Raw genomic sequence first — 69,420 nt, 5'->3', positions numbered from 1 at the left:
GCCGAGTGAGGATGTCACATGGCATTTTGCCAGAAGGGAGGGGTTGAGAGGTGACGCCAGCGAGCCATTGAGATGATGATGGTTATGTTAAGCTGTGTATTCAATTGTATATTAGAGGGCTGGGGATGTGGCTCAAGCGGTAGCGCTCTTACCTTGCATGCGTGCGGCCCGGGTTCGATCCCCAGCACCACATACAAACAAAGATGTTGTGTCTGCCAAAAAAACTAAAAAAATAAATATTAAAATTCTCTCTCTCTCTCTTTCTCTCTCTCTCCTCACTCTCTCTTTAAAAAAAAAAAAAAAATTGTATATTAGACCTTTACTGCTCTTGCAGCCTCGGGCACCGCTACTTTGGAGTTCGAGTTCTGGCAGGCCAGAGAGTATGCGCACAGAGCCCGGTGGAAGGGGAGAGAGTTCCCAGGGAGTGTGTGTGCAGTGCTGGTGGAGTTCGGCAATAAAGAGTTTCTGTTTTGAACCTACAAGTGCTTCGTGGCAGCTCAGTTATTTGTGCCCAGCCAGACTGCGGCAGCAGCTCATGCAAGAATAGAAGTTGGCGCTCATGCAAGAATAGAAGTTGGCTTTAGACAGGCAGGTGGCGAGGGCACGTTCAGTAGCCCAAGGATGGGGGTCTAGAGTGAAGGAACTAATAACTAAGGACTGAGGATTTGACCTTGGCACAGCTTCCAGCTCTTCCCTGGGAAGAGCCAGCCCCCTTTTGAGTTCCTGTCTGGAAAAACTCAAGGTTGTCAAAAGAATTGAAGGCTTGTCCTAACCAGAACCTAAAAGAGGCCCTGACTTCCTTCAGAACTTGTGTGAGTGGGCTTCCAGTTGAGAATCTGAACTTTGTCCCTCTGAGATGCTATCTCCTACAGGACCTGAAGGCCATTCCTTTGAAGTGTGTAATCCCAGTAGCTCAGAGCCTAAGGCAGGAGGAATGCGGGTTCAAAGCCAGCCTCAGCAACTCAGCAAGGCCCTGAGCAACTCAGGGAGACCCTGTCTCTAAATGAAATACAAAAAAAAAAAGGTCTGGGGGTGGGGTGTGGCTCAGTGGTTAAGCATCCCTGTGTTCATTTCTTCGTACCAAAAGAAAAAAAGTGAATTTAGGATCCAGAAAAACAAAATAAAAAAGTATGATTTTTGTAAGGGTAAAAGAAATTGAAGTTAAAAAGTGAAGGACCAGGTATTGTTAAATTCCTCTGCTACACCCTGAGGCAGTTAAGACAACGCCCTACTAGGCTATTTTGCTGATTCATAGCCTAGAGCATACAGGGCCCGAACCAATCAGTTTGAATGCTACCCCGCTTAGGAATAACCAATCACCCCTGCCCAATCTGTTCCCGCCAATGAATGTACTAATCAGGTCTCAGAGTTGTTGTTCAATTTTCCCACGACCCGTGATGATTTGTTCTGATGTATGCAAAGGCCCCCGCCCTCCCCAAAAAGTGTACTTAAGCTCTGCTTAACTTCTGCTTGGGGCTCTGGGCTGCTCTATCTTCCTGAGTGAGCCTGGAGCCTCAGCATGCTGAATCAATAAAACCCCTTCTGCCAATTGCATGGAGCCGGTCTCTTGTGGTCTCTCCCTCCTACGCTTTGCCGGACCCTTACATTTTCTTGATGTGAAGTTCAATAATGAGTAGGAATAAATATTGCCTTCCCCCCTGTCCATGAGGGATTAATTTACCCATTGAAAAACCAGCCTCTACCTCACAGCAAAGCCTGTCCAAGGAAGGGATGTGACCCTCATCCTTGGAAAGACCCAGAGAGCACTCCTAGGCACATACCCACCCTGCTGAGTTGTTTATCTACAAATAACAGGAGAGATCTGCTGCGCCAGGTGTCCCTGACTCAGGCTAGGTGGGGATCCATAGCAGCCCCCTAGCAGCCACCTATCAGCATGAGACAGGGAAATACCTGGGATGACAGATGACCCTCCCAGTAGTTTATGGTGGTTGATAACATATTGGGAAACCATGTAGTTCAGCAGTACACCCCTCTTGGCTCAAACCAATCAGTTCAAATGAATACCCCTCTCGTAGAACCAATCACCCCTACCCAACTTGTTCCTGCCAGTGAATGTGCTAATCATGTTTTAGAGTTGTTATTTGATTTTCCCAAGGTGTGTGATGATTTGCTAAGAGATGCTATGATGTATATGGGGGTCCCTGCCTTCCCCAAAGAGTGTATAAAACTGCTCAAACCCTGGGCTTGGGGCCTCTCAGCGTCACCAGTTGCTGTTTGTGTGCGGAGGACTGAGCTAGCTCGCAATAAACACCTCTTTGCTGTTTACATCAATCTTGGTCTCTGGTGGTCTTTTGGGGGTCCCGAATTCGAGAATAACACTATGACCCCATGCAGACACCAAAGTCTAGTCCTTTATATAAAATGGTGTCTTATTTGCACCTGACCTCCTCGCATCCTCCAGTATATTTTAAGTCATCTCTAGGTTACTTATAACACACAACACGATGTAAACACTATGTAAATTGTTGTTACACTGTATGGTTTAGGGAATAATGACAAGAAAAAAAAATTAGTACATGTTCAATGTAGATGCAATTTTATTTTTCAAATATTTTCAATCCACAATTGGTTGAATCTGCACATGGGGGACCTATGGAAGAGGAGGGCCAGCTGTATATAACTGTAAAAATCAGAGCAGAGGCCCCCTCCAAAGGGGATTGACTGGCAAGTGGCATGAAAGTTCTGGTTTGTTTTAAAATAATCCTAATCTTGTTTGGTTTTACTGCTGTATGTATTCGTTAAGTCTCATCAAACTGTTCACTTATGATCTGTGTATTTTCTGCATGTAAGTGACACTTCAGCAATAGTTGTAAAAGAAGCAGTGAATCCCCGAGTTCGATGCCGCAGTCTCTGGCTGAGCACAAACCACACAGCTTGTAGATTCAAACAGCAATTCTTTATTCCCGAACTCACACAGGCCGTCTACAAACACGTTCTGGGGGAATCCACGTTCTCTGCCCAAATCCACTCTCTGCCCAAATCCACTCCACATGGGCTTCTGTCTCCCAAAATATACTGTCTGACCCTAAGAACTCAAGAGGAACTCAGCAGCAGGATAAGCCCTATTCTAAAGGGGGAACACCCTAAACACGGATCCTCCCTGGTCCTTGAGCAAGGTCACCTTACATGCAATGTCCTGCAAAATGTCCTATTTCCATGAGTCCTTCCACTAAAGAAACATGGGGGTACGCTGGCAAGGAAATTGTCATACCTACTTGGCTGATGGCTCCCAGCAGTTCTAGATGTGCAGCTAGCGGGATTGCCAGCTCCTTTCTTTAGAATCAACCCTGGAGAAACTGCAGTTACCAGAGGGAAACAGGTTCCTGCACCAACAGGAGAGGCACAGTTCTTTTCCTGTGTTGTATGTTTTATTTATCTTTTGTCCTTTAAAACTGTGTCCAACTATGACAGTCCCCCCTCCCCACAACTCATGCAACATTAATGTGCTTTGTTTTCTCATCATTTCCAAAGTAAGTTTTATTTCTAGGCTTGTCTTTTTAAACATAATTTCTACCTTGTTGGCATGTTTAGGCTTCTCTTTGGCTTTATGCTCACTGACGGTTATGAGGTTCACAGAAGAGTAAAGAACTTTGTGTATGTGCAATGTGCACAGGTCACAATGACCGTGCACTGGAGCTAATGCCATCTGTTGGTGGAGGGAGGGGTTGACATTCTTTTTTACTGAAGTTTTTTTAAAATTTTTAATTTTGTATATCTAGTAGATTTTGAAATGAAAGGGGAAAAGCTTCTTTATACGTAAGATTCTTGTGTTTAAATATAATTCATTATATGTAGAACATAGAGATCTACTTTGTTCTTTTTCTATCATTGTAATATTCCATATTCTGAGTACAGTATAATTAGTCAACCATTCCCTAATTGACAGTTACTTTAGTTGATACCAGATTTAATTTTTCTTTCTTTTTCTTTTTGCTACACATTTCACAAATTACATACCTTTTTGTGTGCTGGGGATTGAACCAGAGTCTTGCCTGTGCTAGGCTAGCTTGCTGTACCACGGAGCCACACCCCCCAGCCCTGGAATGCTTTTTAGATCTGTTGAATCGCCTGTGAATTTTGCATCAAGGTTTCAGGAGTGAGTCCATCCGTGGAAGAAATCTGAGAAATGGTCTCTGTCTGCAGCCTGGGCAACTGTCCATTTTCATATAATCGCCAACCTGTTTTGGTTGCCTCAGTGAGACAACTCAGTGAGACGGGTCTCAGGTTTGCTGAGGCTAGCTTTGAATTCATGATCCTCCTGCCTCAGCCTCCCAAGCTGCTGGGAGTACAGCCTTACCAATGGCAGCTTCAAGATTTTGTGACCTAGGCCTATTTCTGTGGTTAAGTTCAAGCCGGGGAGCTTGCCTGGCCAGCCAGCTGTTTGAAAATGTCTTAAGGTTAATGTGCTGACTTTTGTCATCATCTTGGTTAGGCAGTTTCAGATATTTGCATTTTGTTGCAGAGATGGAAACATAGTTTTTGAAATGCTTGCCTAAATACTGAGGGTGCAGCCAAGTTTCCACACTCCCATTTATGATTCTAAAGATTGGTAACCAAATGATCATTGGATAAGCTTTTTATCAAAACTATTTTGTTCCCTTCTTAAAAATATATATATATTTAGGTGACTGCTCTCTGGATCAGGTCTGTTTTACTTGTGCGCAGGAGGGCGGAGGGCATCACTGTCCTTCAGAAAGAGCTCAAATGGGCATGAAACCAACAGGACCAACTTTTTGGTACTTTAAGGTTTTGTTTTCTTTTTTTTTCTTCTTGGTGTCCATTGATTACTTGTGATTAAAAAAAAAAAAAGAAAGGTGGGGGAGTCTCAAGGCTGTGAAGCTCAGCATTACAAACTTTAAAGAATTTACAGTGGCTTGAATTTTGTTCATAAACGGTTCTGATGTGCTTGTCTTGATATACGAGATGCGCACCTCTGGTAAAGTTTGAGCAGTCAGCACATCCTTGTGGAGGGTTAGATTCTTAGGAAGCTTCTAAGGGAGGGTGGGGGCTTCCTCCCCGCCTCCTGTCCTCCTTCCCGCTACTGGAGGGCAGCATACATATTTACAAGTTCATAACCAGAACTAATCCTCCTCCTTCTCCTCCTCCTCCTTTATTTTGGTGCTGGGGCTTGAACCCAGGGTCTCACCGTTTGCTAAACTACCACTGAGCTCGACCCCGTCCACATGTACCTGTCCTGAATGTCTGATGGATTTTCACAGGTACACATCCAAGTGCCCATCACCAAAAAACGAGAACGTTTTCAGCAAGCTGGAAAGCTTGCTTGTGCCCTTCCCATTGCCCGGCTGGAGGGATCGACAGTTCTGATTTCTGTGATCGTCAGTTTTGAGTGTTTTTGACCATTCATTGTGTGCTTTTGTGTGCGGCTCCTTTTGATTGACAGTCTGTGTTTCTGAAAATCATTGGTATTGTTGGCTGTTCAAGTACCAGTGTGCTGCTGTGGCACCACGGTTTATTTATCCCTCTTCCCGCTGATGAATTGGAGTTGGCTTCGGTCTTTGTTATTACAACGATCATAAAGCTACCAGGAGCATTTTTGAACATTTTTACAGTGCAGTCATTTCTCTTGGGTATATTCTTAGGACTGGCACTGGTGAGTGAGAAGGTAGGTATATATTTAGCTTTAGGAAAATCTGCTAAACAAATTCCCAAAAAGGTTGTACAATTAGATTCCTTCCAGCGAGATCCGAGTGTTCCAGTTGCTCCAGCTCCTGGGAACGCTTATCACTTTTGATCTTTTTAATGTAACCCTTCTAATAGCTGTATTTCCTTGTGGTTTTAGTTTGTATTTTTCAAGGTTATTTGATGTTATGGATCAGTCTACCCCAGCTTTTACTTTTTGTTGGAAATGCTTTTTTTTTTTTGAATATGTCTAAGTTTAAAAATAGTTTGCTGAGGGCTGGGGTTGTGGCTCAGTGGTAGAGTGCTCACCTAGTGTGGGGGTGGGGGTTGGGGGGGAGGCACTGGGTTCAATACTGAATAGCACATTAAAATAAATAAATAAAAGTAAAGGCATTGTGTCCACCTACAACTAAAAAAAAAATAAAAAAAAAATGTTTGCTGAGATGACTGGAAAGCTTTTACCAGTTTGCTTTTTTTTTCCTCTGGTACTGGGGATTGAATTTAGGGGCACTCAATCACTGGGCCACATCCCCAGCCATATTTTGTATTTTATTTACAGACAGGATCTCACTGAGTTGCTTTGAGCAACTCCCCCACCCTTTTATTTTTTTGTTTTGAGACAGGGCCTTGAACTCTTAATTCCCGTCTCAGAAGTTGCTCAGCCTCATATTTGCTGAGTCTGGTTTTGAATTTATGATCCTCCTGCTTCAGCCTCCCAAGCTGCTGGGAGTACAGGCATGCTACTCCCCCCTCCCTCAACCCCGCCCAGCTATCAGTTTGCTTTAATCCAGCCTTGATATGGATACTGTCACACCTTAAGAACGTCTAGTTATGCTGGGTGTGGTGGTACACAACTCAGGAGGCTGAGGCAGGAGGATCACAAGTTTGAGGCCTACCTCAGCAGTTTAGCAAGGCCCTAAGCAATTTATGGAGAATTTTTCTCAAAATACCACCCTCCCCGCACATCAGGTTCAATTGCCAGTACCAAAAAAAGGTCTGGATTTTTTTTTTTTTTTTTTTTTTTTTGTGTGTGTGTATGTTTATACCTGGTAGGTCTTTGTATCAGAGAAGATTTTTCTAGAATGTTCTTAGCATGGGGAGTCATGCCAGGTGATTGCATTTGTGACTGATTCTTCAGATTAGATATATTTTCAGTTTTAGGAAAGAACTTTGTAAGCCCAGATTCCAGAGCCTGTTTACATAGAGTTGAGAAGGGGAATGTGATAGGTTTGAACAGCCTGTCTCTTAGATATAAACCTGGGCAAGCGAAGCCGGAAGGAAACCGTTTTACCAACCCCTGACAGTTACGGCAGCGGCAGTGCAGTTAGTACTTGCCTTGAGGGCCTCTTGGATAGGGTCATTCATTGTTGGATCAGCGGTAAATCTCATCATTCTAAAAAGTCGAGTTCAAGAGCTGGAATGTAGAAGAGTATTTTGCAAAAAGTATGTTTTTGTTGGCATCTCCCCAGTTTGATCAAACTGCATTAAATTCATTTTTCCTTTTTTCATCACTTGCTTATTTCCTATGCAGGTGGGTGGCTGAATCCTGCCAGCTGGGATCTGGGAGGGTACCCTGACTTGGCTGTTTAAATGTTTAAAATTTATTTATTTATTTTGGTACTGGGAATTGAATTCAGGGGCACTTTGCCACTGAGCCACATCCCCCGCCCTTTTTATTTTTTTTGTTTTGAGACAGGGTCTGGCCAGCTGAGGTTGGCCTTGAACTCATGATCTCATGATCCCCCTGTCTCAGATTCCCAAGTCTCTGAGACTGACTTTCTTTCTCTCTCTCTCTCTCTCTCTCTCCCTCTCTTTTTCTTTCTATGAAAAATCGCTGTCACTGATGCTGGAATAGGTTAGGTATAAGAACCCTTAAATCTGGCCCCAGGGTACCATTGCTATGCACACCAAATGGGGGTGATTGTCCCTCCGGCAGGACACATCAACAGGACACATCAACGTGGGCAGCAAACCTAGGTGGGGAGGAATGAAGGAACAAGAGATGACAGCAAGACAGGAGTTTTGATCAAGCTGCAAATTTTTATTGTTCACACAGGGGTATTTATATGCTGGGGATGGGGAAGCTCTCTAATCAGCAATTGCTGGATGTGGGTGGTAAAACTGCCAGCTGCAAGATGTCTGATGATCCTGATAACCGCAGGAAGTTCCAGGGAGATAGGTAGCTGCAGGATGTCTCCCAGGGGGCTTCAGGCTATTCTTTGAAGGAGAATTTCCTTCTAGCCCCTGACATTTCCCCCTTTCTTATATAAAATATTTGACCACACCTTGTTTTTAGGGGGTGATAGAGGCTCTGTTCCTCTAGGAGGCCTTAGACTATCTCCTGATCTGAGTGAGCTTCTTCACTAGGAAATTTTGTGGTGGCCTTGGCATGTTTTTGGAGGAGACGGCTTTGAGGGGGGGAGCATGCCAACCGCCATCACCAGAGCATGTCACTCAGAGGTCTTGGGTTTTGGGATCCGTGGATCCATCCTCCTGCAGTCCTTCCTGCACCCTCCGTTATTATGGCCTAAGGTCTTCACTCCATGGGTGCGTCCTACCCCAAGCGGAGGGGCCCATGGAGGAGCGATAACTTAACCCTTATGGCAAGGGCAGAAGATGGTTGGTCAGAGCTGTTACTTATACTTTTATATAAGAAAGAGAGATCTGTGGGGATGTAAACTTAAGAAATAAGCCTGAGAGAAGGGTGGAACATCCTTTTAAATGTTGGCAGCATGGTCTTCCATCTCCAGACGATGATAGTGGACCTGTATGGGCTTAGAGGCCAAAATATTAATCTGTTCTTTAATAAATTGTACCAGCCTGTTTATAATGCAGGGTCCTATGGACACCATTAAAAGTAAACCCAACAAAGGGCCTAATAGGGGAAGAAGGTAGGGTAGAAATCCATTAAGCCCAGTCCAGAGGGGATTTTCAAATAGTTCCCTTCGTCTCTTTTCTAAATCTTCTTGAAGCTGCTTAATTTTAGTCCGTACTATGCCTGATTTATTGGCATAAAAGCAGCATCTTTCCCCTAGGGCCAAGCAAATACCTCCCTGGTTAGCTGTCAGCAAATCTAAGTCTCGTCTGTTTTGAAGGACCACTTCTGCCAGGGAGTCTATTTGGTCCTGTAAGTCTTTAATGGTTCCTGATAGAGTTTGTACATCATCTATAAGTTGTTGAGTTAGGCGATGGTAAGAGTGTATAGCCGTGCCTAAGCCAGCTGTACCTGTGCTCACAGCAGCTGTTATTCCAAGGCTGGCAAGGAGTGGTAAGGCCTGTATTGCCCGCCTGTGTCTTTTGACTAAGGTGTCTAGGCTAGGAATGGGTAGAGGTTCGTCTCCTGGGATAATAGTTATATCAGGGAGTAATAAGGCAAGAACACAGCCACCAGTCTAATTCGCTGGAAGCCTGGGGAAGGCCGAGTTTCCTCCACACATAAAAACTGTGCCATTGGGGGGACAAAGAGATGGGGTGGGTGAGGAATAATTTTGTACTGTTGAGCAATTTCCAAAGGAAGTAACTCCAACATCAATATCCTAGGTATTATTCTGCATCGCGCCTAAAAGACATGATGTATAAGTGCCTATAGGCTGTACTTTAAAAGGAAATCCGGGTTGGCATGTATCATCATTGTCCATGATAGAATTAATAGGAACTGCCATAGGCATGATCGCCCCTGTTGTCATGCAGAGCCAGCAATCACCAGCAAGGGTGGGGTTGGAATTATTAAGCAAGGAGAAGGTAGTTTCCAAAATATCTAATGTATTGGTATCTAAATCTGGTAGCTGGGATTTAGGCAGCATTAAGGGATGATATGTGAGCTCAGGGATTTGGGGTTTCAAAAGTTTGATTATCTGAAGATGCTTGATAGCATCAGCGGGTCCTCCACCATCAGAGACCCCTGTAGGGGCCTTAATGGGCCAGCAGGAGGGTTTACCAACAGGGCCTTGGCACCCAGCTGACTGTAACTTGGTGTATATGCCTTCTCCTCCCCCGTCAAAGAGAACAGGGGTATAATGAATAGTGGTCCCCACTACTGCATGAGTTTTAGTTAGGGTGGCTTCGAAAAATTGTTCTCCCTGCTTGTTAAGACAAATTGAGGCTGACTCATAACAAGAGACATGCATCACCTGGGTATGCGTACAAGTTGCAGAACAATTTTGGAGAGCTTTACTTGTACTGGGGGGAATAATCTTTGGCTTGTTAACACATACCCATTCAGGCTGATGAACTCCTCCGAGTTTATGGTCAACCTCGGCACGGAGGTAAGCCACCTTAGTCACGCAGTCAGCAGTCTGGGTCCAACTAGTGGGAGCCTGAGTCCAAGATCCTCCCTGGCATTCGCTGGGGCGGGGGCGGGGGGGTGCGAAAAGGTACTCCCTGATGTTGGAAGGTGGAGGGCCAAGGCCTCCGTGTACAAACCTGTTCAGCAGAAGTGCCTTAAGCAGGATCCTCACACTAATTGTTGGTTGCATCTGAAAAAGAGGAAAATTTGTCCTCAGGGGGAGGGCCTCCGTCCCTGGGTTGAGGTAAGTCATTAACCTGTTTAACCAGGCGTTCTGATAACCATCTTGGGGCTGCTTGCTCTTGGTCCAAAACACAAGCTGAGCCTCGTCCCCAGATAAGGACAGGAAGGCATTTGCCACCTGTCCATGGACCCCCTGAAGGAGGGCCAGTTTATTTTAAACACTGTGTTAGGAAATCCCAGGGTGCCTGGCTCTGGGTGTGGCCTGGCTGGAGGCTGCTGAGGGGCATGGACTCACCAGGGTGCAGGAGAGCACCCTAGAGCTGTTGGGTGCTCCCAGGGAGATTGGTCTTTCCCTCTTGTATATCATGGAGAGACAGAGCCCCTTTAAAATTAAAAGAAGCTTCCTGATAGCTGCTTTTCTGCATCCAGAGTTTCTTCATGCTGCGAAGGAAAAACCACCAACTGGCCGGGTGGGCACCCAGGAAGCAGAACATGAGATGTTTCCCAGCTGGCTCAGCCTGGCTACATCTATTAATGTCTGTTTCCTGGCTTTGTTTCTACAAATTGTAACTGCTTCCAGAGGACAGGTGGAGAAACAGCCTCGCTGCATCCAAACTGCATTAAATCCATTTTTCCTTTTTACGTCACTTGCTTATTTCCTATGCAGGTGGGTGGCGGCCAGCTGGGATCTGGGAGGGTTCCCGGGCTTGGCTGCCCGAGATGATTGTTGGTGGAAATGGAGGGGGCTCAGAATCCTTCAGGATTCCTGCAAAACCCACTATCCCTACACTCACAGCTTCGCCACAGTTACTGAATTGAGACCATTAGACCAACCCCATTGTGTCGACATCTCCGGTGACTTCAGTGACCTCCAGGGGCAGGTTCCACGTGCCCCAGCCTGCAGTTCTGAATACCTCTCTGGAGAGTGAGCCAGCCTCAGGTGCCCACCGTTCACTGCCTGTCCCTCTGTCAGAATAGAGCATGGCCAGGGCAGGGATTTGACTCTGGTGCCCTCTGTCTTCCTTCTCTCCTTTATTTTTCAGTTTATGACAAACTGTGTATAATTGTTGAATGAACTGGACTGATTGCAAAATAGGCAAAGCTCAATCAAGGTAAAACGGACGACCTCTTGCTCCCGTTGAGCCGAGAGGGGTGTGATGGAGGGTGTGTAAGTTTCCAGACAGCTGCGTGGACAACTTTCTCAGCTCCTTTTAAGTTGCAGCTCAGAAGCACCTCAGTGTGGCCCACCTCCCTATTCAAAACTGGAACACACTGTCGCACTCTTGACCATCTGTACCTTGCTCAAAGGTTTCCCTGTAGCCCATCCCATCTTCCAGCATAATCTATTTTTGTGCCAGTTACACATTATGGTCTTTAAGCTCCAACACACCCAGCAGTACTGTTCTTTGCTGGGGCTGAGACTCTGAAAACCATATTTCTTCGTCGCCAGCTGGTTCCCTGTTCCACTCTGCTGGTGGGCGACATCGAAGAGAAGCTGTGAGGATGCAGGCGAGTGTGAGTCAGCATCAGAACCAATAGAAGATGTGTATGTTTCCAGGGAGAGGTCGATTTTAAGGAATTGACTCTTGGCATTATGGGGGCAGGGAAGTCCACAGTCTGCAGGACAGTGTGACAGGCTGAAGACCCAGGGAAGAGTCGATGTTGCAGCTCCTGTCCCAGGTCCCTATGGGGGCAGAATTCCCTCTTCCTTCAGGGAGATCTTTTTCTCTAAAGACCTTCAACTGATTGGACAAGGCCCACCCATGTTATGCAGTGTAATCTGCTTTACTCTGAATCTACTGATTCAAATGTTGATCTCATCTAAAACACAACCTTCCCAGGGACAGGAGACTGGTGTTTGACCGTGTTCCTGAGTACCATGGCCTAGCCAAGCGTGCACATATAGTTATTTATAGCGAAGAGCGGGAAGGGACTTGCTGCTTCCCATTTGCTTCCTGCTCCCACAGGCACAACCACAGCCACGCAGCCAACAGCCACGGCTCCTGGCCCAGGAGTGGCAGTTCCTTCCTGGAATAGCAGCTGATCCTCTCTGCAGTTAACCTTAGAGAGGCAGCTTCGGGGCTTCCCCCAGAGACACAGCACCAATGAGCAGGGGCTCCTCTTTAGACCCTTCTCTCCAATCCACCTGCGCGGAGCTTCTAAGGTCTAACATCCCAACCTTCCCTGTGTGTCCTGGCCCTAGTGGGGGTGGCTGCTTCCTGCAGTTGCTCCATGTGACACTGTTAGCATTCTCTTCTTTACATTTCCCTCCACCCCACCCCTCCTCCTCCTCCTTTCTGTTTTGCAGTGCTGGGTATTGAACCCAGGGCCTTGTGTATGGTAGGTGAGTGAGTGTTCCAACCCAGGGCCATGTCCCGGGCCCTGGCAATCTGCTCTCACCCTTTCGGTTCCCGTAGGAACAACCTCCTACCTCGTTAACCATTATTTATATTCAACTCTCTGTTACAGTTCTAGTGTGATCTCCAGCTCCTGATACAATTCTCTGTGTTGTTTGTTATCTGTGCTCACTTCATCCCGCATCCCATAACACCAGCTCCATAACAGCAGGGGTTTGTCTGTTTAGATCACTGATCTATTTCAAGCCCTTAATCTCTGTGCCTGACACCTTGTGAGTGTTCAAAAAATACTCATGGGATGAGTGAATGGTTAGAGAGCTGAATGTGTAAAGGTGAAATTTTTAAGCTGATTCTAAGCCCAGAGCCTGAGTAAAAGTGTAAAAGATCAGACATTGTGAAGTTTCTAAACTGCAAGGCTTGGGTTGTAAAGTAAGAGACCATTGTTATGTTTATTATTGTTAAATTCCTCAGCTACCCCGGAGCCTTTGATCTCTGTAGCGGTTAGGACAATACCGGAGCTGCCCCAGGAAACATTCTCACTGACTCCTCTGGTGGTCTGATAACTTGGGACTTTGAGTAGCCCGGCACTAGGCACCATGGGCCCAGAACCAGTCAGTTTAAATGTTCACCCCACTTAAAAGTAACCAATCACCCCCGTCCAATCTGTTCCCGCCAGTGAATGTGCTAATCTTGATTTAGAGTTGTTGTTCAATTTTCCCGCGGTTCCTGATGATTTGTTCTGATGTATGCAAAGCCCCCGCCCTCTCCAAAAGGTGTACTTAAGCTCAGCTTAACCTCTGCTCTGGGCCCTGGGCTGCTCTTCCTCTTTGTGGGAGCGGGCCTGGGGACTCAGCGCGCTGATCCAATAAACTCCTCTTGCATATTGCATAAAGTTAGTCTCTTGGTGGTCTCTTCCTCCAACGCTTCGCCGGACCCTTACAAATGGATGGTTGTTGGTTTAAGATTTCATTTGGATTATTTATTTGAGTTTTCTATTTAGTGTTAATTAGTTCTGAGCCAAGATTAATTGTAAAGTGAGATTTAAGGTAAATGAGTATTTTTTTTTTCTTTTTAAGATATGGGCAGGACCCAGACTTGGTGAACTTAAGGTCCATCTTGTGAACTTTCGGGGAGCTCTGTAAAGTGGGAGGCAGAAGAGCAGGATAAGGCCATGAATAATAGTCACTCCTTCATATGTGTGGGTTTTACATGTGGATTCAACCAACCATGGACTGAAAACATTGAAAAAAATTGTGTAAACTTTGTTTTTTCCTTGTCAGTAACCCTAAACAATATTATTTACATAACACAGTATATTGGGTACTGAAAGTAATCTAGAGGTGATTTAAAACATTCGGGTGGATATGTGTGGGTTATACAGGTTGAATCATATTGATGCTTAAGAAGCTGAGGATTCGGAGCATTTTGGCTTAGGGATGCTCAACCAATAAATGCTATGCAAATATTCCAAAATCTAAAAAACTCTGAAATCTGAAACTTCCAGTTCCAAGCAAGTACTACACCTTTTATGTAAGACACTTGAGTGTCTGTGGATTTGAATATTTGAGGGGGGTCCTGGAACCAATCCACCAAGGATACTGAGGGACGGTCGCCTGTACTCTGGTCAGAGGGGTAGTCCAGGCAATCAAGCATTTCCCAGTGTGACTCTGGAATGAACTCTGTTTTTGCCAATCAATAGCCTCATACCCCACCTCCTTTTTTTTTTTTTTCTTATAGTACTGGGAATTGAACCCAGAGACATTTTATCACTAAGCTACATCCTTCCTTGATCCCCCAAATTTTAATTTTTTAAAAATAAAAAACTATGGGTCTGGGGTTGTGGCTCAGTGGTAGAGCCCTTGCCTAGCATGTGTGAGGCACTGGGTTTGATCCCCAACACCACATAAAAAAACAAAACAAAATAAAGGTATTGTGTCCATCTACAACTAAAAACCAAACAAAACAAAAACTATGATCAGATTAAATAAGTTCTTTCATGATAGTCTGCTATTTTTTTTTTAATTATGGAAGAATGTTGACGTTTATCAATTGTATTTTCTGCATCTGTTCAGATGATCATATGATCTTCTCCCCCAAACCTGCTGCTTTGAGGGGCCTGGCATGGAGTGGGTGCCCAGAGAAATGAATTTTGAATGTGGGAATGAAATAATGGATAAATAAATTAAGTGACTTCCTCTTGGTCGTGTACCAAGTAAGCAGTGTGACCTAGGAGTCCTGACTTTTAATCCTCACATACTCCCACCATGGTTTGCCGAGGTCCTGCCCTAACGGGGTCCAGGGAGTCCTGAAGGATGAGTGGCGTCCGCGAAAAGATGACACAGGAGTTCCATTGGTGCCATCTCCAGAGAGACAGCTCTAATGCAGCTTTCTCTGGGTCATCTTTTATTGCAATTTTTCTCATCATTATAGATTCAGAATACATCATTGATTATACAATTTCAAAACTTTGCCAAGACATAACGTTTCCTTAACCATAATTAGGGGTATAGAAAAATGTAACATCAATTTACATTTTTCCAGGATGTGACCTTTAGCTATCAATTGTTAATAAAATGCGTCACTAATTTACATTTTTTCAGATTTTCCCAAGATGTACTATTTTCCCCAAGATATGCTATTTTCTTATTAACTAATGCCAAACTATGTAACCAGACTCTAAGTCTCCTAACCTATTATTAACCTTTAAGTTTTAAAGTACACCTGCACTTTTATTTCTAGTCTAAAATTCCCACCTAAAAATGTCCCCTTAAATCTTATACTTAAAATATCCTAAAGTTTATAAACCATTCTTAAAACATATCAGAAACCTGTAATACTAAAAACTTAAGAATTCTAAACCCAAGAATCTAAATAGAATAATATTTCCAACATTATTCTAAAAATATGTCTTATAGAGCTACTTTAATTAATTCCTAAATTTATTCTCATAAAACTGGTTGAGCTGCTTTCTCAAAGAGTTTCTTTGTTTCTCAGTCAAGGTGCACTAGTTCTTATATCTTTATAATCTTTCTCAATAAAAAGTAAGTTCTAAACATCAGTCCACTTTCTGCCAATATTAAGATGCTCATCATAAATCCCTATGTGAAGTAAAAGAGGGTTTATAGAAATGAAAAGAATGTATCCTTATATGTCTTAACTTTCCTAAGTGTATAACATAACTTTCCTTAATCAAGAATGAAACTATGTATGGTGGGTTTTGTACAATGAGCATAATGATTAGGTTTTCTAAGAGGCTGGAAATATGGGCTTGTGTTCAAGTTGATATAATCAATGTGGTACCTAAAATTCTCATGACCTTTCAGAGAATGATTGTTGTCCATTATCAGTTTTGTCCTCAATGTGCTGAGATAGGAGAGCGGCTTTCTACTTTGTCCTTGATATGCTGAGGAGTAGAACAGTCTTCAAGGCATGAACTACCTGTTGTGTTCTGGCCATCTGAAATTTAATTTGGTTTGGCATTTATACTCAGACCTCCTGTCAGGGACATGAGCATGAAAAAGAAAAGTCCCAATTACATAAAAAAGGGTCTCATGGTTTCGGTTTCCCACCAACCAGCACGGCTTTGCCCACATTCATCCTCACTGTGACCTTGTCAAGATAGTAAGAGGGGGATCGCCTTCACCAGTGGTTTATGGTTAGTTTGAGGTACAGAAATTGGATGTGCAGTCACTCACCAGGTGGACGACGGTGCATTCTTAGCCGGTCACCTTCTGCATCAGACATGCCGTTACCCATGATCCACCTGTGCTCATGGTTCTAAGTACTTCTGAGTCCAGCTGGTTGTGCTAAGACCCTATCACAGACACCGATGGTGTCCAGCTCATGTTCCACAGGCCCTTCCTGCAGAAGGTGTCTGCTCCTTGCAGGACCAAGCCTTCCTGCTTCTCCCTGTCCCAGGGGCTCTCTGGCCACAGGGACTCGCTTGCCTTGTGTACAGGGGTACTGGGAATGTTGGGGAGTTGACGGTCCCTGGTGCCCCTGCTCAGTGAAGGTTGGGATTGGGGGCAAGTCTCCCAGCTTCCTCACCTTGTAGATGGGATTGTGCTCCAGGCAGTCTCTCAGAGGGCTCCCCACAGGTTGTCCTGTGTCCCCAGCAGTAACCTGCTCATCAATGTGCCCTTTACTAGCTCCTTACCTTCTTGCTTACTTGCAGGTGACTTCTGGGGTCATCTCCCAAACAAACTGCTTGCACCCAAATCCACATCTCAGAGCGTGCCTCTGGGGGAATTCAGACTATAAGGAACACTGCTTTGGTCTTGTCACTCGCCATCCAAGATGCTGAGTGGACCCCTTGCTGTCCCTTGAGAAACCTAAGCCCTGCTCCCTGGTGTTGGATGCACTTTGGAATTGGCCACTGGCTCCTCTCCTAATGCCCCACCTGTTCTGGATTCAGCTGCCACAGTTTCTTCACTGACCCCCACCCGCTGTGTCCTTACTCAGCTCTGTGCCCCAGATCTTGTCCACCTCCGATGCCTTTTGGTCACTGCCCTTCTCCCTCTCCCTGTCTATCACAGCTGCCCCGAGACCAGCACACAGAAGGAGCTGGAAAATATCTGTAGGACAAATTAGTTGATGATGATTGAGGTGTTGTTACTGCTGTTGACCGGTGACGAGTCCTGGCTTCCCCAATGTTGACGAATAACACCAGAGGCAAGGTCAGAGTGGAAAGTAGAAGTTTATTAAAGGACAGCAGAAAAGACTTCTCCGGGAGGAAGAAGGGGACCCAAGAGGTGGAATCCGTGGAAGTGTGGTTGTCTCCCCTTTTTATAGTTTTGGTGATGGAATGTAAGGGGGAAGGGTTGGGACACAGGTGGGCCAAACAAGTAATCTGGGCAGGAAGGACTTCATCATCACTTCTTTGGGATGGGCTACCTCCAAATCTGTTGGGGGCTGTTTCCTGGGTTCCATTAACATTTCTTTGGGGTGGACTTTGGCCTAGGGCCTTTCCAGGACTTCATTAACATTCCATGAGTTGTCCTGCAGTTTCCCCGGAATCATTATCAGCATGGCCTCCATTTTCGATCTTACTCGATATTAGACCCGATTTACCTAACTACACTGACTACCTGATTTTAAATCTGGCTTCAGTGTCATCGTGTGCTCATTAGATCTTTGAGCTATTATCACATTTGATAATAACTACGGTTGGTGTCTTAGTCTCTTCAGGCTGCTACCACCAAACACCACAAGCTGAATTGGTCATAAAGAAAAGAAAGAGTCTGGGAAGTTCAAGGTCAAGGCAGATTTGGTGTCGGCCATGGCCTGCTTTCTAGTACATAGACACCTGCCCTGGATCCTCACACGGTGGAAGGAATGAGGGTTCTCTGGTTGTTTCTAGGCTCTGCCACCATGATTTAATCCTTGAAAGGCCCCACTTCTGAGACCCTCACCTTGGAGGTTAGTTAGGATTCTACCCCGCCCCCACCCCTTCAGTGATTGAACCCAGAGGCATTCATTCCCAGCCCTTTTAATTTGAGATAGGCTTTTGCTAATTTGCCAGGGCCTCGCTAAGTTGCTGAGGCTGGCTTCAAACTTGCCATCCTCCTGCCTCAGCCTCCCAGGTTGTGTTATGCTCGAATTCGGGACCCGCAAAGAACACCAGAGACCCAAGATCGATGTAAGCAGCAAAGAGGTGTTTATTGCGGGCTAGCTGGGTCCTCTGCACGCACACAGCAACTGGTGACGCTGAGAGGCCCCAAGCCCAGGGTTTGCAGCAGTTTTATACATTCTTTGGAGAGGGCAGGGACTTCACATACATCATAGCAAATCATCACACACCGCAGGAAAATCAAATAACAACTCTAAAACATGATTAGCACATTTACTGGTGGGAACAAGTTGGGTAGGGGTGATTGGTCAGTACAAAAGGGGTATTCATTTGAACTGATTGGTTTAAGCCAAGAGGGGTGTTCGTGCTGAACTACATGGTTTTCCAGCACGTTATCAACCACCATAAACTACTGGGAGGGTCATCTGGCATCCCAGGTATTTCCCTGTCTCATGCTGATTGGTGGCTGCTAGGGGGCTGCTATGGATCCCCACCTAGCCTGACTGAGTCAGGGACACCTGGCAGCAGATCTCTCCTGTTATTTGTAGATAAACAACTTAGCAGGGTGGGAATGTGCTTAGGAGTGCTCTGTGGGTCTTTCCAAGGACAAAGGTGATGTCCCTTCCTTGGACAGGCTTTGCTCTGAGGTAGAGGCTGGTTTTTCAGTTGCTGGGATCACAGGTGTGCATTACCACATCTGGCAGAGGTCAGAATTCAACATGTGAATTCTGGAGGGACACAGACTGCAGCTGGTCATTGGGATAAGGATGTAGGTGTTTTATGCACTGCGGAGGAGGTCTAAATTAGCAGTCTTTCTTGGGGATACTGTTAGGTCGGTGGCGACTTGGTGGTGACTTAGTGGCAACTTAGAACAAAGCAGCCCGTCCGGAAAAGAACACCAATCAGATGCCAGCGGAAACGCCTGTCAATCAGCCAGATCTCCTGACTAACGCCTGTCAATCAGCAGGACTCCCTGGCCAATGCTGGAGTTCAGCCAACTCCCCTGACCAACTCCAAGGGGGCAAGGGACCCTAGAAACACCTTTTCCTGTCCCAAGCCCTTCCCTTCCTGCTGTAAGCCCCATAAAAGTCCAGTCCGGTAGAGCTTCCACGCGGTTTCTCCTCAGACCCTTCCCCTGTCCCCTCTGTGGGTCTGATCGAGTTCCGCCCAGGAGTGATATCTCAATAAAGCCTGTTCAGTGGCCCTTTTAAATCTGCCTCCTTCGGCCATTACCTGCCTCAGTTGATCTGACAGAACCCTCCAATTTATGAGCCATAATATGTCTTTTCATATACATATATATGTTTTTTGGTACCAAGGATTGAACTCAGTGGTGTTTAACTATGGAGCCACATCCCCAACCCTTTTTATTTTTTATTTTGAGACAGGGTCTTGCTAAGTTGCTGGGGATGACCTCAAACTTGCAATCCTCCTGCCTCAGTCTCCACAGTCACTGGGATTTCAGTCGTGCACCACCTTGCCGGCAACCTTTTTCTCTTATATGTCTTTACATGTATGTAAATCTCAGGTATTGTGTTACAGTGATGCAATGTTTACTACAGTGGGCTTATGTTTTTACTTTCCTCTATCCTGCTTAATTTGTCCACAAGCATTTATAATTTCTATTTAAAAAAAAAAAAAAAACATAAAACAGTGAGATTGCGGGCTTCTATTTCTGGGAGCCTTCCAACTGACATCAGTCCAAAATGTGCAAAAGAGGGCTGGGGGTGTGGCTCAGTGGTAGAGCGCTTGCCTAGCCTGCACAAGGCACTGGGTTCAACCCCCGGCACCACATAAAAATATAAACAAATAAAATAAAGGTATCGTGTCCATCTACCACTTAAGAACATGTGCAAAAGGAAGGAACTGTTGAATTCTGTGGAAGCACGACCCCACCCCAGGAAATGGGTGCAGGGCAGCCTCATCTGTTTAGCACATTTGGGGCAAGCACTAATTACCTGGCAAGCTCCATCACATTGAAATCTCACAGAGAGAGGACTTCCTTTCGCTGCGAGTCAGGCAGGTTAAATGACTTAATAAGTCACTCAGGCTAAAGCAAGGGTGGATCTCAGATCACAACGTCCAGGCTTCTAGGCTTCGTTTCCTAGGTTTTGCTCCCATGGAGATTGTGCTGAAGGATTGTGGAGCCCACGAATCATTTGAATGTGTGAGTTGTTTTGTTTTCATACTTGATAATAATTTCTTTTTTTTGGGGTACCGGGGTTGGGACTCAGGGGTACTCAACCACTGAGCCACACCCCCAGCCCTAGTTTGTATTTTATTTAAAGACAGGGTCTCACTGAGTTGCTTAGTGCTTTTGCTGAGGCTGGCTTTGAACTCTCCATCCTCCTGCCTCAGCCTCCAGAGCTGCTGGGATTACAGGCATGTGCCACTGCACTGGCTGACAATTATCTCTTATAAAGCACCTATTAATTTTAATTAGTACAATTGAAAAATAACACGCCCTATGAATTGCCTGCCAGAGGGGGAGTTCTGTGTTCACTTGCCTGTATCTAATACCCTACTAGTCTCAGATAAAAATAACGAATGTGACAACCAACGTTTTGTGTCTCATGGCTCCTTACAATTTTTTTTATCATGAAAAAAAAGAATCTACAAAACGAGGAGTGTTGGCATGAAGCTCCATATGCCCATCACCCCATTTTAAGAATGGTTTCTAGTTTGTTAACTTTCCCACTTTATCTTCCTGCCATTTTCTTTTCAAGAAATGGAGAATTTAAAGCCCAAACCCCAAGACTCATTTGCCCCCTGAACATTTCTATAATTGGAACGGAAAGGCTTTTGTGTGGCCCTGTTTAGATCTGCTAGTACAGGAAGCAAGGATCTAAAAATCGGCCCCAGGCTCGAGGGTTTCTGGGGGTGGGGTGGGGGTGGCAGTGGAGGGCTTCCTCAGGGCTGTGTGGTTTGTTTTGCTCTGGGCTGGGGACACTCCTCCACGTAACCGCCTCTAGCCTCCGCAGTTAGACTTTTCTCCAGTGCTGAAAGTCAAGTATCTGGCTTCCCCCAGCTAGAGACATCTGGGGAGTGTTGCTTCTGAAACTATTTTTGGTGTGAGAAATGTCACTCAAGAGCTATTTGGAATTTTTTAAGCACTGAAAGCATCTGACTGGAGCCACAGCAGAGGCCAGGAGGGTGGAGCTAGTTACTCTGTGGGCCAGGCATTTCCCATCCGGGTTGCGGCTTCCTCTACTCTTCTTAAGGCTTTGAGTGCTTGGGCCTAGGATGGCACTGGGGTTGGGCTATGAGCATGGCATGGCAGGCTTGGAGGTGGAGTGGCCAGTGGCCTGGGAGACGGGGACCGTTCTGGCTGACTGGCCTTCCTCTAACCTGCACATCTGTCCTGGGCTCTCTGTAGCTGGGAGATCCACGGAGAGTGCTGGGATTATGTGTTTGCTGGTGGGTTCTGCCAGAGAAGAGGGGAACTCTCTGACTCCTGTGTCACAGGCACCAGGCTGGATCCTAAATGAGATGCTTCTCAGGATGAGCCGGATAAAACAGCAAGTGAGAATTGTAGCTACCAAGGAAACAGAGTGGCTTCATCCAGCGGGATGCTGGGAAGAGTGGACCAGGCTGGGGTCAGCGTTGGAGGCCCGTGGGAACAAGTTGGGAAGGAGAGAGTGAAGTGAAGGCTGGATATCAGGCTGCCAGTGTAAACGAGGGGAGGCTGGGGAGGCTGGCTTCACCGGACCTGCCACTCCACTGCCACCTACCTACCTTGGGCTCAGGAAATACAGACTAACTGAAGATGGAAAAGATCCTCGGGAGGTTGTTGATTCATGACTTTTAGCAAGGCTGCCCCCCTCGGCCCCACCTCCTCCCTTTGGTCCTTGAAATTTCCTTGGGATTAAGTAGGAAGAGCTGAGAGAGCCAACAGTGAAAGATCTCAGGGACCTCCATCACCCTGTCCCCTAGGACCTTCTAGATGGGACCCTATTGGCAAACCGCCAGTCCTGGGCACCGGGAGGCAGGGGTGAGGGAAAGAGAGCAGAGGAAACCCAGTGCTGCGTTCCTGGTCTTTGGGAAGCCTGCTTCCAGGTGTGCCCTGGGGGACTGTATCCATGAAATTGCACCAAGAGAAGCTGTCCTTGTCCTGCAGAGCAGGGACTTCTGGATTCTGGTCGGAATGGAAGGAGCTCAGAAGTCATCACTGTCCCAACAAGGAAAGAGCTAAACAAGCTGAGAAATCAACAACTCTTCTTAGACACATCCCTAGAGATGTGAGGTCACAGGGCACACTGCTGTCTCCAGAATCAGAGGGACAGGTGGGTTCAGAGGATCACAACTCCCTGGAGCAGAAGCCCTCACCAGGGCAGAGCAGAGGTCAGGAAACCTGAGCTGTGAGTAGGGAATCGCCACAGGCTCCGTGCAGACAAGTGGGAGAGACTTGGGATCCATCATCAGGAGCGACCCGCATCCCTTTTGTGAGTTCTACCTCCAGGATTCTTATCAGTCGCTCACAGCGAAGATCAGAGAAATATACCCCCTGGCTTTGCAGGGGGAGGAGAAAAATGAGCCATTTTGAAACCACCAGAGCATCTAGTCTCCTTAAGAAGGCCTGATCTCCAGGGACACTGTTTCACCAGAGCCTAATCTGATAAGGTTTTCTAGAGCTTAATCCTATTGGGGAAAGGAAAACCACCTGAGCCTGCCCCCCATAGTCATCCTGCCCCACCTTAGGGCATAGAAAAAGAAAACTCTGAACGTTGAGTTCATGGTTCAGGTTTTTGCTAAAACCTAAGACCTAATCACAAGCTATAGAACGTTTCCCCTCCCTTACACCTTGCCACTGCAGCATTTAGGCCCATTGATCACAGTTCCTTTGACCTGAAATGTCATGTTGACCTTTCAACAGTCAGCTACAAGGCATACTAAAAGGTAAAAACATAATTTGAAGAGAGAGCAAGCATCTGTACCAGACTCAGGTACGCCAGGTATGTTAGATGTCAGTCGGGGAATTAAAAAGAACTATGATCAATGTTCTGTAGGCTCAAATGCAGCAGGACAGGGTCTAGATCCTGCTCCCAAACTTGTTTGCCACCTCATCATGAAGCCTCCAGTATCTCCAGCCCCTCCTGGGAGCAGCTTCCTGCTGGTCTTCTTAGAGTGTAAACACAATCCTCGCCAACAGGGGGCGTTCACACCATGTTTCATGTGGCCACTGGGTTTTTCAATGTTGGTGAAACATTTTTTTTCATTGTCATTGAAACATTTTTCATTGTCACAGGAAAGAAGCCAAGATCTCCTCAGAGACTGCAAGACTGAAAGTGGGAGGTGGGCTAGGAAGGAGTTTTTTCTTTTCTTTCTTCATAGGAAAGGAGAAGCAAAGGAAAATCAAGTTGAGGGAAGTAATAAAAAATCTTACTGTCAGCTGAAAGGGTCCTCAAAATGATCTTTCAGTCATCTCATTATATAGATGAGAAACTGAGGTCCAGAAAAAGGGAAAGTATTGTGCAAGATCACATGGCCAGCGGGTGGCGAGCGGGTGTTTGCAAGCCTAGCCTAGGGGTGTTTGCCTTTAGGACTCTGATGGTTCCCCACATTCCCATCAACTCCTGGCTGGCGCCCTCCTCTCCCCAGAAGAGGTTCTGCTGAGCATCGCGTGGCGCAGAGTGTGAGCCACAGGGTCTGCTGGTTCCCACCATGCCCTGGCACACGTAGCTGGCGGGTGTAGGAGGGATTCATTTTACCCTTCAATTTGGCAGTTGTTTCAGAAATTGGAGACAGGTGTCGCCTCCTGGTGATGGGAGTACAGATGATTTTTATTTCCTCCTTTATAATTTCTAGGATTTTTCTAAAATTTTATAACAAACATCTGTAACTTTGCAATTCCCTCCCCCTGCCGTCTTATTTTTTTAAAACAAGGAAACTGGAGGGCAGGGGCATGCCCAGGTCTGTCCTGAGATCCATCCAGCAAGGCCAACCAGTACCTGTCACACCAGGGAAGAGGCCCCTCCTGCAAGCCTGGCGCCCAAGGTCGTCCAAGGTCATCCAAGGTCGCCGAGGCAGCCTCCCTTCTCACCTTTGCTTCCACCATGCCCACTCCTGAAGCGACCTTCTCTCTTCCCGCAGCAAAAATGGACCCATTTTTCAGGGCCCGATAACAATTTTGCCAATTGTGAGAATGTGTTTAAAAACCCTACCTGCCCGATCAAGGTAACCATCTGTGTCCCTCCTCTGAACTCTGGTGGCACTTTATGTGGACTCATTTTCTAATCTTTACCCTCTCCTGCCTTCTCCTGGAGTCATTCGCACCCAGCTCTGTGACCTAGACAGAGACCTCCTCACGGGCGGGACCTGTCTATCATTTGTCTTTGACCTCCCAGTGCCATCCTCAGCCTGGCACATGCTGGATCAAGTGAGTGTTTGTACTGTTTACACCTGGGATTGGGTGAGTCTGCGCAGCGAGCTGTGGTGTTAGCACACTCAGCTGTGCCAGGAAACACCTCCAGTTGTAACAGCTCAAAACAGTGACATTGCCAAATGTCCCCTGCAAAGCAAAGTTGCCTCCTGTGGAGAATCACTGGCCTGTGGCTTAACAGGGGTCCTCCCAAACAGTGCCGGGGAGGGGTAGGAATGCCCACCGATAGAGGAGAAAGGCTCCTGGAGAGTCTAGCTGAAGCCGAGTCTCGCATCTGCATTTCCCATTCCCAGGCCAGAGCTCGCCCTGCCATGTTGGAGGTCTCTCAAAAACCCTACTGAGATCTTTGCTTCTCCCCTTTGGTGTGTCCACACTACCCCCATCCCCATGTCCTTGGTTCCACCCTGTCCCCTTCCCTCTGCCCGCTCCTGTGGCCTGCGCCAGGCTGTGACCCACTGGCTGGCCCTGCTGGTCCAGGCTGGATCTCAGGCTGTGCCCGGAACACGCTCATCACATCTTCTTGAGCTCCTTGGGCTCGTCCCCATGTTTGAACACGCTGATGGTGACCTGGCCTGTCTCAGAGCCATACTTGTTCTTGACAAAGACGCCATAGCGCCCGCTGTCCTCACTGTTGACCTTCTCAATGGTGATGGTGACCTCGGTCCCCTTTACCTCCATGTGGTAGCGGTCAAGGAAGGCGACAGGCTGGTCATTCTTTAGCCAAGCGATTTCAGGAGCTGGGTCTCCTGAGATGACACAGGTCAGGCACAGGGTCTGTTCCAAGAGAGAGGAAGAGAAGAGTCTCACCTCCTTGTAACTTGAACTTGGTATTCACCTTCCTGTCCCCAGAGAGCTCCTGGTACAGGTAGCTCCTTGGGATAAATTCACTGTGTGGGTTTTATTGTGACCTCTAAAGGTGAGATATATTTTATTTTCACCCCACGTTCTCCATCATCCACCTTTCTAGGAGCGCTTACTAGTTAGAATTTCCCACCATTCCACTCTAGTAATTACCTGCCCCAGAATGGCCTGCAGTTTGTTTGATTGATTTTTTTGGTCATATATGTGTCATGACTTTACCATGTAAGATTTTATTACAATAGCACAAAGGTTTATTAATTGAATTGGAAAATTATCGAATAAGATCTAATGCAGAGCCCCAGAATGTAACGGTTAAACACGTAGCCTCTGGACCGGAGCTGTCTGAGTTTGAATCTCAGCTCTACTCCTTCAGGCTGTGTGACCTTAGATAAGTCTCTTGACTACTCTGGGTCTCGGTTTCCTCGGCTATCAAGCATTGCTAGTAATCATGCCCCATTTCATGTGGTTGCCTTTATGGTGAAATCAGTTAAAACCGGTCACCCACGTGGAATTGAGCCTGGCACAAAGAAAGCACCGTGAGAAAATGGTAGCCAGGATTTTTGAAAACACTAGTCTTGGATAATTCCAGCCCTAGAAGGGATCGCCCAGTCAAACTCTTGTGGAAATGGAAGCCAGAGATGGCAGTCTGTGACACCAGAGAGAGATGGGAAGCCAGGTGCGGTGTGCATGCCTGTAATCCCAGCCACTTGGGAGGCTGAGACAGGAGGATCACAAGCTCGAGGCCAAACTCAGCAACTTGGTGAGGCCCTGAGCAACACATTGTGAGCAACACAATGAGATCCTGTCTCAAAAAAGAAAAGGAGCTGGGAATGTAGGTTACTGGTGGAGTACCCCTGGGTTGAATCCTCAGTACTGTGGTAGGAGGGAAGGAAGGAAGGAAAGAAGGAAGGGAGGGAGGAAGGAAGGAAGGGCTGGCTTTTGTTGGACACCAGGTGCAGTGGCTCTCCCTGAACACACATGGTCAGTGAGATGTGGTCACTTGGCTGACTGCGGCAGATCCAGCCTCTCTGGCTGGCCAGCTGCCCCCTGGCTCTTGATTCTACACAGGGTCATGGTCCTGGGTGGCTCCCTGAGGGAACACCACCGGGACCCCTCTGTGGGCCGGAGGGTGGGTACCTTATCTTCCATGATGGTGGCCACGTCTGGCAGGCCCCTCACCACTTTGGCTCGATCTGGAAAGGAAACAAGACGGCAGTGGTGAGCCGCTTCCCAGGGCTGAGGCTTATTTAAGTGAGGCTCCTTGCTTCTGTTTTCTTCACGTTGGATGGAAATCTTTGAAACCGTGGGATGCACTTCCTTGTCTTCACCAGTAGGAGGTGTGGGACTTGGTGTGTTTCTGCCATTGACCAGAGGAGTGGCAGCACCGCGTGTGCGTGTGTGCATGCGTGTGTGCGTGTGTGTGTGTGTGTGTGTGTGTGTGACAGCAGCACCCTACCCTCAAGAAAGTGAGGCGTCTCTGAGTTGCAGGCGGTGAAATCTGCACAGTGCTGACAGCCAGCTGGGGTGTGGACTGGGAGCTGGCCAGGGGAGGTGGGATAGAAGCTTCTGGGACACCCTCATTCTGGTCCAAGGACGGACCTGGTGGCTGTTGTGGGTGGGCAGGAAGAGAGTGGCTGTAAATGACAAAGCAGAAACAGCTACGTTCCCCATGCTTCAGGGGAGGCCACGGGAAGAGAAGAGGTGTCAGCCTGGCCCTCCCCCCTGCATCAGGAAAGGGAGCAGGACCCTCGTGCAGAAAAGGCCCGAGGGAGGGACACCATGTGGGCAGGGATCTTCAGCGGCCCCGGGTGAAATGATCCACTTCCCCAGACTGCAATGCCACAAACCCCAGCCGCCACATGTGGGTGAGTTTGACTGGCCTCTATTGGGGTTCTATGGGGCACCTTGTCCAATACATGGCATCCAGGATGGGAGGGAGGGTCGAGCTGGGGAAACAGGCTGGTGGCGCGAGAGTCCCCTTGGCCTGAGTGGGCTGAGGCTGGTCTCAGCGGCGCTCTCTCCCTGGAGGAGGCTGGCCCTGCAAGGCCTCACACCACAGCCACCAACGTTGCTGTGGCCCTGCTGGGCACCAGGCCCGTGCTGGACACGTCCACACCCACCGTCTCAGGAATCCTTGCGTCCCTTATCTGTGGGCGCTGCTGCCGCCCAGGTCTCCCGGAGAGACCCCAGAGCCCCACTGACCCTGCCGGGGAAGCCACCCAGACTCAGAGGCAAAACCCCCAGAAACGCCGGGGACTTACTCTTCTCGATGATGGCCAAGGCTCTGAAAAACAGAAACGGGACAAGGTGTGGCGTCAAGGGCAGCCCTGCCTGGTGGGGGAGAAGGGGTGAGGAGGGGAGGTGGAGGTGGCCCAGGGGGTCCCAGGAGGGGGTCCTGAGCACAGTTCATGCCACACCCCAGAGGGGCCCACGAAGGAGACTTACTTCAGTCGCTGGTGTTCAGCCAAGGCGTCGTCAAAAGCTGCAAGAAGGACAAAGGTTGGGGGCATCAGGGCCTCCGCCAGGGACCCTCAGGGACAGGGCCTAGTCCTGACTGTCTCCCACTCTTCTCCCCATTCCATCTTGAGGGAGTGTCAGGGTGGGGTGCACAGGCAGGAGTGCCCCCCAAAGACCGTGGAGTTTTCTCAACAGGTTTCTCAGTGGACAGGCTCACCTTGCCCCGAGAGGTCCACGGAGAGCTGCTGGACTTCCTTTCCCGCGGCTATTTCCAGGCTGTATTTGCCCTTGTCCGAGTCTTTGGGGTCCAGGATGTGGAGCCAGATCTCATCCAGAGTGGTGCCCGCCCGTATCCGATCGCCAGTCTCCAGGCGCTTGTCTCTGAGTGTGGCAGTAGGGAAATGGTCAAGGCTGGCTGGCCACACAGCTGTAAGTGCCCCTGCCCCAAATCCTTCCTGGGTGTTGTTTCCAGGAGACGTGGTCACATAGCCACTCACTGATCCTTTGCCTTCTGCATCCAGCCAACCATCATCATTCCACCGTCCACTCACTCACTCACTCACTCACTCATTCATCAAATCTCGTGACATATCAGCTGTTGTAGGTGCTGAGTCCAAATCTGTAATAAATTCTCTAGGCTGGGACCCTGGCGAAGTATGACTCCAGGGTAGTGACCACCACTTCTCCCATCCTCAAGAGCCAGTTCCTCTTCTCTTTGTTCTCATCTTAAACCCTCCATGAGTTTAAGGGTTTCTTCCCACAATCACTCTCCCCTAACCTTAGAAGCCATAAATGGTTACCCTCTTTCCTTTCTTTACTTGAATTTCATTCCTGGAGACACCTGGTCTGTGTTCCCAATGTTCTATGCCTAGAGAAGGAGCCCATTATTCTGTAATTCTCTCTGGCCTCAGTTCTCATTTGACAATCGTGAACCCATCAGTCTAGCCTTCCCTTCACAGTGGGTGCAGTAATGTCTGCTGCACAAGGCTGAGGCATGCACACGATAAGAAGCACTGGAAAATTCTGCTCTCAAACTATCTGGGGTGACTTAGATTTTGGCTGAATCTCTGTGGCTACCATGTCAAGCCCTGACCCTCCATTAGTTTTTAGCTATAGAGGACCCTCTGCCGGCACCTTCCCCTAAGCGTGGCTGCCTGAGTCTGCTAAGCTGCAAAGATCCACAAGGGCGCCGGGACCCACCTGACCATCTGATTCATCCTTGTTCCTACATTTCTCTCTCATCCAATTCCTAGATGCTGCTTGGAGACCACGATCACTTTGTGGCCATGGATACGCAGTTACTATTACTATATTTCCATTTTTCTCTGGAAAACCTACTCCTCTGACTGCTGACCCCTATCCCCAACTCCATCTGAAGACAGCAGAACTGGTATGAAACCCATGTCTCTTCCAACCCCCTGGAAGTGGGCTCTGCTGGGAGGACTGGGCAGGGGGCAGGGAGGGAAGCCCTTGAGGGGCAGGTGCTGGGCCCCATGAAGCCTGGCTAGAGCTCTGGGCGAGGCCAACCTACTTGTGGAACCAGGTGGTTTTCATGTAGTCCACGTTGAAGTACTTGACCTTGCTGAAGATGCGGATCCCCTCCTCGGTTCCCTGGATTTTCAGCGGGGTCGCAGAGAGGGCTGGGGAGACAGAGGAGGAGGGTGAGTCTTCCCCAGGGACCTCTGGGCAGCCTGTTTGGGGCCAGCCTGCTTGCTCCTGCCCTGCAGGGCAGTGTGGTGGGGACCGCGTGCTGCGAGGAGGAAGCAGCTTCTCTCCCAGTCTTTGGGTTGGACACTTAACCCACCCCTGGCAGCTGAGGCTGGTGGGAGTCCCCTGGGAGGCTCTGTGGCATCAGGATGGGGCTGGGCAAAGAGGTGGGCTAGCTTACCTCCGATCCTGCCCAGCTCAGTGAAGATGGCATCCAGGGCTGGGGGGAGACAGAACGGTCAGCTGTGTGGGGCTCTCTAGGGATGCCCAGGGTGGGGATGTCCTTGAAAAAGGCTGGTGGAGCTCATGAGCTGTTCTCTGGACACAGGGAGATCTGCAGGATGACTTGTGGGTGAAGGGCTCTAGGGACATGGGGACCCCACCCATCTTACCTCACAGATCATTTCATAGTCTCTTGCTCTAGTGTGACCCCCACAGCCCTCCTGGCCCATCTCCAAGGTCACCAGCTCCTACCTTCACCTTCGAGGTCCAGGATGGTGTCGTCTTCCCCTCGCTCATCAGAGACCACTGCTCTGTAAATTCCCTGGTCCTCTTTGGACAACTGGAAGGATAGGAGATGGCCGGGTCAGCAGGGGCTCAGGAGAGATGGACGGCAAGTGAGGAGGCCTGGGCTGCAGGCCTGGCCCTGACTCTGCGGGACCTCACGCGAGACCTCCTCTCTCTGGGACCTGGTTCACTCGTCTGGGCTGGTGGTTTCTAAGTGGCTCCAGTGACCGCTGGTTCCTTGCTCAGGGCCTGTCTGAGCCTGAGGAGGGTCAGGGTGGCTGTGGTGACCCCTGCATTTGGGTGGACAGCACAGACAGCCCTCCTTGCAGAGCTTGTCTGAGCATGGCACACCCCCTGTCAAGCTGCCCCTGGCCTGGGGGCCCCGGATGGAGGGACCATTCTGCACCTTCCAGAAGGAAGCACGGTTGTGCCTGCTTGTGCCTGGGACATGGGGGCCTTTCTGGCACATGTCTGTCAGTCCCCCACAAAATCTGAACCCACGCTCAGCAAAGCAAGAACTCGGAGCACTTTTTTTTTTTTTTTTTTTGGATGGTGCTGGGAGGAACCCAGGGCTTTCCATGCTAGGCAAGCGCTCTGCCATGAGCTCCGGCTGCAGTCCAGGGGCGGTGCTTCTCAGGCAAGATCAGAGGCCAGCAGTGACCTCTCATTACACAACACTTCCGTCAGGGGGGTAATATTAGCTTCAAAGGCCCCCAGCACCCAGAGCATCCCCACATAGTGGGTTTGGGGCGAAGGTCCAAGGCAGAAGCAGCCCTTAACCTGGGGTTTGAGAGACTGAACCCCAACAATTCTTTCCTACGTCCCCCTTCCTTTCCTCCATGCACTGTCAGCTCCAAAGTTCCAGTCAAACTGGGAGCAGGGACTGGAGGGATTTCTGAACCATGCTCCAGCCTTGTATCCTTGAACTTGACCCCTCTGAGCCTCAGTTTTCCCTTTGGTAAAACGTAGCCAGGGCTGAGATAGCATTGTCCTGCCTAGGATTTAGAAGACTCTGGGATCATTATTTCCTCTCTAGTAGGCATCCTGTGATTTCCCCAGTCCTACGTGGCCCTCAGCAAGGCCATGGGACTCAACAGCAGGGCAGAGAAATACAGATGGGTTAAGAAGAAGCCCTGTAACCAGGCACACTCCTGCAAAGACCGTGGGGAAGGATGGGTGGGACAGTCAAACTCCAGGCCCACTCTGCTCTGCCCGGACCTGTCTCACATGGAGACCTCTTTCCTGGACTGTCGGGGCAGGAAGGACTATTGAGAGAGCATCCCTTCCAACCTGCTTATCTTCCTGATGAAAGCTGAGATCAGAGAAGGACAGCTGCTAGCCTGAGGATGCACAGTCGGCAGCATGGCCAGGCCTGGCGCCCAAGCCAAGGAAAATCAGTAACACTTGTCCTGCCCGAATTGAAAATTTTGGTAGTTTTTTTTCTTCAAGGTCTTTTTTTGTTGTTGTTAATTTTGATTTTTTAATGATATTGCATGATGAGCTGGGGATATTGTTACTTACTTTGGTGATTGAGTTTTGGTGCCCCTTAAGATCTGCACCTAGGACGAGGGCCTCCCTCGCTCGCCCTGGCCCCAGCCCTGTAGGGACTCCTAGGCCGGTGCCCTCAGTGCTGCCCACTTGCAGCTGAGGACGGGGTGAGGCTGGAGCCCAGTCGGCACCCACCTCTTCAATGAGGATACATCCTTCTCCTGTCTGCGGGTCGTACTGACCGGCTGGCGTCTCCCTTTTCTTGAAGAACCACTGGAAGCGAGTCTCCTTCTTGGTGTTGGTCACCTGGGGAGGGTGGAGCACAAGGGGACGCCATCAGCTTTCTCAAGTGAAAACTCAGCCCTTCAGAGTGGTTCCACAAACATGGCTTCCTCCCCGGGGCCCAATCCCTCCCACACTCGGTCAGATCCCAGGGCCCCTTCCTCACGCCAGGAATCTCCTCTGCAGGACTCAGGAACCAAAGCTTTTGCTAATAGTGTTCCCTCTGCCTCTAGGTCTCTTCCCTTCTCTATTCTCCTTGTAAATGCCTAGGCTTTTCTTGGTGTGTGTGTGCATGTATGTATGTATGTGTGTGTGTGTGTGTGTGTGCACATGCATGTGCATACCGGGGATTGAACTCAGGGTCTCACACATGATCCACACTCTTCCACTGAGCTCCACCCCAACCCAACACTTCTCATAGGCTCAGTTAGATGTCGCTTCCTCCAGGAAACCTCCCTGGAAGCACCGCACACCCCCATTGTGACCAATCCATTCCCGGCTCAGGTCTGATCCAGCGTGAGGCAAGCTGCTTTCCAGCCGTCCTGGACCAAGGGCTCCCAGAGGTCTGAGGGACCAAGACTGCATCCTTGTGCATCTAGTACCTTGCAGGGGCACTTAGTAATAATAGGTGCTTCAAGTTCTCGGAATGAATATGCTCCTGGAGGAGCCCCCAGCCACCCTGTCCTTCTCTGGTTATTGAAGAGGCTGCAGTGTCAGTTAGAACCTGGACTCCACGGCTAACCCTGCAGCCTTGGGATATTTCCCCGAGGTTTTCTCATCTGTGAGGTGGGGACAATAATGCATATTTCACCCATGATTGTGACATGGGAGAAATAAAATAGCAGGGCCATGCTTGGGGCAGAGTCAGGCTCCCTGACCTACTGGCCCATGGGACCCTGTCTGGAGGTGCTGGGAGCGCTGGCTCAGGGCTGAGCCACCTCACATGTGTCCTCCTGCCCTGCCTGCACTCTGGGAAGGCGACTTGTTTTAGGTTAAGTGGGGTCTCCCAGGGGTCACTTCCCAGATATGGGGTCAGTCGAGCACAGGGAATGGAATGGGGGTTGGTAGTGGGGTGGGCAGAGACAGTTGGGGACAAGCTGCAGGTCCCTCCCTACTGGGCAGGTGGGGACTTGCCTTGCACGTTAGCAGCACTTGGCAGTCCTCGGTGATCTTCCACTGCAAGGGATCCTGGAAATAGGGACCTGCCGGAGGAACAGGAGACACACCCACTCATCCACACGTGTTCGGCCGGGCGCCACCTGGTGGCCGTACGGGGGAAGGCAGCTGGGCGGAAGACCACTGGCCCCAAGATGCTGCCCGCACGGAGCGGGGACTGGGGTGAAGCGAGAGAGAGCCTGGGGTGCAAACTCTAAGGAGGAACTCACTCGGGCTGGGAAAGTGCTTTTTATTCTGGTGCCAGGACAGAACTGGACTGAACCTCACTGGGCCTCTCTGGGGTGGGGATGGGGCTCCTGTTAACACCCCGTCTAGCTGGTCTCCAGCGCTGACCAGTGGCCCAGGTGGACGTCCCTCCAGCACCTCTTACCTTGTTTTCTCTTCCAGTCTCTTCTCTTAGCATCTGCCTTCCTCAGAAGTTTGTCAAAATCTGTGGACACACAGGGAGGAACTGGCATGAGCCCAGAGAAGCGCAGGACTCCAGAGGGGACTTTGGGGTGGACAGGCCCCAGAACTGGGAACCCAGAGCCTGCGGGGCGGTGCGGGGTGGCGGGTGCGGGGCAGCAGGGCAGATGGGGCGGGGCTGACTGACCATCGTCCACCAGGGCCAGGGTGATCTGGTTCTTCGCTTTTCCGTCTTGGAGCTGAGCGGTGTAGGACCCCTTATCCTCCTCCGACAGGTGAAGGATGATCACCTCCACCAGCCCCTTCTCTCGGTCGAAGTTGATTTTGCGGTTCTGGGGAGAACGACCCCCCGAGTCACTTTTCCTATCCTGGGGATTTTGCTGTGGGGCGCACCTCAGCGGGTGCTCGGACTTGGGGGTGATGAGTGCAAAGTTATCGGCCTTCAGAGACTGGGAGGGGCCCTGGGCAGCCCTTTCCTGCTTGTATAGATTGGGGCTCCCCCAGCACTCAGTGCCTGGGAACACCCCCTGGATGCTTGAATTAATTACAATTTAATAATAAGTCCCTCACCCATCCTGTGCCTCATTTTTGGATATTTTCAACTTCGTTTACAATTTACTAGAACTCTCTAGAAGTACATAAAGAATGGTATTAAAAACCACCCCTGTACTAGCCAGCCATAATTAACCCCTCTTTACATTTTGCCACATTCTAGCAGCTTAAACAGCTTTATTTTCCATATTTAGGTTCTTATTCTGTTTGGCTAAATTTGCATCTATCTTTATTTTGTTTTTCTGGAGGGGGATTTGATTGTCCAGAAGCTGCATGATCTGTGCTTGGGGCTTTCCAGTTGGGTTCCTCATATGCTTCTCTTGGGACAACTTGTCCATTGAACAGATGCAAACACAGAGGCATGGAGAGGTGGAGACCTGCCCTGGTTAGGTCAGACAGCCCATGGGACTGGATGTGAGTTTTCTGACATCCACCCCTGAGTGCATTCCCTTTGGTCAGAACCAGCATCGACTTCGCTGTAACAAACACATGCTTTGCTTCTTTCTCCCTCTTCCTTCTTCCCTCCCTCTGTCCTTCTTTCTTCCTTCCTTCTTTCCTTTCTGCTGGGGATTTAACTCAGCGTCTAGCCCAGGCTTACACAGCAATTCCGCCAGCCCCAATCCTTGTTTTCTGATGGCGCTTTGCCATCTGCAGACGAAATTCACAAATAACGTGAGATTGCATCATGAGCTTGAATCTTTCATGAGACTGAAATAGCCGTGTTTGCAGATAAATAAGGTTGAATATCAGCAATTTATATGGCTCATTCTAACTCAGCCTATCTACACTATGAATTAAAATAAAAACAATGTAGCACTTTCACTGTAATATGAAGAAGCAATAAAAATCATTTAAAATGAATCAACGTGTATTTTGATATGTGGATGCTGAGGCACAACCTCATTCATGCTGCACTGATTTATATGATGAATGAGTTTGAATTTAAGAGAGAAAAAATCAAGAAGATCAGGAGCTATTGCATAAAGAATAGGAAAATGAGTAAATGAGCACAAGTGACCAATAGAACAGAAACTCTCCATTCAGTGTGCATGAAACTTGTGCAGAAGAACTTTATATTTTTACTTAAAACAGGGTTAGGGTCTGGGCTTGGATAATTATCTGCATGAAAAGGTGTTCCACCTTCAGGATGTCTGCTGGGACATTTGAAAGTTGTAGAAGGTCTAGAAAATTCTTTTATAGAAATGTTCCTGACACATCCTGCACATCTTTCCACCTCCCATGTACTAAAAGCCAGGTGTCCCCATCCCCGCTCCATCTTGGTGACAGCCAAAGCAGAGAGCCATCTCTGAAATGCCCCTTGTGGGGAAGTGCCACCCTGTGGAGAGCCAAAGCCAGGGGAGGTCAGCTGAGTTGGGGGAGCTTCATGGAGGGACCGAGGGCCAATTACCGGTGAGCTGAAGATCTCCTTCTGGTTGAAGATGAGGTGCAGCTCAGCGGCTGGGGACAGCTTTTCCACCTCCAGCCAGAGCCGCACCTCTCCCTGCTGCAGGATGTCGATGTTCCAGCCGGAGATCAGCTTGATCACTGGGGCACAGTTGGGAAGGGTGTGGGTGGGGCGCCCTTCCTCCCCCTCCCCTCCAGCCCTGCCTGGACCCCGTTGGCATTTGAAGTGTGACGGGTTTGGAGAGCCTGCAGGAGGCTGGACTGGGGTGGGTCTGGGCAGCTTTTCTTTCCACTCATCTTGGCTCTTCCCCTTCATGGGCTCTGGGGCCATAGTCCACACCTGGTTGGGCATGAGATCCTGGGGGATTTTCAAAGACACTAGTGTCTGGACTTCATCCCCAGAGATTCTGATTTGCCTGGGCATTGGAATTTTTTTTGGGGGGGGTACCAGGGATTGAACCCAGGGGCGCTAAGCCACCGAACCTCATCCCCAGCCCTATTTTGTATTATTTATAGACAGGGTCTCACTGAGTTGCTTAGTGCCTCACTTTTGCTGAGGCTGGCTTTGAACTCTCAATCCTCCTGTCTCAGCCTCCTGAGTTGCTGGGATTACAGGCATGTGCCACTGTGCCCAGTGACATAGGGATTCTGAAAAGCTCCTGGGGGCGATTCCAATGTGCAGCCAAGTTCGTGACCCTGGCCCAAGGATGGCATGCACTATCCCTTGCCGATGGGGAGAAGCGGAGGTTTAGATCATCCCAAACCCAAATGACTGAAGAGCCAATAACGATTATAAGAAGGGACCATCCCATTCCCTTCCCCCGAATCACACTGGCTAAGGTCTCTCTCAGGGACTCCCCTCGTCTCTGACCCTCCAGCGCTGTGGCTCCCCATCTGTGATCCAGGGTTCCTTCCTGGCTCTCTGGTGGACCCAGCTCTGCTCAGGGGCTGCCCAGGGCCCTGGGAGCTGCGCGGGGCTGTTCCCTGGGAGGCTTACCTGGGTTTCTGATCTCATGACTCAACTTCTTCAGCTTGTTCAGCTCTGGGGTAGGGAGGGGCAGGGAAGAAAACAGAGAGGGTGAACTGTCCTGGCCAGAGGAGCCCAACAGAGCCATCCTTGTGTGCCATGCCAGGTGAAGTCCTGAGAGAGGCCTCTCCCGAGGAGTAATTGGGGTCCTGTGCTCCACAGGGGCTGAGGATGAGCACCGTGGGCTTTGGCCCAGGGGCACGGAGGGAGCTGCTGGGGCTGCTGCTGGAGACCCCAGGGTTTCCTGTCCTTCAGGGCCTAGACCAAGCCCCACCTCCCTAGAGGAGCACCTGCTGGTGCCAGGCTCTGCTGGACCTCAGTAGTTCTCATGCAATGCTGTGGGCTGAGCGCCTCTGTCCACCTGCAGGCCTCTCCAGGCCCACAGCCTCCTGAGCCTCATGGCTAACCCACATAGCATGCCGTCCTAGTGCCTGAGGGTCTGGACCACGCAGTGAGCACTGAGATGTCTCCACAGCGGGTCTGCAGAGTGCTTAGTTTTGTCTCTAGTGCTGAGGTGAGCTCTGGACCTACATGAGTGTCTGGAACATAGTAAGTGCTCAATAAATGTGTATTGCAGAGATGAATTGGCAAGGTCAGAACACACACCGCATTTTCTCTTATAAACCCCAGGGTCCTTGGCATGATGAGTTGGGATTCTGGCAAGCAACCCGTCAACAAAACAAAAACCCCATTATGGTGGATACATCTAATTGTTTCTGCATAATGAGATTGTTCTGTGGGGCAGCAGGGGTTATAATTCCCCTTTGCTGGAGAGGAAACTGAGGTCTGAGAGGTGATATGACTTGCTCAAGGCCAAATAGCCAGCAAATTGAGGAACTAGAACTGGAATCCAGTCCCTCTGGATTTTGCTTCTTTGCACAATGGAAGGCCTTGAAGTGCAACAGCAGACAGTGGGTACGGGCTCTTCCGCTTGCTCTAAAGACAGCAGCCAGTGTGTCCCATCAGCCACGAGCACTGGTTGCATTAGTTGAGTCATCAGGTGTGGCTGGGCCTTGACACATGGCTTCCACACTCTGGTTAGCCACAGTCCTTACCGCTCCCTATCGTCATCCTCACTCCACAGAACAACTACCGCTTGCGGTTCATTTTCACCCTTGCATTCTTGATTTTCTTACGCTATTGAAAGAAGCAATCCTGGAACATTTGCCCTTATCAAAAGTGGGAAATTGAAAGACAAGAAGGATGTGAATTCTCTCAGGCAGGGATTTTTGAGTTGGGACTCCATGGGTGATTATTGATTGGCTAACTGAAGAAGTGTGGGTGGGTGAGGGCTGCTATACTCAGGTTGTGTTTGTGTTGGACTCCATCAGGGTCTGTCTCGGGGGAGGCGGTAGGGAGCAGGGGAATTACCTTCCTCCGTCAATGTGTGGCTCGCAGAGATGTCTTCATCGGCATCAGTGACTACCACTGAGTAGGTGCCCAAATCCTCAAGGTCAGGTTCTTTCAGGATGACCTTGGACCTGGCAGACAGGAGAAGAGAGACGATGGGGTGGGGTCCTAGGTCTTGTGCACTGGGGGCTGAGAGCTGGAGAATCTTGGTGCTGGTGGCCAGTGCTCCACTGGAGACCCCGACCAATCTGAAGCAGGGCAGCTGCCTCCCTGCACCTTCGCAGGGGCCCCTCTGGCCTGGCACCTTTAGTGGCCACATTGCCCCGTCTGCCTCCAGGGCCCAAGACACCAGCTTTATCTCCTGGTGGACAGGGCCAAGGCCACGAGCAGCCGGGGGAGGAGGAGGGAGACCTGGGGCATTGACAGACGCCCTGGTGGTCATCTGATCCAACGAGAAAGCTGAGGCCCGAGATTCTGCCAGAGCAGGAAGCTGGTGCTCAGGCTGGGAACCGGGGCCTGGCATCTCCGTGGAGTCTCCCAGGCAGAGGCTCACGCGGTTCCTTAGTGAAACAGAAACTCCAAGAGATCGTCACCATTCTGGCCCTTCCGTGGGCTACCCTGCCTCTCCTTCCACCGACCCCCCCCCCTCACTTACCTGCTGACTTCATCCTTGATCTCCACCCTCTGGGGGTCTGGTGGACCCTTGTAGTCTTTGGACCACTGAAACTCTGAGGAGTCGGGGGCCTCGGGGGCTTCGAAAGCCAAGTAGATTTGGCCCTCTTCGTCCACGCCGACCTCGATCTCCCGGGCATCTGAGGTGACATCCCGTGGTGGGCACTGGGTGCTTATGGAGGGTGGGTCAGGTCATGCCCCTCGCTGCTTGGCCCTCCAGTGGCTGCCATCACACTCGAACACCATGAAGAGCCCAGACTTCCTCGCTTGCCCTCCTGGCTCCGTCTGGCTCCTTCTCAGCTCAAACGTCACCTCCTCACAGAGCCCTTGCTGACTGCCCCGGCCACTGTGGCCCCACCCACCACAGCGCCACGTTTTACTCCCTCTGGGACACTCTACCTATCCTAAATCGCCTTCCTCATAGAAGAGCTCCCTCATGTACCGTCCCCCAGCTCCCTGAGTGCTCCTCCCCCTCACAGAGCAGGGACCTGCCTTCTAGTGCACTTCGGGGTCCCCAGTACCATGGGAGCATCCCTAAATATTTGCTGGATGAGTGAATAACTGAAAGACTGGAAAGAGAATGTGGTTGATGGTCACGAGAGCCGAGTGCTTCTGGCGTTTTCCAGCTGGGTGCCCTGGCTGTTAATCTCCCTGAACTGTAACAAAGTCAGGTCTAAAGTGCAAGGACCTAGAACAGCCTTTGGCTTGTGTCACAGGAGGAACCTCAGGAACTGTGGCTGTGACAGCCGAAGGCACTCCTGGGGACTCAGATGGAGCTGGGTGACATTTAAAAGACATACAAGGAGTGGCAGGGGTTTATGCATGTGGCCTGTGAAAACCTGGAAGGTACGGTCGAGTTTGTGGAAAGGTCGTTCCTATCTGGGGTCCCACAGAAACGGATGGGGGAGGGGAAGGGTGAGAGGAGGGGCAAGGAAAGAAAGATCTGGGAGATGTCCCAGCGGTCAAGGGAGGGGAGGCCCAGCAGACCCTGTCCTTGTGCTGCCATCCTCATGCGACTTCCCACCCCACCAACCTCCACCCGGCCTCGGTGACAGCCCAGCCACGGAGCTCGGGCACCCTCCAGCTGTCCCTACCTGGCTTGTCCTCGAGGAGAACAGGGTCAGTAGGCATTGACGGTGGCCCCAGGCCAGCTGAATTTATGGCCTGTACTTGGAACATGTACCTCTTTCCTGGCTTCAAGTCACACACCTGGGGGTTGGGGACAAGAGCAAATACTGAGGACAGTGAAGGTGCACCTCCTGGATCACCGGCCAGGGGTGCAGAACTACTTGGCAAAATCCCGAGGAGGACGCAGGCTGCCTGGGGCCTGGGGACAGGCAAGGAGCCAGTCCCTCTTCTGAGTTATTCTCCTCCTGCCAAGAAAACCGTCTTCCTTCCTATGTTCCGTGTCTCTCAATAGATGTCCCTTCCACCCACCAGCCCAGGGACAGGCCCTTCCCATACAATCACTAAGTTCCACCCCTTTTATCTTCCTAACGTTCCTTGAAAGTGGCCCGGCCACTTCTTGACTGGAGTGTCATGTCCCATCACCTGGATTAGCCCAACGGTGCCCTAAATGGCATCTCTGTCCCCTTTCCCAGCCTGTCTTTCCCTCTGCCGATCTGATGAAGCTCGAATCTCTCAGTGGCCTTCAGGGTCCAGTTCGGAATTTGCCATGCAGGACCTAAAGCCGTGCACTCTGCTTTAGCCCTCTGTCCTCTTGCTCCTGTATAGACCCCTTCACTCCAAGGCTCCCCAGGGTCCCCACAGTCATGGTGACACCCTCCCTCCTTCTAGATAGAGCTCGGGCTTCCCCACTGAGCTCCCGGGAAGCAGCAGTGAGATTCCTGCTCTGAGCTCCTGGGAGTCCTCAGATCCGTCTCCATCTCTGAGCATTTATCACTCAGTATTGGAATGGCCTGTTACCCAGTGACCGTGACTTGTTCAGGTTTTTATGTCTAGGAACTGGTCCAGGCCTGGCGCGGAGTAGGTGCCAAGAAGTGGTTAGAGAATGACTGAGCGAGTGGGTGGTAGCCAAGCATCCCCACGTGGAAACTGGGCCAAGTCCCCGAGGCTGTCTGCCTTGGCCAGGGCCAACCCAGCACTGGCGGGCTCTGCTGCAGAGAACGGCCCCCCCGGGCAGCGAGACTGCAGAGCCTCAGAGGACCCCACCGGGCGAGGCTTGTCCTCCCTGACGCTGTCTCACGTGGCCTTAATCTCATCCTTATAAAATCAAAGCATTTGTAGTGTTTCCTGATTACAAAAGAAATGCACGCCGGTTGGGAGATTTCTAAAGCAATAGAGGAGAATGTCAAGGAAGATTGAACGTCCCCCTAGCAGCCCTACCCTGGAGAGGGCCAGGGTGAACAACTTGGTAGAGTCCTTCTAGATTTCCTGGAAACCTGCAGTGGCCATGTTCTGCTTGTTGGTATCTTTTCTGTCCCACACAGTTTCGGGCCTCTGGACCTGCTGTCTTTTCTCTTGGAGGGGTAGAGGATGGTCCTGGTGACTGAACACCTTCCTGTCCTAGGGAACGGGGCCTGGAGAGCGGGGTGGGGACACGGGCTGTCCTTCCCTAAAGCTGCACATCACAGAACCTGGTCCACATCACAGAACAGTCCTGATACATGCTCCTTTGATGGAGGAGGCCCTCCGAGACCCACTGGTTTCCCAGGATGGACATTACGGCCTGCGGAAGTAGCTGCCAGTGACCAAAGTCCACAGTTCTGGCTGAGGGTCCCAGTGACTGGATGCGGTGGAGGCTCCCGGGGACCCCTTCGTTTCCTTGTCCTTGTCATGCCGGGAAACCACCTTGGGCTCCCCTTCCCTCCTCCACATGTAGAAGTTAAAACAACCACAAAATGAACAAAACCAAGAGTTCTGCTGGATTTCTTACGTACCCAGAGAGTTTAGAGCTTGTTCCTCATGTGAAGAAGCACATGATTATTTATGTATGTTACCTATGTGTCTATTTGTCTGTTATCTATCTGTCAGTCTATCTAGCATGATGGATATATTACGTGCCATCTGTGTATACGACATCCCCTGCTAGATCCTGCTTTGCTTGTCCTGGCTGCGGCAGAGACCTGTGTTTCATGTCAATGTCGCATGCTGTCTGCTCCACTCTTTCTACTATTGTCACTCCCTACACTCCCTGTTCTTTCTACCACCTGGCACACTCTGCCATATCTCAGCACCCCCCCTACTGATAGGTCCTTGCCTCATTCTTTACGACTCAGTCCTAGAGGCAGCATTCCTCGGTCAAGGGCTAAGCGCATCAAAATGCTGATATAACTGGCTGACTTTCAAGTGAGTTTTTAAGGAGGAGTCTATTCAGTGTGAAGCAGGGTGAGGCCACCTGCCCAGATCTACTACTACAAGGTCGCTTGCTGTGTGACCCCTGGTAACCCACTTTCCCGCTCTGGTCCTCTGCTGCCATTGAGTGAGGGACATGTTCTCTGATGGTTGTTCAGCCAGGATGTCCTGTGGTTCAGGACATATCCCAGGGCAGAGAGGGCTCAGGGCTGGCTGGGAGGGGCAGGGCAGTGGTAGAGGCTTGCCCAGCACCCTCGAGGTCCTGGGTTCTATGAAGGGGCAGGAACTCACCCTGAAGTGGGTGCCGTGGATGGGGTCTGCAGTGACTGGTGTCCATTCCTCAAAGCCTTCTTCCTGGACACTGATGCGGTAGCCCGTGACTGGCCCAGCCCCCGTGTACAGCGGGGGCTCCCACTGCAGCATGAGGGAGGAGGCCCGCACCTCCGACACCCGCACATCATAGGGGGGGCCTGTGGAGAAGGGGAACAGGGCAGAGAGGTGGGGGTGGGCAGCCAGATGGGCAGTGAGCCGAGTGGCCAGTTTGTCAGTCACAATCAAGACTGGAAGGGTATAGTGGGGACATGGGCGGCCTTGGCCTCATGCCGAAGCTTGACCACATGTGGCAAATGTGGTCAAGATCAACCCTTCAGGAAGCTCCCTGACCTTCTCTGTCCCCATCCCAGATGGCATGATTCTTTCTAATGTCATTGCCATTCTAATGTCCAGTACAGAGGCAAAGGCTGTGACCTCCAGAGCCACGGTGGAGACTCTGGGTGAGTAATTTAACCCCCATGTTCCTATCTCCTCATCTGTAAAATGGGGGTGATGGCTGTTCTCAGGCTACAGTGTCTGGGACATAGCGAGGACCCAGGTAATTAACTGTTCCCTCTAAAAGTGCTACGCATTGCAATTACCTGCCACCAGGGGAGGGTTTTGTGTGGAAAATGGATCTAAACTGAGCAGTGACAGAGGCCACAATGGTTCCTTCCTTGGGGGCCACTGGGGGGCTCATTGTGAGGAAGCTAGCGGGGGTTACGGGAGCAGTGCACAGCGTGGCCAGGTGTTCCCGTTGGTCCGGGAGGGAGGGTATTCCTGACTTTCCGTGGTGGACTGAGAAGGTCGTGGGTAAACTGGGATGAGTTGGTCACCCTGCAAGTGTGGCCTTGGTCTGTGGCCAGAATTGAGCCTGGATGGTGTGCTGAATCGGGGGGCACTGTGTGCTGGGGTACAGGGCCAGTCGAGGTCCCCTAAGGCAGGTCTAACTCGGTCTGCGTCAGGGGTTTCAGGGTTCGTTTGTGTAGAGGGGGTCTGGAGTCTGGGACTGACAGCGCAGGCCGGAGAGCTGGGGCTGGGGAGTGGGACGACTCTCCTCAGGCTGTTCCCTGTGGGGAGGACAGGAGGGCAGTGCTGGACCTCAGCCCTCCCGTCTTCTCACCTGGCTGGGGCATCGTCCACTCTTTGCACTCGAACAAGTTACTGGGCGCCGACAGCTCGCCAACACCTGCCCAGTTGGCCGCCCGGCCACGGAACTCGTAGAAGTGACCTTCACGAAGGTTACTGACCTGGAGGAGCAGACACAGATGTGAAAGGCAGGGCTGGGGAGGGGAGGAGGAGGGCGGGATCCAGAGCAGGAGGTCCGTGGGGGCTTTAAACAGGGTTGTCGGCGAGGTCTGCTCTTGAACTTGGCTGCAGTGGGGAGGCAGGGCAACTGGAGGCCTTCTTCAGATTCGGAGCCCCAGCTTGGCCCTCCCTGCCCCGCAGGGGGATGAGGCCCACACTGCAGCCTCACCTTGCAGACCCGGCCTGGGAGGGGCTGCTGGTTGACCGGGTGCCAGTCCAGCTCCTCTGAGTCATGCTGGTCCAGGAAGTAGCCCAGGATCTTGCCGCCTCCACGACGCTTGGGGGGTTTCCACCCGATGACCATTTCATTCTTCCCACAACTCAGGAGGGCGAAATCATACGGGGCCGACGGGGTAGCTACGGGAGGCAGGAAGGAGAGGTGCTGCTCCTTAGGGTGCTGGATTGGGTGGTGGAGTCTGGGGGAGCTCTGAGCACCCCTGGGGGCACCCACCTGCTCCAGGGCTTGCTCCTGAGCCCTGCAGCATCTACCCCTCCTCCCTGGGGCACTGGGCCTCAGATTTCCAGACCCGGGGGCCTCCCGACCCCATAGAGATGAACAGGCTCAGGCTTCATCCCAAGACCCCAGACCACTGTTACTTCTCCCAAAGGAGAGGGTGGGTAGAGGGCTCCTGTGCCCCTCACAGGGCTTCTGCTCCATTGGTGGCTGGGGTCAGACCCTCCAGGATATGACCTATATGCCCGGCTCCCAGCCAGCTCAGGCTGCCCCAGAGGCTTGTGGGCTGAACCTGCCCCTGGACTCACCCAGTGCCTGCTTCACTCTGATGGGTCCAGTGGAGGCCGAGCTCTCGCCCACGCCTGCCTCGCTGACCGACCTGACGCAGAACTCGTACTCCCTCCCCGTCCTCAGCCCGGGAACTGTAAACCTGGGAGAGAATGGTGCGGCCTTCAGGGATGGCTAAACGGCCCCGAGGCTTTCTCTTCTCCTCCTGTTCCAGAGGCTCCTGCCTCTCCAGTGCTTCAGAAAAATAATATCACTCATTATTGTGCAATAAATGAATGATAGGGCTGAGGGTTCTGGGCCAATTCTTCTCTAAAAACTGTGACTTTGATCCCAGAGTGATGCCCGAAGAGGCACCACGGAGGCTGTTGTCCTCAAGGTTGTAAAGGACTTCTCCAGAGACCTCCAAGAAGGGGCAGATACACAGAAAAAGGGACCAAGGCCGAGGCAGCACCTGACCCAGCGCTACCTGTGCATCTTCAGAACTTGGGCCTTAGCCTTGAAAAAGAGAGTGTCTGTTATTATCTGCACTGATGCTGTGATTCAAAAACAGAGTCCTCTTAAAGATCACCCCCCAAAGACCTGTCTCATCCAGGGACAGACAAGACCACCCAGGCTTAGAGAAAATTGTCCTTCTCATTCTGTCAATAAAACCTCTTTTTGTAGACCTCTTTTCTTTGGCCACATTTTCCTGTAGCAAATCTTGTTCTGCAAGGGCTCCTCTAAATCAGTGGTCACCTCTGTCCCTGGTCTCCTGCAAACAGCGTGACCTTGGCAAGTGACTGTCAAAAACAGAGGCCATCTGGGGTCTGTGTCCCTGATCCTGCAATTATTAGCTATGGGAGTAAAATGACAATAAGAATCATTGTCATAAACCCAGGGTCGCAGTTAGACTAGAGGACCTAAAATGTGAAGGAACAGGGTCCAAGGTTCATCCTGTGAAATGGTGGGCTTCCGTATTACTATGGCCCCTCCTTTGAGAATGCCCTTGACCAGGAGGTGGACTTACCTGCTGTCCTGGATGGGTTTGTTGTTAACTGTTTGCCACTCAGATGACCCCGCCTCCCGGGAGTAGATGTAATAACCCAGGAGCTCTGTGCCCCCGTCCACAGGATCCCAGACCAGCGAGACAGAGGTCTGCGTGTCTCGGAGGGCTTGGACTTTAGCTGGGGGAGGGAGAGTAGCTGTACAGCAGAAACGGGGCAGAGAGAAGACACTGAGTTACGGCCCAGATGGGGCTTTGGTTCAAAGTTTCCCAGTACCCGAAGTGTGCCTGAGACTCTCCTGTCCTAAAGTCCTTTCTCCCCTGACTTCTGAGCGTGTCGCTTCTTCACTTAAACATTAAAACCCTCATTCGTTGATCCTTGTGGTCTCTCAGATGTCACCAAATCTGACGGCGTCCTTTAGTCCTTATCTTCAATCTCAAGAAACTTTGATTTTCTTTCCTTAAAATTTCTCTACGGAGTTTCATGACTCTCGGAGACTAAGCTCCTTAAGTTGGGGCTGCTATGATTTGTTAGATGGATAGATATAAATGGATGGATGGAGGGACAGATGGATGGATAGTTGGATGGATGAATAGATGGATGGACATACAGATGCATGGATGGACGAATGGATAGATGATTGGATGAATGGATGGATGGACAGATGCATGGATGGTCAGATGCATGGATGGATGGATGAATGAATGGCCAGATGGATGATTGGATGGTTGGTTGGATGGATAGATGAATAGATGGATAGACTGATGGACAGATGGATGGATGGATGGTTGGATAGGTGGATGGATGGATGGTTAGATGGTTGGATGGTTGGATGGATGGACAGATAGCAGGTGTACTATCTTCCTAGCTCTCTCTTCACTTAAAGTTCTTACACATCCATTGGTGGCTCTCTGTCTTTCTTATGCCCCTAAATGGGATTGCTCCGACTTCTTTTTCTTAACCTACTCCATTTTTCTCTTCTCCTCTTGTTCCGGAGGCTCCCGCCTCTCCAGTGCTTCAGCCCTGGCCTCTGTAGGCCTCACCTGTAGCTCTGCCCAACCCGCTGACCTCAGAGCCTTGTCAACCTTTTCCCTTCTGATATCTCCTTTGTGCTCTGGTGGTGCCTCGGAGGCAACAGGAAAAGGCTGAACTCAGCACCTGCCCAGCATGATCCTGCTTCTGTCGATTGTCTGCTTCCCACCAGTCACCCCGCTGGCCCTGGGCACGAACTGAGAAGCAGACTCAAGGTCCCAGGTGCAGGAAGGTCCTGCCTCCCATTCAGCCTCTGGAACTGAGGAGTGTGGTGGTGGGTGCAGCTGGGTGGAGGGAGAGGCTGGAGGAGGCCACTCAGGAACCCCATTCACAGGTGCCATGTGTACACACACACACACACACAGACACAGACACACAGACACACACAGACACACACACACACACACAGACACACACACACAGACACACAGACACACACACACAGACACACACACACACACACAGACACACAGACACACACAGACAGACACACACACACAGACACAGACACACAGACACAGACACACACACACACACACACACACAGACACACACACACACACCCCTATTACAGCAGAGCAAATGCAGGACTTGAAATCATCCCCACATGGGCCCAGGGCCTTCTTGGGATGGCTGCTTGTTCCTTAAAGAACTAGTTGGCAATGGCTGCTTGCAGAGACCCTTCTGATCTGACTCAGGAAAGAGCAAAGAACCCCAGAATCCAGAGGCCTCCGAGGGCCTCCGAGGGAGGGGCCTAGGGAAGTCGAAGCCAGGCTGGGGCTGCAGCTGGGAGCTTCAGAAGGAGCTGGAGGGAGAGCAGTAGCCAGGGCCTTCAGAGCAATGGATCTGGCAGGTGAGGATGGAAGGTTTGCAGCCGGGACGTGGCTTGCCCAGGCCCACATTGTGCTGCAGATGAGTCAGGGCTCGGGTGGGACAGCTCGGCCCCCTCAAGGAGGGAACAGGGGGCCTGCTTGGAGGCCTCTGGCTGCAGGCAGGATCTAGAGACCTTTAGATCTGAGAAACTCCCGTGCTGGGCCCAGCTGGACCCTGTCACCTGTAAATTGTTGATCTGAGAAAAATGTCCACACCTTCCTGAGCCTGCTGCCCAGAGAATGGGATTTTTTTTTTTTTTTTTTTTTGGTACTGGGGGTTAAACCCAGGGTGCTTAACCACTGAGTCACATCCCCAGCCCTTTTTTTTGTATTTTATTTGGAGACAGGGTCTCACTGAGTTGCTTAGGGCCTCACTAAGTTGCTGAGCCTGGCTTTGAACTTGCGATCCTCCTGCCTCAGTCCCCCTCCCCAAGCTGCTGGGATTACAGGCGTGTGCCAGGGCACCTGATGGCAATGTGATCTCTGACATCATAAAACTTCACAGGCCTGAGATCATGACGTGTTGAAGGGGTCAGGGACAAGGAGGGGCTCCCAGCCTGCACTCCTGGGTCCTCTGGCCCGGATGCTGGGGGCCCAGCCTGCCTCCCGCGCCCCTCGCTGCATCACGCGGTACCTGGCTTGCCCCGCAGGGCGATGGGCTCGCTGGGCTCCGAGGGGTCGCTCATGCCGTACTGGTTCATTGCCCGCACTCTGAAGACATAGGACTTGCCTTTCTCCAGGTCGAGAAGGGCGAACCTCGGGGACTTGACAGGGGCTTCTGACCGGATGGCCTCCCAGGTGCCACTCCCTATGACCGACTGAAGAGAAGGAGGAACAGTGTTGGTGAAGCGATGGCTGGGGCCTGGCTCTGGGCTGGGACCTTCCCACACGTCCTCCGGAGCTTCTCTCCCCCACAGGGGCTGCCTGGGCACCCCAGAGCTCTGTTCCACTGCCTCCTCCATCTCTCCACCCGGACGCCTGCTGAGCCCTCCACTTCCGCAAGTCCAGGGCTCAATCTGGTTTCCCAACCCGTGCGTCTGCCTTGTGCCAGAGGCACCCACACTCCCAGTGGTTTGGGCCCAAATCCTCGGAGCCCTCTTGCGCTCAGGCCCTCACACCCAAATGCGTTCCATCAACAGATCTGACCAGCTCCACCTTCAAAACCTCTCCAGAGTTCAGCCATGACTTGCCACATAACCTTGTTCCAGGCCAGCATCACTGGTCACCTGAGCTATTCAGCTAGCCCCTTATCTGGCCTCTCTGTTTCTACCTTCGACTCCTCTCCGTCTTTCCTCATATGGCTGTCAAAAGCACCCTTTATGGTACAAGTCAGATTAGGACCCTGTCTGCTCAGAACCTTCCTAAGCCCCCATTGACCCCAGAAAAAATGCTTCTCCACCACCTGAACTCGGCTGCCTGTCTGGCCGTGATCCAGTCCCCACTTTGTCCACCTGCCACAGCCCTGGGCCTCAGTGGCCCAGGTCTGACCTCAGGGCCTTTGCACTTCCTGGTCTCTCTCCTTCCTTTACTGAAAACTCGCCCTCCCAGGGAGAGCTTTCCAGGGTGCCCCTCCCAGCTCTCTCTCCTCAGCACCTCCTCGTGACCTAAAGTGCTTTGGTTTTTCTGATTTATCTCGTCTGTCCGGCTTTCCCACCCCGTGCATCGCCAGGGCCAATAGTTCGAGCACGTGGGATGAATCGTTGAATAAGTGGACGAGGTCTCACAACCGTCTTGCCAGATAGATGTCAGTCTCCCCACGTGTGGGGGAGACGGGTTCAGAGGCTTTTCGTCCCGATGGTAGATGTGGCCTTTAAACCTGCTCACTCTCCACGACCCGGGGACCCAACAGGCTCGTCCATCCCGAGCCTCTGGGCAGATGGAGGGTGAAGGCCAGGGGCGACTTGGGCAAGTGAGGCCCGAGGAGACCGTTTCTGCCGAGTCTGGACCCAAGTGTTGGGGCCCAGGAGCCCCAGGGAGCCACTGTCCCTGCCTCCCTGTCTTTCCCCTCCAGGCTCCCAGTGGCCTAGCACCCAGCGAGGCCCAGAAAGTAGCTTCAAGGAACACCTTGGTCCTCCCACAGACCCTGTGAGCTGTGTGTGATTTTACCCAAAAGGAAACTGAGGCAGCAAGGGGCTAAATAACTTGGGAGTGGGAAGATGGCCCCTTTGGATAACCAGGGCTAGGGACTGGAAGCCTTTACTGTTACCTACTGTGTACCAGGCACTGTTCTGGGCACAGTGAGTAAAGAGAAGAGAAACCTGGTCTCTGCCTTTAGGGAGAAGAGTCAAGGACACTTCTCAGGAAGCATTCACAGCCCAGGGGCTGCGGCCTCTGACCGTGTGCTGTGTCTTACTTCATCCTCCTGGGGCAGGTTTTTCCCCTTGGGAGGGAGGAAGCTCAGAGAAGTTAGAAACTGGCTGAGGATCACACAGCGGAAACCTGGATCCGAATAGATCTTAACACCCTTGCTGTCTTCTATTCTGCCGTGCCGCCTCCCCAGCTCTGAATCCACTCCAGATGAGAGGCTCCACCTCCCTCACAGTGTGCCCTGCCCCTCTCTGTGTCCAGTGAGGACTGACCTCGAGTGCTGGACACTGGCTGGTGGGCAAAAGCCTGGCTTCCCTTGGCCCTGCCAAGAAGATGCATGTGACCCAGTGTGACCTGACACCAGTGACTGGGCCGGGGTGCTCAGGGGACAGTGGATATCGTTGTCTGCACCTCTTGATTTTGTACATTTCATGAACAGCCTTAGGAACTGCTGTCAGTAAGTAACTACTCTCTCAGGGTTCGTGGGAAAGGCCATTTAATCCATCCCCCTGCCTCTGTGTTAGGGAAATCTTTTCTGTTCTCTGAAGCCCCCCCCAGGGACACTGCCTGGGGTTTCTGAGTTCCCAGCACCCGGTTCACCTCCCAGGCTGGGTCCTCGGGGCTCCCACCTTCTCCAGGGAGTACTGCAGCGAGGCTTTGCCCCGGGGGCGCGGCTCATCCCAGCCCAGAACCACGTAGGCCTCTCGGATCTCGCTGGCGTGGACGTTGGTCGGGGGTGAAGGAATGGTCACAGCATCTGGAATTGGAGTCACCCAGGGCAGAGACGGGTGGGCGCTCAGAGACCCCTCATCTCAGCCCCTCATTCCACAGAGGAGCGAGCCAGAGCCCAGAGAGGGGCAGGAATTTGCTCCAGACCACACAGCGAGGCCAGGCAGAGCTGATGCCAGAGCCTGGTCTCCTGATGCCCTGCTCGGGGCTCTTCCTTAGGGACCACCTCCTCCAGGAGAGGCAGAGCCAGGCAGGACATAATGACCCTGGTCGACTGGACCCTCTCTCCTCACGTCCCGGCACCCTGAGCGTTGACGGTTTCTGGGCTTTGCCAGCCTGTGCCCGCTCTGGGGGACAGGACTGTAGGAGCTGACTGGAGGCCTGGGCATGGGAGGGGCACTCATACCTTCAAAGTCATCCATGCTGACCGTGATCTTGCTGCCCAGGTCAAAGGGGATCTCTAGGAAGGAGGATGGGGCCCGTGGGGTGGGGTCAGGAGGCAGCCAGGGCCTGCCCCACCCCGGGTTCTGAACGCAGCCTGGTCCTGGCTGGGCAGCCCTCACCGTGTGACCTCAGGCAGGTGCCCTCTGGGCCCAGATTTCTCTGGAGCCCAAAGTGGAGCCCCGCTGCTCTTGGGCCGAGAGATGCTCTGTCTTTGAGACAAGTGGGGACAGGCAGGAGGCACGATGGGCCTGGGCATGACCGAGCAGGGGCAAAGCTGTCAGAGTGACTCCCGAGGCTGAGAGGGCCGGGTCCCCACGCTCCCCCGGGCAGGGGTCCTGAGGGCCAGCCCGTTCTCCTCCCTCAGGCTGAGGACATCTGGGGAAGCCGTAGTCCTCCCTGGACGGGTGCCTCCTGTGGGTGGGTTCAGCAGACTGGCTGCCCCTTCCCCCTCAGGCTAGGGCTCGTCTTCCCCTTAGAGTGAGGCTGTGTCTCCGGGGTGAGGCGCTCCTGAGCACGCCCTGACCGATGCTCCAGAACGTCCTTCAGGGCCTCTGTCCTTACCCATCTTCCTCCGGGCTGCGTCATAGTCCCCCAGGACGACCACTTCTGAGGCCTTGGAGGGGAGGCTGCTGCCGGCCCTGCTGATGGCTCTCACCCGGAACCGATAGCTCTGGCCTTCCTCGAGGCCTTGGATTGGGCACCGACAGGTCCCCCCGGGGGCCTCGTGGCAGGGCACCCATTCATTGGAGTCACCCTGGCACCTGTGGGAGACAGGCTCTGGCTTCAGCCCCTGCCCGCGCCTTAAGCCCTCCGGGTTTGCGCCTCTCCTGGGCTGTGCCTCCTGCCCACCCTCACCCCCTGCTCGCCACAGTCCTGCCAGCTAGGACGATCACCGCCACCAATGGGCGTCGCCCTCAGAGCCCAGGAGCACCGTCTCCACCCGGGTCCCCTGCTCTGAGCAGCAGAGGCAGACTTCACCGAGCACCGTTCACTCCCTAATTTGGCACCTTCTAGGTGCACCCCCAGGCCCCAGGCTCTTACATCTATGGGTGGGGGCAGCACATGTGGCTGTCACAGGCTGGACGGGGCAGTGCTCATGTGTGGGTCCAAGCCCTGCCTCCACCACTGATGAGCAGTGTGACCCGGGCACTGTCACCTCCACGTGTGGAGACATTAGAAAGTCCCCCTCCTTCTTAGAGGTCATTGTCAAGGCAAGGCACAGTCCTGGCTCAGCCTCAGGGACACATGGCGGTCCACTGTCCTGAAGGGAGAGGATTAGGCAGGTTTCTCTCCAGCGGGGACCTCAGAACTGATGGTATATGAAAGTGGCACAGGTTCCGGTCCCTAGCCTTTGGTCCCCTTCCTACCGTGCCCTCTCCTCCAGGACCCGACGCAGGGGAGAGGCCAGCACATTCCCACGTGCTGGGGTTTCCAGCACCCCCTGTTTTGGCCCAGAATTCTAGGCATCCGATCGACACAGGTCTGAAGCATGGACGCCTCTTCTGCCCCGAAATCATCCAATACGGTCAACCTCCTGTCCTGGGCCAAGAAGCAGGGGAGGCTTCCCGGAGGCCAGGCACGGGGCTCCTTTGTCTTGGGGCGGCCACTCTTGTTCTCGCTACCAGGCAGAATTGTACCCTGGGGACGCGGCCTCTCCAGAGACCCGCTCACCTCTCGATGGAGTAGCCCGTGATGGGGCTGCCCCGGGTGTCGCTGGGCGGGGTCCAGGTCAGGATGAGGCCGTCTCTGTTCACGTGCAGGCACTGGACGTTCAACGGGGAGCCTGGGGCCCCTGGGTTCTCGGCTGCAGCATCTGACACGGAGAGGGAGCACAGAGGCTCGGTCAGCGGCATAGTTAACCCCTGAGCCCCAGAGTGACCTCCCACTTAAGTGACGTGCCCAAGGTCACCCAGCTAGAGAAGTGGCCAAGCCAGGAGTCAAACCCAGATGGGAAGGTTTAGGCGGCAGAACTCCATAGGTGACCAGAAGACCCAGCCTACCCGCAGCCCACCTCCCCAGTCCCCACCCACTCCGCCTCTCTGCCTGTGTCCTTTTTTGGAGGGTCACAGGCGGCCACAGGGATTCTTAGACAGGATCTAACCTGAGGCCCAGGAGAGGCAGACGGCCAGCAAGTCCAGGGTGGAGCCTTGGCCTCTGGGTCCTAGCAACCCACCTGTCCACCCCACGCCTCACCTCTCACGAAAACATAGGTGCTCTGCTCCCTGGGGCCAAAGGGTGAGGGCACCCTGATTGTGTAGAGTCCCTCGTCTTCCTTATAGGCGCAGGACACCTTCAGGGACACCTTACGGTCCGCGTAGAGCATCTGCCGACGTCCTGAGGACCTCAGTAGCCTACCTGTGATGGAGAAGGGGGTCCAGCGTGAGTTTGGGGGATCCTGGCTTTACCAGCTCTGCAGGGCTGGAGGCTGGGCAGAGAGAGGGGCTGGCGTGGCTACAGGCTGGGCGCCAGCTCAGGGAGGGGTGGGGACTTCGGGACTCCGCCAAGGTAGTAGTTGGAATCTGCAGAAAGCTGGGGGAGGGGCAGGGCTTGGTGGGCTTGGTGGTGGGCAAGGTGGCGGGGGGCTCAAGGTGAGTGGAGGTCCAGGGCTGGCAAGGGGAGGAACTGGGGGTTCTATGAGGAAGGGAGAGAGGGCTCTGTATGAGATCAGGGATTCAAAGAAGGGGGGCTTATTGAAAGTGAGGGGGACTCAGTGGTAGGACCTGGGAGCTTAATAAAGGAGGCCCCCTTTACAGAGCCCCCGTGTTGAGGGCTGGGGCTCCATATAGGGGCCAGGGTCTCGTGGAGAGAGTTGGGGTCGCTTGGTGAGGAGGGCCGAGGGCCGGTTGAGGGGCTCCGTGGGTGGGATGTCAGTGAGTTGATAGGGACTCTTGGGGACTCTGGGAGGTGCAGGGAGTGATCAGCCCGGCCCCTGGGGAGCCGTCCCTCTCTTTGCTCTGAGCAGAGAGGCACTTCCTTCCTGCCAGCGCCTCTATTCTAGATGACCCACAGGTTTGGGGGACATCCCAGCCTTGTTACCGCAGCTGTTGCTCAGGGCCCGGGTGACTTCCACACCTCCCCTCCGCCATGTCCCCAGCAGGTGCAGCTCTGGGATGAGAGCCAAGGGTGCTGGGCGTGGGGGAAGCTGTGCTCCTTGACCTTTGGCTGCAGGCCGGTCACGGATGGGGCAGGAAGCCCAGCTGTCCTTCTCCCCCCTTGCTGAGTCACCTCTTCCTGCTTAGCTGGGTCCTTGTCACGGTCTTGGCCTGGGACATCCCCAGAGGTCTCCTAACGGTCATTTGCCGGGCACCCACATGGCACCCTGACTCTGGGGAGTCCTGGACACAGCAGCCTGCTCCGAGCAAGGTGCTGTTCAGATGCCCTGGGAGGTCATGGGGCACAAGGAGGGAGGAGCCAGTGCCCAGCCTCAGGGGCCTGGGCTGTGCCGAGGGCTTCCTCCTGGTCCCCAGCTCATGCTCCTCTATACCCACTGCCTGCCCAGGCCCCAGCACAGGCCTGGCACTCCGTGGGTGCTTGGGCCCCCCACCTGGCTCTGCTCCTGTCGTCTTTGGCACCCACAAGGCAGCTGGTGCTGGAAGGGGGAGGGGCACGACTGAGTCTCATAGGGGAGGGTCTCAGCCTCTGGGCCTTTTCTGGCTTCTGGCCTCTCTGGGGGGTGCCTCACCATCTCGGAACCACTGGATGTTCTGCTCCGCGTCTAACATGTCCTCCGAAAACAAGCAGGACAGGGAGAAAGGCTCCTTCTCACGGGCGAAGACAGGCCTCAGCGCCGACGTGAATTCCACATTGGGCCCAAACAGCGATCCTGGGACAGGGACAGAAATTTGGGGCAGAAGTTGTCTGAAATGCCACCCTGACCTGGGGCCTAGATGGGAGGGAGGCCCTGGGCGTCCCTGTGCCTGTGGGTGGGGACTCAGAACTCCCAGCACAGTACTGACAAGGCAAGAGGGCGGGGGTGGGGGGGGGGATAGGGAGCAGATAAGCCCCAAGAGCAATACCCAAGGGCCGAGGCCGGTCTCCTTCGTTTTTTGCCTTTGTGACCCAGTTTTGGTCAAAGGGCAGCTCAGAGTCTGGGGACAGCTGCAGGGGCGGTCATAAGTGTCGTTCCCAGTGGACAGCGCTTTGTGGGCAGTGGATGGTTCTGTTCTGACAAGGACTACAGGGAGACCAAAGCCTGGCTAAGCAGTCCCGGACGCCCTCTCCCAGTGAAGGCCCACCCCCACCCCGCCCACTTACTTAAAAATTTAACTTTTTTCTTTCAGTACTGGGGATTAAACCCAGGGGCACTCCCGCACTGAGCCACATCCCCAGCCCTTTTCATTTTTAATTTTGAGACAGGGTCTCGCTAAGTTGCTGACGCTGGCCTGGAACATGCCATCCTCCTGCCTTGGCCTCCCAAGTAGCCCCCAGCTCACTTACTTTTAAAGATCTCTGAATCGAAGCCAGCATCCTTCCCCAGGTAAGCTGAAAATCAACACGGACCGAGTTGGACAGCGCTCAGACCCCACATTCCTACAGACTGGGGGGCATGGCCCTGGTGTGGGTTCAGGTCCTGGGCTGTCAGGGGCCCCTGGGGCCGATTCTCTGTCAGAGGAACCAGGTCAGGAATTCCTACCTGGTGATGGGGTTGGGTTAGGGATGAACGAGATCACTAGAGCCAAGCCTTCAGCCAGAGCCTGACACACAGTAGGTGCTCAGTAAATGCTGCTTTCCCTCTTCTGTCCCAACTGGCTCCAGGGCACACAGTGCCTTCCTAGAGGTGGAGCCTGGTCAGGGACGCTGGGCTTTCTGGTGGGATCAGCTCTGACAGCTCATCAGAGGCTTAAGGGTGCGATCCACGTGACCCCGGGGATGGGCAGGAGCCGCCATGGCGCACACAGTGCTTACCAAGCGCTTTATGCTAATTTGATTACTCCTCACGGGGCCCTGTCTATTGCTGCCGTTGTCCTCCTACAGATGAGGAACCTGGGGCAGAGTCACCCAGTGAACCCCAGGGTCCCGAGGCCAGGATGCCCCCCTGGTCCCTGGAAAGGTCCTCCCTGAGTGAGGTCCAGCAGGGCAGGAGGCTGCCCTGTGGTCCGGAGGCCAGTGGGAGACTCAGGAAGAAGACCAGGGCCTCCCAGCCTGGGGCCTTCCACTCAGACCCCGAAGTCACCATGCAGATGGGGGTGGGTTGAGGGGAGTCCTGAGCAGGGGCTGGCGAGAGTCTGAGCTCATGGACCTGCAGCTGTTGGCCCTGATGGAGGGAAGGACAGGGCTGTGGGGCGGGTGGACAGAGAGGCAGGGCCCTGCTGTCTGACCTTGGACTTGGCTCTGGCCAAGGCCTACAGGGCCGCTCAAGTTTCCACTCAGAACCTGGCCTGGCAGCCGGGACAGCTGCCTTCCGAGAGCTATTTGAGGAACAAGGCAGAGGGCAGGGAGGCTGTGAAGGACAGTTTAACAAGGCCTGTGGGCTGGGGAGGGCAGGGCTGGCCCCAGCCTGTCCACTGCCCAGGACAGCTGCCCTGGGTCAGGGGGAGAGGCTTCTCACTCCTGGGGCCCTGAGGGCAGGGTCCATAGGTAGACCCCTGGACAGTGCCCTGCCCTGGTGGCACAGAGGGACAGGGGAGCTATCCTTTCCCAAGGGCCTACTGTGTGCCAAGTGCCATCTGCGTCATCTCATCTAATCAACCCGAGCACCTGAGCCAGGTAGAGGGTCCCCTTGCACAGGTGAGCAAACTAGCTCAGAGAGGCGAAGGGCCCTGCCCAGGTTCACACAGCCCGTCGGTGGCAGAGCTGGGATGGGAACTCGGGTGGAGAACTCCCGGGTGCCCTGTTTGAACTGTGAGTTCCATTGCCCATGGGTCCAAGTTCAACTGGGAATGTACACCAGAAGCCAAGAGGGCCAGTGGGATCAGACGGAAGTGGGGAGGCTTGGTCTTGGCCCCTGAGGACCCCTCAGCAGGGTTGGCAGGGCCAGACCACCAGGCCCTCCGCCGGATCAGGACCCGAGTCCAAGCATGCTCTTTGGAGACAGGCAGGGAAGGTCGCCCTGAACAGTTGTATATTGTGCCCTGCACAAAGGCATCTACTGCGAAGGCAGGCGGGGGCTGAAATTTGCCTGCCATGTCATGTGGCCTGGTGTGGGGACAGCATCCACCTGGAGGAAGGTTCCCTTTTTTCCAATTCATCTCCCAGTTCACACAAAGGTGCCATCCATGGCAGGGATGGCCCTGCAGGTAGCCCAGGGTGGAGAGAGACGCCGTGCAGGGTGCTTGGTGCAGGGCCACAGCTCAGGGAAGGCCGGACGCTGATCCCGGGCAGGGGACCTGCCTTGTGCCTTCCACCATCAGCCACCACGCTGGCCCTGCTGCAGTGTCAGTCTGAGGGAGGAGGCTCCCACTTGCTCCAGAGGCCGGCAGGAGGCAAGCCTCCGTGGCTGGCCTGGTCCCCAATCCCAGGGGACCCCCAAGCCAGAGGCCCACTGTCATCTGCCTGTCGTGGGTCTGCCGTGATCAGCCTGGGCCGCTGGGGACGGCGAACTTACTGCGGACGAGGACTTTGGCGAAGGAGGAAGCCTGGCCGAAGGCGTTTTTCACCTTCACAGTGTAGGTGGCCGAGTCCTCGGGGGTGACTCTGGAGAGAGAAGGAAAAGTCCCCGAGACTGCTGGGCTCTGTGGGAAATGCAGGTGCCCCTCTGTGGGTGGCAAAGGCTCTGTGTTTTGGGCTTGGCCTTGGCACTTCTCTATGCTTTGAGGAACTGGGGACACACAGCAGCCTCCACCACCTCAGGGGAAAAGGGCTTTGAAAATAGCATTGCTGCATTGCGTTGTTATTAGTGACTCTGGAGGACCAGGGAGGTGAATTGACTTGCCCAGAGTCACACAGCCACTGGAATTCTACCAAGCTTCAAGGTGATAAGCCCTCTCCTGGCACTGCCTGCTACTCAGGCCTCCTCCCTTCTTAACAGCAGCCGGCAGATGTGCCCAAGGCCTATGCCAATCTGTGCCAGAGCTGGGCCAGATGCCCAGGTGTTCTCAGTCTCAAGCTTGGATCTTACCAGCAGCCAGGTCAACCCTGTCTTGTTCCCAGAGGAAGTGTGGGCTGGCTCTATCCCAGGGCATTTTGGTGACGAAGACAGCAGGCAGTAGGATGTGCACATCTGGCCCCTCAGCAAGGCGCCAGGCTTCTTGGTTTCCCCTCACTCCCCACCATGCAGGGTGGGCACCCCTCTGTCTCATGCCAGTCTCACCTGCCCCTCGAGGCCCCTGGCCCTGCCTGTGTTCCCTGACTGCCCAGGCCACGGGACCCCTCCCTGTGCTAGCCTTGTGTGCTCAGGTATTTATGCCCAGGTCCCCCTCGGCTTCCAGAAGGAAGGACCAGCGTCCATCCTGTCCGTCTTTGTGTCTCTGAGGCTGAGCTGGCTGACGTGAAGGGCTCCGTGGGTTGGAGGGAAACCCAGACCTGGGGGACTGGCCCGGCCCCAGGCCCCGCCCTGCACTACTGCACAAGGTCGGGTCACCTGAGCCTGTTTCCTACCTGGGACGTGGGGACAGCAGTGCTTTGGTGGTGGGCATTATACCTCATGGGTGCAAAGCTCCTTGTATAGGGCTGGGTCCTGGGAGGAACGCGACCCGGGGCGGCTGTGTGAACAGTGCGTATCTGGGACAGTCACACCTGCATGTCCCATGTGCTTCCTCCTTCAGAATCCCGCTTACGACTTTGCATCTCCTGCAAGGCCTCTCTCCCGTGCAACTGCTTCCCTTGCACGTGTGTGTGCAGGTGTGTGTGTGTGTGTGTGTGTGTGTGTGAGTGTGTGTGGCTAATTCCTGGGCCCCACTCAGACCTACTGAAGCTGCATCTGGGGGCAGGGGGAGCTCCCTCTTGGGGGTCATTATTTTAATAGCACCCAACATGCAAATTTGGGGGAACAGCTGGAGGAAGGGCTCAGGGTCCTGCTCTGGCTTCCTTGGTGTTGGGCCCTGGGGGTCAGGGTCTCTCCTGGCTTCACAGCCTCACCTCCTGATCTCCAGGGTCAGCAGCCCATAGTTGTTGGTGATCCGGTACTTTCCAGCGGGGAACAGTCGGGGGTCGATGCGCACGTCATCTTTGTACCTGTGGAGACACGGTGGCTGCGGCAGGCCAGGAGGCTCTGAGCCTCTCAGACCTGGGTTCCCGCCTCAGCTTTGTGCAGCGTGCACACCTGCGTTGCCCAGGGCGCCACTGCCACTGCCCTGAGCCTCAGTTGTGCTGGCCTGTGAAGTGGGGGTGTAACAGCAGTGGCCTCTCAGGGCCACCTTGAGGACAAAACGGTGTGACAAGCTTCCCCAGCCTCACGCGCTGTACATCCCGAGACGTCCATCCCCCTTCTAGTGGCAGAGAAGAGCCCACAGAGGGGGCAGCTGCCCCTCCTCCTCCCAGGGCACCTCAGGGGTACCCTGGGGACCCCGTCTGGCTTTTCCCTCCTCTCGGAGGGGCCTTGCAGGGACACTGCCCCCAACCCTGTCTCCCTTGCCGGCCCCTCAGGTTAGCTCTTCTGAATCTGGGGTCTCATTTGAATCACTTGGGGATTTAAAAATCTCCGATGCGTGGGGCTCCGCGGTGGAGCGCTCGCCTCCTCGTGGCAGTCCGGCACCAAAACCAAACCAAACGCCTCCTGCCTCTGAGCACCCCAATGCCGGCCTCCGGGGAATCCGCCTCTGGCATTGCTCATGGGTCTCCAGTAGCCACTCTGCCCGAAAGAAGCAGGATTTACCCCCGGGCCACCCCGCAGGCAGCACGACTCCTGGCCCCTCTTCTGCGAGGTGTGGCCACGTGACTGACCGTCGTGGACGGCAAGTGAGGATGAATGGCATGTGGCACTTCTGATGACACACTCTGCCCCCTTTCATGTCTTCCATCCCTCCCTCCCGTGGCGGGAAGAGGGCTGGGTTGCTGCTCCTCAGCACCCTGGAGACCAGGGCTGCGTGTGAGCGGATGGGGAAGGAGAAGGATCACCTCCTACTTTCTTTAAGACATAAAACAGCCCATGCCCAGGATACATCCCAAATCGATGAGATTGAACTTCAGGAGGTGGGACGTGGGCATCCGTGTCTTTTAAGCTCCCCGAGGTGGTCAAACTGATCGCCTGCCCTGGACACTGCCTCTGCTTTCTGTGAACTCTAGGGTATCATTCTCCCTGATATATGGGTGGGACTGTGGGGTGGCCTGGGGGTCTGGGGCCTGAAGAGTCAATGCTGGGAAGAGGGTAAATGTCAGTAAAAGTTAGGAGGTTTGGGTTCTTGACACAGTATGCTGTGTGGCATTGGGAAACTCAGTGCCCCTCTCTGGGCCTCTGTCCCAGAGGCCATTGTATGGACAGTCTCATGGGGCGACCAAGTGAAGGCTTCTCTCTGACCCCTTGCTGGTGGTTAAGGTTGAAGAGGAGGGTGCTCCTCATTGCCAACAGAGGGCGCTCCAGACTCATGGCGCTGCTTTCCTTGATCTGGCCACTCTGTTTGTCTCCATGGCAACCAAACAGCACCACACCCACACAGTCCCCGGGCAGTGCCCTCTTAGGAAAGGGGCCCAACTAAGTCTCCTATGGGGAGGGGCCTAATCTGGATATCCAATCTCTCTGGCTCTCCCAGGTCCCAGGGCCAGGAATAGACCCCACCCCACACCTGTCAGGAACATTCCAGACACCTCAGGCCGGCTGGGCTCTGCCGCTGCCGCTCTGGACACAGATGCTCAGCCTGCCCTCCCCGGGGCCTCCGTGTCCCACTCCCCGTGCAGCCAGGCCTTTGAAGGCCAGGCTGTGTGGACAGTGCAAAGTGGCATCCCATAATAGAACCACATGCACAGAGACCACTGAGGTGAGGAGGGAGCCCAGAACCTGGCTCGGAGAGGCCCTCGGGAAGGAGTGAGGTTTCTATCATTCATCTGAGTCTTGTTTTCTTGATGTTGGATTTTACTCTGAAGGCTGCTTGGTCTGAGAGGCTGATTCTAAGTGGCCTCAGGACACCTGGCCAGAGCCCCAGAGCCCCAGAGCCCCAGAGCCTGGGGTTTTTAACATGCTGGTCTTTAACTGCATGGGTCCCTGGGGTCCTCTCTGGGCGCGCTGTGGACACCTCACCTCGTCCCGTCGTGGAGGACGGTGGGTGCTGCCCCCCCGGCTCTGCACACTCCAGGGGTCCATGGCTGGCGGTCAGTGTCCCCAGTGTGCGCCAGCCCACCGCCCACACTACCTCCCGCGCCTCTCCTCTCCTTTCCTGTGCCCCTAGCATCCTCGGGGTGTTGGGGCCCCCTGGATGCCCTGACCTGGGTTCCCGTCTCCTCCCGGGGAGCTCCAGGCAGAGATGCTGGGAGCCCCCTGTGGTCGTCCTTCCCCAGGCTCCTCGAGGACAAATCCTGCCCGTCCTCCACGGCAAACTGGGTCCTTTCTCAGGGACACCACTTCGAGTCCCTTCAGCCAAGTGCTTTGTGTTTGCCTCGCTAGAGTGAGGCTGCGCGTTTGGGTCCCCTTGGTGCCTCTGCATCCAGAAGGTGCTCATTAATTGCTGAATGAATGGATTTGCCTGACCAGCCAGGATCTTCTGACCTAGGGCTGGGTTTCTCCCAGGGCCTGAATGGAACCTCTAGGGGCCAATCCCAGGACCTCGGTGGCCCTGCCCGAGGGGCGGGTGGAAAGCCATGCTCTGGGCCAGGAGCTGTGGTGGCCACCTGAGCCACTGGGGCAGGAGGGGGCCGGGCCTGGTTTCCACCCTCTTAAGAAATGTCTGGCTCTCTGTTGTGGCAACCTTGTTGGCAGGAGTGGAAACTATTTCCCACCAGAGGCTTCCGCAGAATGCCGAGACGGGGCCTCAGGTCTTGGCTGCGGGGCCCGACAGCTGAGGCTCTGACCTCTACTTAGCCCACGCTGTGTTGGAAGTTGTCCTACTATGGGGACCAGTATACACGTAGGGACTTCCTGGCCCTGTGGAACCCCAGCTCCCGGCCCAGCGCCCAGCGTGCTTCTTTGAATAAGAGCTGGTGGCAGTGAGGAGCCCCAAGGCCAGCTCCCTCCAGACGCCTCTCTTGGTTGCTCCTGGCCTAAGTACGTGCTCTTCCTGAGCACTCTGTGCACTTGAAGAGAAATTACAGCGTAATGACTACTGACGGGCTCTCTAGGCCAGTGGGAGGAGTTTCAGCTTGGAGACAGGAGCCCTGAGTTTGAATCCTGGCTCTCGCTGGCTGTGTGACCTTAGGGAAGTCACCTCACCTCTCTGGGCCTTGATAGCCTCCCCTGAGAAAGGGGTAACTGTCTCCCTCTCTGAGTAGCTCTGAGGCTCAAATGAGAGAAAAGCGCTGGGTCAATGTCAAGTGAGTCCAAGTACAAAATGCTGCTTTTGTCTGTGCTCCTGGTTATCTGTGTGCTCGTCTTCTCACTCCCGTTAGACCACAGTCTGTTCACCCTTGAGATCGGGCCCCTATGCCAAGGAGGAGCCGTCCTGCGTGGCAGCCATTTCTGCCCTTCACCACCTCTGTGATCCGGAATGTGACCCGCGTTCTCTCTGGGCTGAGCGCTCCCTGAGGGTGACACTCTGGGTCTTCCCTGCGTCCAGGGCCTGAGTTGGGGCCTGAGATGGTGACACTCTTAGTACGAATTTGTCAAACCCCTTCCTCGCTCCCAGGTGCCTGGCAAAGGGCCTCAGCGCAGGGGAACTGGGTCCACGGTGGCTCCACCGTGGGACATGTCTCCCTCCAGGCATGGCCGTGCCCAGCCCACTCACCACAGCTGGGCCTAGCTCCGGGGTTTTGCTATGGCCACGCTCCCACCAACGGCGCCCCCCGCTTGCCTGGCCCTTTTAAGTTCTGAGGTCCTCTGTGTTGTTGAGAACGTCTGCTGCGGGCAAGCGGAACGGCCCTGAGCCCATTCTACAGCTCGGACAGCGAGGCTGGACCAGAAAGGTCAAGACACATGCCTGAGATCAACTCAGCAGAGAGAGAAGGCCGCGCCTGAGCACGGGCCCCTGCCCAGGCCTGAGTCCCTCCCCGCCGCCTCTCCCACTCCCCCGGCCACTGTCCTGCCTCCTGCCATCATCCTCCCAGCCCTGAGACCGGGAGCTCGGAGCAGCTCCTCCCAGCGCCACCAGCATCATGTTTTTACAAGGCTGGCCCTCAGTGGCCGGTCTTCCAGCCCCGCTGGAGGGAGGCTAAGAATAACCCAGGTCTGTGGCTGCCCAGCTGTTGCTCTTGGGGGTGGCAGAGCTCAGGGTCTATGGCGTGTGGCTTTGGGGGAGCCCCTGGGGAGCCCCTGGGGAGGTTTTGGGCTGTGGGGCACTCTCGGGCTGGGCCACTTACCAGGTGACCTGGGGTGGCGGCGAGGCCTGGACGGTACAGGTCAGCAGCACCGTGGTGTGCTCCCAGACGGCGTGGGAGCGGAGCGGGATCCAGAACCAGGGTCCCCGGTCGGCGCACAGCTCCCTCAGCTCCTTGGCCTCTCGGACCTTCTCCTCTGTCTGGAGGGGGGGCGGGCGTGTGTGACTCCTGGTGACCTCGTCTCCCCACCTTTGCCGTTACCCCCTTCTCTGCTGCCCAAACTCTGGAGTCAGACCCTGGGGGCTGGGCCCTCCAGTCAAGGGGCAGTGCTGCCCAGTGGGCAGGGGACAGGCTGGCCTGGGTTGGGGCCTGACTCTGCCCCTTACTAGCTGTGGACCACGGGCAGGGCCTCAGTTTCCTTGCCTGAGAAATGGGGGTGACGGTACTGTTTGCTCAACCCCACGGGATTTAGCCCTGAAGATGTGACATGCGTGTGAAGGCCCTTGGAGGTGTGCCCTGGGAGGGGCCGGGAGGGGCTTCAGGTGCCTGGTTTGTCAGGGAGGCGTTCCCTGGGGCTCTCTGGGTTCCACGGCTGGGAAGGTGCCTCACTGTCCCCACCTCAGCCCTGGGAGCCCTTAGAACCCCATCTGGGCTCCAGTTGAGAAACTGAGGCTCAGAAACAGCAAGCCACTTGCCCCAGGTCGCACAGCGAGAGGGTGGAGGCACCAGGGCTCTGGCCCAGGGCCCCCCGCCTTCCCCCTCCCAGCCCAAGTGCCTCTCCACAGGGGACAGAGTGCAGGCGGGACCTTGCGGTGGTCACAGGGGCAGCGGGGCTCCCAGCCCACACCCTCACCCGCAGCCTCAGCGCCTTCCAGTCGCGTCTCTGGCGCAGCAGCCGCCGGGTCCGCAGAAAGGCCAGCTCCGTCCGCTCCCAGTCGTTGCCGAAGCCCACCCGCTTCTGCCCGCGCTCCTCCAGCTCCACGGCCGAGGTCTGGCGCCTCAGCTGGGCTTCCCTGCCGTGAGAAGGCCAGCAGGGCTCAGCGAGGCCTGCAGGGCCAGGGCTGTCCTGGCCAGTTCTGTCCCCAAGGCCAGCAGTGCCGGTGGCACCTCACAGTTGAGGAAAAGCACCTCTTTGCTTCTGGTCCTGCCTTCAAATGCCCTGGGAGGGCCCTGCTTGCAGCTGGTGCTCAATAAAAGCTTGGGCCTGCGAGGCCTGTGTTCTCCACAGCGCGGTGGACAGGCATTGGCGGCCCCACTTCACAGGACCTTAGGTTAGTGATGTGCTTCAGGCTAGTAAGATGGTGGCCGACACCTCCCAGCCTAGGCCCCTGCCCAAAGTCACACGCTGTCTGTGAGGTGTCACTCTCAGAGACTGTCCCACCTGTGTGACCTGCGGCTGTTACTGGCTCCTTCTCCTCCTCTCTCAGCCCCTCCCTCACTGTCGGTGATGGGGCGGCCCCTCCCATGGTGGGGACCCTTCTACAGGGCGGGGGCTTTGGGGCGAGATGGCTCTGGGCTGAGGCTCCCGTCCAGCCCTTTTCTTGATGTGGAACTTTGGGCGGGTTCTGTAAGCTCCATGTGGGAGCGCAGCAGGGAGGCAGGGGACTGGACAGGATGGCCCCTCCTTGGCCAGGGTTCCCTGGAAAGGCATGTGACTTACCAGGACGCCTCTGAGGAGGCCGTCAGGGCCAGGGCAGCGGCCAGGGCGTAGTCGGCAGCGCTGAACTGATGCTCTTCCTCACTGCACCAGGAGAGGGGCCTGTGACTCCTGAGGACTGGCTCGGGGGTCCCTGAGACCAGGGCTGCACCCAGGGCACCAGCCGGCAGGCCAAGGCCCCTCCTCAGACAGGGACCTCTGGGGACCCGCCTGGGCCTCCCTCTTCAGGATGGGACCCCTGGAGGGCTGGCCCCGCCTCCCACCTCTGCCTGGGGACCCCGGGAGGTGGCTGCCCACCTGCTGTGGAAGGTCCTCCTGCTCACGGAGGAGCCCATGTGCAGGCTGTGCTGTCGCTCCTCTCTGTGCTCCTCCTCCTGCCGCTGTTCCAGCCTGTGCACCTGCACGGCCTGGGGGGGCTGGGTACCCCCCGCGCTTTCCGGGCTGTGGGGCAGAGTCATGGCTGCGAGGGTGACAACCTGCCAAGGCCAAGGTGCACGGTCATTCCACCAGGCATCTCTGCCAGGGCAAGGGGCAAGGGGCTCTCTCTCAGGGGTGACTGGGGAGCCGAGGCCTGTGAGGGAGAGGGACCTGCTTGTGGTGGCAGAGGCAGGCTGTCACTGGGGAGTCACTGGCCCTGCTGTGCCAAGCCACCTAGGACACAGAGCCGGCAGGTGCCCACTGTCCTGCCCTTGCCCACGGCTTCCGCCCCTGGACAGCTCTTCTCCTCCTCCTGGTCTCCAGTCCAACCTGAGATGCTGGCCACACAGCGGTTTGTTGCAGGGACTCTAGGGCCAGCCTGCAGGCATGACCCTCTGATCCTCACCCCTTACCCCAGTTCACAAGCGTGTGGCCTTGGACCCTGTGACTTGGTTTCCTCATCTGTAAAATGGGTCTACCACCCCTCATGTGGCCGTGAAGGTCAGGGGAGGCCTGGTGCTTAGCCACGACCACGGGTCACCTGGTGGCCTCCCTGAATGCTCCCACACCCTCTCCAGGTGGGGATTCTGGTGGGCAGGCCTCCCCTGGGAGGGCCCTGCCTGGACTTGGGGAAGGGAGTGGTCGAGGAGAGACTGCCCCCTAGCCTTCCTCCTGCGCTGGCCCCACCCCTCCAGAGAGGCCCCTGGAGGTGACCATGTGTGGAGACAATCCTGTGACCTGGGTGTGAACAAAGCACCCGGGACCCTTTCTCTGGGTCCATGACAGGGAACTTGAGTCCAGTGAAAGGGGCCTGCGGGGTGTCGGGGGCTCAGGCTGCTGAGGGTCGGCCTCAGTGGGCCCATGCGCCCTCCAGTTCCTAAATGTTGGTTCCCTCTGTGGGTCTCCAGCCGTGGCCCTCGGGGTGGAGGGTGGACGAAGGCAGACTCAGCCAGCACCAAGACCTGTCCCTGAAGTTCCCTTGGGTCCTGCCCAGGCTCTCAGCGGAACGCAGCTGACGGTCACCCCTTCGGCTTCGTGTCTGGCTCCTCCCAATGGAAGAGGGTCTCTCTGCACCCGAGAAATCGCCAGCCCTGCTCGTCCACCTCTTCCTCCCAACCCGGGAGGACACTGCTGGAAACCGCCGTGCGTGGAGCTGGACGCCCGTTGTTCTCCTGGGACACTGTGGCCCTGGCCCCAGCAGCCAGGGGTCAACCTTCCCTGGCCTCCACCCTGGCTGCCTTCCCCGGGAGCTCTGTTCTGATTAGCACCGTGGTGGGGCCGGGCCTGGCGCTCAGCCCTGACCTCTGGGGCCTCCAGCAACCAGACCCCCACTTTAGCAGATGAGCCATTGATGCTTTTTAAAGCTCTGACTGATGCGTGGGATTAAGCGGCACAAGTTGGTGGCCTCTGCTGCCCTTTTCCCAGAGGGCCAGAGGGCCCTCTTCCCAGAATCCAGTGTGGCCTGGTGGGGCAGGGTCCTGGCAGATGCCCCAGGAGACCCCTCCCCTTCCTCAAGAGGGAGAGTGAGATATGGCTGGTGCCCGCCCCCCTCCTGCCCAGAGCTGAACGCAGAGGAGCGGCCCAGGGTGGGCAGAGGCGGACACATCCTGCCCTGTGGGACTGTTGGCTGGGGCGTGCTGTGGCCATGGGCTTCCCAGAGGCTGGAATGGCCTGGCTCTGATGAGCTGCGGCCACTCCTTGCCCAGCTGGCCCCAGCTTCCAGCCAGTCAGCAGCCCAGGCCCTGGATGCAGTGCCCCCGGCTCTGAGACCCCCACCCCGGGGTCCAGGGCTTGCTCCCTTTCTCTGCCTATGGGCTCGGCCAAGAGGACTCAGCCAGCCACCACGGAGTGGGGCGCGGCAGACTCCAGTCCCCAGAGCATCCCCAAAGGGTCTTTATGGGGAGCCTTCACATGGCAGAGGACTCGGCTCAGATGACCCCGGCCACAGGAAGGTCCCTGGGATCCCCTCTTCCCCCTGTTCACTTGGGGTGCTGCCTGAGCTCGAATCTCCCAACTGCTTTCACACACACACACACACACACCCACCCCCCACCCCCCAGTGGAAAGCTGAGGTCTCACTTTCCGGAGCTGTCCCTCCTTACCCCTGATCCCAGAAAGTGACCCACAGAAGCAGCTGTGTCCACTTAGGAGTCTCTGGGGAGAAAATTCGAGAGGGTGAGAGGGTTTTTGGTCTCTTCTTCCCCTCGGCTCAGCAAGGACTGGAGAAGAATGTGATCTGGAGCCTGCCTGATCTTAAATATAGCAGGGCGGGTGACAATGGGTGGGAGCTGGGGGAGGGGGAGGGCGGTCCTGTCCCTGTGCCCTGGTGCCCTGCGGGACAGCAGCAACAGGTGGAGCCGCCCCTCCCGGGCTGCCTGGCTCTACCCCTGTTCCAGTGGGAAGAGCCAAGGCTCCAGCCTGTTGTGCGGAAGTGGCTGTGGCCGGTTTTCCTGGCTGTGGGAGTTCTGAGCTGGACTCAACCTCTGGCGGGCTGGGCGCCCTGGGGAATGTGCTCAGCTTCTCTGATCTGATGGGATCCCCCTTCTGAAAATGAGCCGGTGCTGCCAAGCACCCAGGCTGCGAAGACGGTAGAGGGAAGGAGGGAAGGCGACCTAGACATGCGTCTGCGGTGCTCAGGGGTCATCCTGGCTGTGGCGAGGTACTTGGCTTCTCCACCCTCCACCACCCCCACCACCCCTGGCACAGCCCCCGCCCGCCCACTGTCATGGTCGCATGTGTGGGGGTGGGTAGCTGGAGAGGAGTTGGGAGCCGGGGCCCTGTCCAGAGGGTGAGTGGGTCTGGAAGGCCACACCAGCTCCAGTTCAAACACAGCTGCCTCCACTGGCCTCCTCCTGGGGCCTCCACCTATGCTGTGGCCACCTACGCTGTCCTCTTCTGGAGCCTGGGGCTACTCCCTGGAGAGAGGAGCTAGCACCATAGAGCTCTTCGGCCCAAGTCTTGGCCTCCCTCCTGCTGCGGGGGAAAAGCCCTTCCTAAACTCCCTGCTCTGTCCCTCCCTCTGGCCACCATGGGAACACTCGGTGTGTCCCTCTCGTCTTCTCCTGTCCCGGCCAGGATGGGTTCCCAAGGCTCACACCCGCTCTGAGGGCTGAGTGGGAATCTGCACAGCTAAGGCTGCTCCGTCCTGCAGGACAGGGCCATCGGCACCGGTCCTCAGCCCCCTCCCCTCCCAGGTGTCCTGCTGGGACCCACCAGGGTAGACACCAGCATCGGGGCACCCCACGTCTGACTGTGCTCCCAATCTGTCCCCCTCTTCCTAGCTGGACGACCCTGGGCAAGTCACATAGCCATCCTGGTTTGATGATCTGCACAGGGGGACAATTAAGCCCGACTTACCGTCTGACTGAACACAGAGCCTCCGTTACATGTGTCCAGCAGACGTCTGCCCAACATGTGGGGCTCCTCAGTACCCCTTGGCTGACCACACTGGGACCTCTGTGAATACGGCCAACCCTCGGTCATGCAGCTGAGACAAGATGACTTGGAGTTGCACAAACTTTGGTTTGAACCCCAACCTTAAGCCTCTATCCACTAATCAGGAGCGGGCCTTGGCCTTCTGGGCCTCAGTTCCTTTATCTGCAAGTTGGGATAACTTCCAAGATGGTGGGGACCTTGCCTGCCCGTCCTCTTTACTTTATCTCCAGCCCCAATAATAGTGCCTGGTGTTCAACTGGGCCTTTGATCTGGGTTCCTTTAAAAATGAATGAATGGGGGTGTTGCTCAGTGGTAGAGCACTTACCTCGCTTGGGTAAGGCTCCGAGATCAATCCCCAGCACAGCAAAAAAATTAAAAATAAGTAGAAATGAACGAGTGAACACTTACTGTCTTAACTCCATTCAGGTTGCTATAACAAGATGCCTTAGAATGGGTAGTTTGTGAATTACAAAAGTGTGTTTCTCACGGTTCTGGAGCCTGGGAAGGCCAAGATCAAGGTGCCAGCAGACCTGGCGTCTGGAGAAGGCGGCGTCATAGCTGGTGCCCCTTCCGTGCCCTCACGGGGCGGAAGAAGCAGAAGGAGCTAGTGCGTTCCCCGAACCTCTTTTATGGGGTCAATCATCCTGCTGTTAAGGAAGCAGCCCCCATGAGCCAATCACCTCCCAAGGGCCTGCCTCTGATGTTACTGTATTTGGGGAGCAGGTTTCCACGTATGAATTTGCGGGGAACCAACACTCAGGCCGTAGCCACCTATCTTACAAAATGGTTGTGAGACTTGAATGCAGTAAAAAATGTGTAAGGTTACGGGCGTAGTGCCTGGCTTATATTTCTTTGTTCTTTTTTCCTTTTCCCCCACTCTCCCTCCCTCCCTTCTTTCCTTTCTTCCTTCCCTCCCTCCTTCCTTCCTTCCTTTCCCTGAACTTAAGACCCAACCTGCAGTCACTCAAATGCTGCTTCACCTACCCACGACTCAGCCTCCAAGTTTTTTCCCACAGAGCAACCAAACTGTCTTTGGCTGATGGCGCCACCTGGTGCCATAATGGAGAACTGTCTGGCCGAGGCTTCCCACTACATCCCGCCCCCCCTTCCCCGTGGAGCTAATGAGCACAACCCTGTGGCTCTCACTCTCCAGTTGATTCCAGTTACGGTTCTCCTGGTTTGTACAGCTCAGAGCTGGTCTTTCCTCCCTCTCCCTCCATACCAGAGGAAGGGAAAGTGGGTTCAGATAGCCAAGGGGCCGAGCAGAGG

General features: G+C 53.7%; 1 protein-coding gene and 1 long non-coding RNA gene across 2 annotated transcripts; one reads left to right on the top strand and one right to left on the bottom strand.

The window, feature by feature from the left end:
- The first annotated feature begins 20,008 nt into the window (after positions 1-20,008).
- On the top strand, positions 20,009-33,444 carry LOC143403210 (uncharacterized). Its single transcript, XR_013091850.2, has 4 exons — positions 20,009-20,222; positions 26,974-27,602; positions 27,948-28,181; positions 29,006-33,444. It is a non-coding gene; the product is annotated as an uncharacterized LOC143403210 (long non-coding RNA).
- Positions 23,815-66,930, bottom strand: Myom3 (myomesin 3). Its single transcript, XM_076861035.2, has 37 exons — positions 66,819-66,930; positions 64,597-64,775; positions 64,303-64,383; positions 63,496-63,655; positions 62,685-62,842; positions 58,383-58,478; positions 56,911-56,999; positions 54,804-54,848; positions 54,049-54,189; positions 52,560-52,721; positions 52,038-52,179; positions 50,928-51,127; positions 50,329-50,382; positions 49,823-49,950; positions 47,521-47,704; positions 45,006-45,180; positions 44,020-44,141; positions 43,427-43,614; positions 43,073-43,199; positions 41,929-42,107; positions 39,417-39,531; positions 38,306-38,462; positions 37,672-37,781; positions 36,271-36,315; positions 35,278-35,414; positions 33,505-33,649; positions 33,283-33,342; positions 32,871-32,938; positions 31,650-31,760; positions 29,934-30,021; positions 29,641-29,679; positions 29,284-29,392; positions 27,970-28,133; positions 27,741-27,777; positions 27,557-27,579; positions 26,433-26,488; positions 23,815-25,208 (listed from the first exon to the last, which is right to left on the bottom strand). The coding sequence occupies exons 2-37, from the start codon at positions 64,755-64,757 to the stop codon at positions 24,945-24,947; spliced, it is 4,320 nt and encodes a 1,439-aa protein (XP_076717150.2). The 5' UTR covers positions 64,758-64,775; positions 66,819-66,930; the 3' UTR covers positions 23,815-24,944.
- Between the last annotated feature and the right edge of the window lie 2,490 nt (positions 66,931-69,420).

Source organism: Callospermophilus lateralis, chromosome 7 (genome assembly GCF_048772815.1).
Source record: "Callospermophilus lateralis isolate mCalLat2 chromosome 7, mCalLat2.hap1, whole genome shotgun sequence".
NCBI lineage: Eukaryota > Metazoa > Chordata > Mammalia > Rodentia > Sciuridae > Callospermophilus > Callospermophilus lateralis.
This window is presented reverse-complemented; position numbering and strand designations above follow the sequence as displayed.

Coding starts and splice junctions, on each gene's coding strand:
- Myom3 (XM_076861035.2), bottom strand. CDS start 64,757: ATGACTCTGCCCCACAGCCCGGAAAGCGCGGGGGGTACCCAGCCCCCC. Junction 49,951..50,328: donor CAGCATGGATGACTTTGAAG/GTATGAGTGCCC, acceptor CTCCAATTCCAG/ATGCTGTGACCATTCCTTCA. Junction 31,761..32,870: donor AAGTGCTGCTAACGTGCAAG/GCAAGTCCCCAC, acceptor CACCCTCCCCAG/GTGACCAACACCAAGAAGGA.